This window comes from Pangasianodon hypophthalmus, chromosome 3 (assembly GCF_027358585.1).
Source record: "Pangasianodon hypophthalmus isolate fPanHyp1 chromosome 3, fPanHyp1.pri, whole genome shotgun sequence".
Taxonomy (NCBI): domain Eukaryota; kingdom Metazoa; phylum Chordata; class Actinopteri; order Siluriformes; family Pangasiidae; genus Pangasianodon; species Pangasianodon hypophthalmus.
In genome coordinates this window covers 31,187,107-31,259,195 of record NC_069712.1, presented here as the reverse complement: position 1 = coordinate 31,259,195, position 72,089 = coordinate 31,187,107, and the positions used below count along the sequence as shown (strand labels likewise).

Sequence of the window (72,089 nt, the reverse complement as noted above, 5' to 3'; positions counted from 1 at the left end):
GTAATTTTAAGTTTGTATTAATATGTATATATGAGCAGACTTATGCGTGTGTATGTGTTTCTTCACTATTATTGCTTTTGGTTTTCACTGCTCTTTTAAAGTGTTTAAAATGCAAATAATAAACAAATGATGAACACTAATTGCTTTGGTGTAGTGTGTCTCTGTTTACAGGATTCATTATTTACTCTATTATACTGCCAACATTTAACCCGTAAGTCACTAATGTTTTATTTTGCTTCGTCACATTTTGTAAAATTAATAATTAATAATAGTATAAAACTGTTAAGTGATATTTGATAAATAAATATTTGAACTGTATATGCATGTCAACATTAATCAATTAACAACAATACATTGGCCATCAAACACAGAAAACATTTTAATTCACACTGCAATACTAATGCATTGTTATTATTTGAGAATTGTGTGTTACATGTCTGTCTTTGTGCTTATAATGCACAAAGTTGTAGCAAAAATGTATCAGAGTTGCACTGAGTGGGATTCGAACCATGGTCCAGACAAACATTTAAAAAAGTGAAAAAAAAGGATTGATATAATTTCTAAATCTTTTAAACTAGCAGTTATCAAACCCCTGATTAAAAAAACTGACCTCAACCCCTGTCAACTGTCCAACTATAGGCCAATATCAAATCTCCGAGATCCTAGAAAATGTTGTTTTCACAGCAGTTATGCTCATACCTACATAGGAATAACATTCCTGAAATGTATCAGTCAGGATTTAGGCCTCATCATAGCACAGAGACAGCTCTGGTTAAAGTGGTAAATGACCTACTACTGGCCTCTGATCAGCGTTGTGTCTCCTTGCTTGTGTTGCTTGACCTTAGTGCAGCTTTTGATACCACTGATCATGCTGTTCTCCTCGATAGACTAGAAAATGTTGTAGGCATTAAGGGAACGGCCCTCTCCTGGCTCAGGTCTTATTTGACTGATCGTTATCAGTTTGTAGATGGTGACTTCTCTACACATACTAAGAAAAAGGTTGGTGTTCCGCAAGGCTCCGTTTTAGGCCCACTGCTCTTTTCTTTATATATGCTACCTCTGGGCAAAATAATTCATTAACATGGTATTAGCTTCCACTGTTATGCTGATGACACACAGTTGTACGTTTCAGCAAGGCCAGATGACAGACACCAGCTTAATAAAGTTGAGGAATGTGTAAAGGACATTTGAAACTGGACACTTATTAACTTTCTCTTACTTAATTCTGACAAGACAGAAGTGCTTGTACTAGGACCACATGCAGCTAGAAGTAGGCTTTCTGATTACATAGTAACCCTGGACGGCCTTTCTGTTTCATCATGCGCAGCAGTAAAAGACCTTGGTGTGATTATTGACTCCAGTCTTTCATTTGAAGCTCATGTACATAATATTACTAGGATAGCTTTCTTTCATCTCAGAAATATTGCTAAGATAAGAAATATAATACACAAGGCAGAAAAATTAGTTCATGCCTTTGTTACCTCTAGGTTGGATTACTGTAATGCCTTGCTGTCTGGATGTTCCAGTAGATGCACAAACAAGCTCCAGTTAGTCCAGAATGGAGCAGCAAGAGTCCTTACTGGAACCAGATGATATGACCACATCACCCCTATCATATCCACAATGCAGTGGCTCCCAATCAAATTTTGTACTGATTATAAAATACTACTATTGACCTATAAAGCACTGAATGGTCTCGCGCCGCAGTACCCGAGCAAACTTTTGCTCTTTTATGATCAGCTACACCTACTTCGATCAAAAGGTGCAGGCTATATGTTGGTACCTCGAATAGCAAAGGCTACAGCAGGGGGTAGAGCTTCCTTACAAAGTCTCATAGTTATGAAACAGCCTTCCGATTAGTGTTCGGGACCCAGACACAGTCTTTGTGTTTAAGTCAAGGCTGAAAACATATCTGTTTAGTCAAGCCTTTTGTGAATAGTTTTTTTCTTAGGTAAAGGAGCAGGTCTGGAGGGTTCACAGGCATAGAGTGTTGTGGTGAACTGGGGTGTTTGGATGCCGTTGCCCCCCCACTCTCACATGTTCACTCAGGTTTGTCGACGGTGGAGTGGCTGGCCGCTTTATGTCCCAGGGTGCCCTCATGCCTGTGTTACCTTCTGGCTCTCCCTTTTAGTTATGCTGTCACAGCTAGTCTTCCCGTAATCCCTGCTTGCACTCTGCACACAAAGTACATTGTCCTTAACCATTATGGGACAAAAGCTTACCTAACAATCTCTCCCTCTCCCTCCCTCTCTCTGTCTCTCTCTCTGTCAAGCTACACATGCTACTCCTGAGATACCAGTGATACTAATCCCTCCTGCTCTCCGGACTGGCCTGATCCATTCTGATGCCTTACTTCTGGATGGAGCTCTCATGAGTTGGAGATCTCTCGCTGCTGCTGGCGGTGGCCCCACGTGGACAGCCTGAAGATCATTAGGATTGCTGGTGTTGGCGCCACTTGGGGGCCGTGGAGATGGCTTGGGGATCTTATATGGGGAGTTGTACTGTGATGGCTTGGGTCTGTGATTGCTGTGGTGGCTTTGGGGCTGTAGTTGCCACGAGCAGTTTTGTACTCACGTCTACATCAGTGGAGAGTGGATAAGTTCAACAAACCGGACTTCATGTGAAAACTGTGATGAGTTTACTGGTTGCACAATCGCACTATTTGTCCATGTAGTACACAGTTATAGAAGGAATTTATTTATAATTGCACTCAGTAAGCACCCAGATGAGGATGAGTTCCCTTCTGAGTCTGGTTCCTCTCAAGGTTTCTTCCTCACATCATCTCAGAGAGTTTTTCCTTTACACCCTCACCTCTGGCTTGCTTATTAGGGATAAATTCACATATTTACCATTTTTTTTGGTTTAAATTAATTTGAAATGTGTTTATTTCTGTAAAGCTGTTTTGGGACAATGCTACTCAATTTTACAAGAGTGAATGCTGAACGCTGCGGCTGAACAGAAGAGAGCAATGGAAAAATCAATCTGGCAACAATGAGGCAGGGCAGAGCTGACAGTGACATGGCTGGGGTGGTGGATAGAGCAGTTCCAGGATACTGGTTCTGCTTTGGGATTACATTTACAAAACACCAGTGAGGAAGGGTGCCCATTTAAAAACCCGAAGAAACCACAATGGTCTGATGTGTTTGTGTGGTGTTAGGTGTAACATAAGAAATCGATATGGATGTGTGAAGAAAACATGAAACACAGGAGAAATAACTTGTTTGTGTTCATTTACGCTGGCTGCTCAGTGTGAGAGTTTCTTCATAGAGGAGAAGTTATTATTAAAGACACCAGTCTGAGAAAATATCAGAGTGAATAAGATTAGACGTTTTTTTTTGGCGTGTTTTCAAACATTTTTGTCGCAAACTATTTTAAGGTTTTTGAGCACAAGCACATGTCTTGGGGCATGAGCTTGTCTAAAGAAGACGAAAAGTTCTGGATGTGATGAGGGAAAATTTTATTGTTTACACTTTATTGTTTAGCATTTTGTTCTTTACACTTCAGATGTATTTTGAACAGTATTACTCTGAATTAAACTATATTAATCTGAATTTGATTAAACTCGCAGAACAAATATCACAACGTTGCATCAAACCATTTCCGTCTACGTAACCAACACACCATTCCACTAAGCAAGCGGCGTTCACCAGATGCATAGCAACGAAGATACGCACAACACGCCGCCACTTTGAGGGATGACTGCACAGTAGCACATCTCCATGTGCCACGTTTACCCATGACCCTCCTCTGTGCGCCAACTGGCAACTGTTAAGCGAGTTAAGTGGCTGTGATGACCCTATCGTATTTTAGATAAAGCCTAACATACTTTTTTATTAATTCATAGTTATGTTTAATGTTGTGGAACATCAGCAAAACAAGATAGTTGCTGTTATTTGTCTCAACACTTTACCAAGAAATTGAAAAGCGGACTGAAAAGAACTCACGGTGAAGACCCATTGTGGAAAACTTAAAGCTACAGCTTTACCTCTGACTGTTACAAAGCCAGGACAATGTGGAGTGTTTCCAAAAAATGCTAAATAAATGTCTCCTCACCGAAACCTTTTTAAAATCTGTTTATGTACAGAATCTTCCATACAAGTCCTTGTGGAAGATGTCATTAGAACAAGCACATATTAGAACAAGCACACTAATGTAAACTTTGCAGCCAGTAGTACTATCAGAGCTGCTTTTACAGAAGCACCTTCTGACCAATGAGAATTAAGCATTCAAAAGCACTGTGGTATAGTAATGCCATAACTATTTCAGATTTTCGTATCACGGATACCATCATTAACACATCATAACAAATATTTATTCCTGGGTTTGCCTGATCATGGAAGCCTCTCCCATTTGTTTATTGCCACTTCTCAACCACTAACCACTTCTGGAATTTTACAGCCATCTTGAGGCAGTGCTAGCTCCATTCTGATTTATCATGAAGAATGTAAACACAAGGACACATCTCAGGGAGATGACAGTCAGACAAGGGCTGAGACAGTGACCATCCATTTTCACACTGTGCACTTGTGTGTGCAGTGCTGTAATTAGTCTGATAATGTTACACTCCTTTTACAGAGCTAAAATGAGACAAACATCAATGTGCAGAGCTACAATAATCTCTGCGTGAGTCGGACTTTGATTGAGTTCCAGGAACACAGTGCAAGATCAATCCGTAGGCAAAAGGGGCATCCATTCATATTTCATTTTACAGTAAGTATAGAAGTCACTACCCATGAGAGCAGCAAGACTTTCGAAAGACAGCTTTGCTAACTTGTCATGAAATATTAACACTTCTGGAGAAAAAAAAAACATTCCTTGATGATTGTTTAAGGGGTCTTTAAAGAACCTTTTCTATAAAGAAAACCCTCTGTCAGGGTTCTGCATAGAAACTTTTTGAGTTTCCTGAAAAGGACAAAGAGAAGAAATGCTAGATGTTAGGGTTCTAGAGTGATTCTTTTACATTGTAGATATTGAGTGTAGATTTTGTCCAAAGGCAATGCTTCATATGGATTTTTGATGATGTAGAAAAGATGACTTGTCTATTAGATGTCAGTCCTAGGGGAAAGCAGAAATAGGACAGACAAAATATAAATATCTTTGTATGGACAAATTTAAAGGTAGGGTTAGTGATTTAATCTATTCAGATTAAATACTCCTATTTCTAGGGTGCTCCAGGTTCTGCATTTGTGAAAATGACAAATAATGTGCCAACATTCAAACAAATAGAAGCAAATATCAGAGAGAAGCTAGCTCTATTTACTCCCTTCCCCTTATACCAAGTGTTCTAGGCAGTGCATCTGTTTGTCAAAAACATGGTCTGTTTGTTTATTTTGAGTTAAACATTCCTGAGTATGCATTCAAGTCAAACCGGGCTGGCCAAAAAACTGGACATCCCTGGATGTCTTCAGACAGTCTGTGGTGACTGAGAGAATGCATACTGCAATTTCAGTGTAAAAATCAAAGCTACTATTTGACAAATTACCCCATTTGCGATTTTTTTATTGTTGCACATTTATTCTTTCATAATGGTGCCATTGTTGTGCTCTCTCTCTCATTGTGTACTATTGAATCATTTTTCACCATAACTGAAAAAGATGCACAACCAGCAGAATAATGCCCCTGGTGAGTTCTTACATAAGCCTCTGCTAAGCGTCTCATTCCTCTCGATTGTCATGTAACTGCTGTGTAATTGGGCAAAAACCTTTAGTCCTGGCCAGCCATTATTGAGTCTACAGAGAGAAAGGGAAAAAACAAAAGCAAAGGAGGGAGAAAGATGTGAGAGATGGACCAGACATGACTTATACACCAGACACAAGAACTAGCTCTTTCATCTTTTCTTCTGCCCATTCCCCAGACAGAGTTTAGTGGGATGAAAGAGGTGTGAGGCGGTGTGTTGATGGAGTGTAAATCACACGCAGACGATGGTCCACGCTGCAGAGGAGGAGAAAGTGGGACAATCTGGAGTTCATCTGTTACATCGCATCATATTAGCCCTCCGCTTTCACTGACATCTCGCATCCATTCATATTTTACAGCCACCCTCGTCAGCCAGCTAGTATGTGAGTGTTTACTGCTGCAATGTAGTGGATCTTTTCTGTTTCGCACCAGCTGCTAAAACACCCATGTCAATAATTATTCATTAAAAGGACACAGCACCTACTTTATAAAGAGCAAAATCTTAAATGTGTGAGCAGACAATGTTTATGTCCAGGATTGTATAAAGGATTTTGGTAAACTTTGTTCAAAAAGGATTTAACCCCTTAAACTTCATTCACCATCACTGACTGATATTTTATTTTATTTTAAACAGCAAGTTTCTGGGGACGGCACACATGCATGGGCCATTTCCTTATAAACCACAACCTCACTATTTACCTCTGTGCCTTCTCCATATAGAGAAATGAAGGCCATTCATTATTGAGGTGCCACTGTGTGCACAGTAATGCGTGAGTCTGACATGATTAGTGATCCAGTGGTGCATCATGCTGATTGGTTGGCAAGTTATTGTCTGAACAACAAGAAAACAGCTTGTGTTCTGTCCAATACATGTCATCAAATGTAAACATTGCTCACAATTGTAAAATTTCTTAACTGTTTAATTATCACCTGGTACAGTCTGTGAAAAATCATATAATTTCATGTGATCAGAAATTGTTACCATGATTATGTGAATATTATGCGATCAAGTACAAAAACATGATCCTAACTCATCCAAGATAAAATTCCTAATTCAGAAATAAAAAACAAATGCATTTCCACGTTATGCTCCAAAATTGTACGTTGAACTCTGGTAAACATGTGAGACCATGTCAACAATGTTATCAGATGTGAAAAATAATTATTAGTGTTATAAAATCACATCTGAAAAATGAATCACATGAAAAAAATCAAATATGAAAATAAAACATGTGATGTGGGCGTGGCAGTGGGGGCGTGGTCGAGCGTCGACTGCAGATGGACAGAAGGTGGGTCAAACCGGCCGGTCACGATTCTCAACTGTGTGTTATTAGCCTGAGTTTACTTATGTGTCTTTTTTGTGCCGGTTTGACCCGCCTTCTCTCCATCCACACCCCCACTACCACAGTGTGATGTGTAAATTTCACAGTGTGAAGAATTTGTGACTTTACTGTCAGAGAATACAAACAAAATTTTTTGAAACAGGCATAAAAACTCTTCCCATAATGCCATGTGTATATGTGCACAGGATTGCACGTAAGAGATGAAGGTCAGATGACAGTAAGTAAAATCATCCAAGTGATTTACTAATCATTTTGGATAGTCAGTTTAACACTGTTAGTCTTCAAAACAATCTCTGTAATATACATAAGTTTAACATGTATACACAGTTTGTCATCTACTTTATAATTAGTAGGATACTTTATAATTATTAGGAAAGGAGGCTTATACAGCAATGTCTGGTTTTATTTCCCTCACAGTGAAATCGTTCCATCCTTATTTCCACCTCATCTTATGGACAGACTGCAGAAAGTTACTCCCATCTTACTCCTGCTTTCATTATTACTTCAACATCAGAGATCCCACGGGACACTGCAACAACGCCTCACAGCAACAGCCGCAGATTGCTATTGATTGTGGATTGACTGGTCTGGCTCCTCGTTAAGCGGGGATCTAAAAATGAAGCTGTAAATCTGCTGAATCATATTTCACCAGCAAGCTCACATTGATGTTGCCAGGCTGGAGGCTCTTTAATTGGCGAGATCATTGGGCTGTGGTCCCTCTTTCTAAATAAGAGTGCAACACTGCCTGAGACATTTCTAAGAGCTCATCAGATCAATGCATCAGAGGCCGCAGTTTGGTACCAACACAATAAATATGCATCAAAAAACCCTAGCAAAGTTAGAGGCAGTTGGATCAGTTTAACCAAATACTTGAGCTTACATCTAAGATCATTTCTCTTCTCACCTGGGGGAGGGACTCAGAAACACTGGATTATTGTTTACATGGAAGCATTTCTTTCCAAACCATGACTTCATAATAAAAAAAAGTAGTTAACAGTTGGCAGTATAGGCAGGAAGGTCAGTGCAATAAAACACAACTATGTGACTAGCAATAGCACAGGAAGCTGGGGAAAACACAGGAAAGTGGAGAAAGCCATGAAAAACAAACAAGATATAACAAAAGTCTTAATTAAATGGAATGAGACACGAAAATGAAATTGAATATGGGGTCAGAAAAAATGGACAAAATTCGACTCAAGTGTAAAGTAAACCATTTCTAAAGTTCTGAATGCTCCCAGGAGCACAGTGAAATGGAACCACCAGGAGTCCTCCTAGTGCTGGCCATCTGGCCATACTGAATAACCAGGCTAGAAGGGCCTTGGTAAGGGAGGTGACCAAGAAACCAATGGCCACTCTAACAGAGTTTCAGAAGCTCTCCACAATCCGTCAAAGACCCTGTCAGAAAGACAACCATCGAGAAATACTTCATCAATTAGGCCTCATTGGCAAAGTGGCTAGACAGAAGCCATTCTTGAGTAAAAGGCATATGTCAGGCACTTAAAGGACATAGAGCATGAGGTAAAAGATCCTCTGTACTGAAGAGAAAAAACAACTTTTAGACTGAACTCTGAACACAATGTCTGGTGGAAAAAACAGGTACTGCTGATCATATGGCTAATACCATCCCTATGGTGAAGCATCATACTATGGGGGTGCTTCTCAGCTGCAGGGACATGACAACTGGTCAGAATTGAGGGAAGGATGAATGAAGAAAACCTATTCTGGTGCAAACATCCACAGACTGGGACGCAGGTTTGCCTTTCGGCATGACAACGACCCAAAGCATACAGCCAAGACAAAACCCACCAAAAGGCTATCATGATAGCCCACCAAAAGGCTATCATAGCCTTAGGAAAATGTGTTTAAAGCATCTACACACACACTATGAGCTAAGTCACCATATCGAAGCCTTTAATCCTCTATCATTGTTAGCTTTGAGATTGGGCTGGTCATCAGCCATTTTCTGAAGGCAAAGCTTTAGAGATTCTTGCACTCATTTGATTCTTGACGTGTGAGAGTGCCTCTTCAGTTTGAGAGCAGCACCGTGGTGATTACAGCAGATGTTAGCACTTGAGTGGAGTCTGGTTTTTGCTAATTAGAGTTATACTGCTGTCTACCTTTTTTGTGTCTCTTTTTATGTTTCTCTATCTGTATCATGCTACGTATAGCTATCTATATTATCAATATATCTATAAACTGTATAGGGATGGACTTACCTTACTCTCTCTTTTGGTGAGAAGAGTATTCCATTTACATAATACACACTTAGAAACAGCAGTAACTTTTAAATTCATAGTAGTAAATGAATTATCAATTCTTGTTTCTTAAAGATGTTCACAAATTTAACCCCTTTGTTTATGGATCTTACTTTGCGTAAAAGAAGACAACATGGAATGCCCATTCATCAAAGTTTGCTTCAGGTAATATGTTTTTCTGTCCATTAGCATGCATGATATCTTTGCAACTCACTGTATGGCTCCACACTTCGAAAATCTACCAGAAACAATAGACCATCTGGGTACCTCTGGGTCAGCTCTCCCCTATCACACAACAGCTACCAACCAGGGAGGGTGAAGGCACTCCAAGACATGTGAAGCGTTCAACCGCACCTTTTCGAAATACTGCTCATACTGTGACATGGGGTGGTGTAATACATTCGGAGGAAAGCGCTATATACCCTCTTCGGCATGCATGAGCACACAGACACCCATGATTGGCTAATGATGCTGTGACTGATAGGGGGGAGAGAGAGAGAGAAAGTGTGCCATCTTTCCCACCCGGGGAGCAAAATCCTTTGGACTCCCAGACACGAATGGCTGTGGCATCATCAGGAAGATATGGTGAATGCTTTTCCATCGCGCCACTCAGGAGCCCCACACGCTGAGATTTCAATGAAAAAAAAAATTCTGACACCCGCTGCCTTTGGTCACGATCAGCTGCCAGAGGGCATGTCGCATTATATGTTCTAAGCCTGCCGATCTCAACTGGTGACCAAAAAAATATTTTACAAACAGCAAACTCAGGCAGAGGGTAAAGCCAAGTTTAGTTAAATATATACATGTGGATATGCGTGGATGCTCCATATCATAACATTGGCTAGCAGTGTGTAACAGTCTTACTTTGGGAGTGTAGCTTGTCTTAACTCCAGATCATAAATAAAGAATCGCGTCATAACGGACAAGCTGCAGTAGCGCTGAGTGGCAGATGGTCCTGTGACAGGATCTCCACACTCCTCCTTTCACTCTCTCTGCCTGAAAGCTCCAATGTGCAGCATTCTCTCGTATGACGCTCAGACAAAAAGTAGCATGTATTCAGACACACACCCATAACTTCCAAAATAACCACTGAACTTAAAAGACACTGACCAATAGCTAGCTGGTGTGTTCCTAAGAGTAGGGATAGAGCTTGAATTATACCATGACCCTGCTGAATTCTTGATTCTGATTGGTCAGCTTGTCCTTCAGTGTCTACATAATCTAAGGCTAAAAATATTTTTTTAAAAAAAAGTGTTATTTAACAAAGAAAATGTAGAATTATTGATATTGTAAAGTTTTATGTAAGGAAATGTTAAAGAGGCTCCAGTGTCAGCACCGTGTAATAGTTTCCCTGCCACAAGAGAGTCTTAAGATACTTATGGTTTCTCGGTTATATGATAAGTTGGTTGCTTTATTAAATTTTTTTTAATTGTTTTTTTTTTTCAGGGTTTCTTCTTAACTTAAAAAGAGAACCAAAGAGGCTGGTCAGAGAACGGCTGTTTATAGCTATTGTAACACTAGTCACGTTTACATGGACACTTTCAATCGGAATGAAATCAATCAGATTGATTAATCCGATCGCAGTGTTTACAAGAACGCTGAATAAAGTAATCGGGTTGATATGCGCGTTTACATGACAGAATCTTCTGACATGCGCACAGTGCACGACTACACGTTTCCCGCCGTTCCAACATGCAGATACTAGCAACCACTCTCTTGCCATTGCTTGTTTTTTTTGTTTTAAAAAGCAGACTTAACATTCGCCTATTTCAGCTGCTAATTAGAAGACGCGAGCGCGTGATGTTTTGTGCGGTACTGCGTCTATTTATCAAGCAATTAAAATGCCCCTTCCCGAGCCCAGAACAAGGCGTCTGTTGATGAGTGTCCGAAGCAAGGACTGGTGGAACAACGTCGTCTTGCACCACTTCACAGACGAGGAGTGGAAGGAGAATTTTAGGATGACATGACAGTCATTAATGACACTATGCTCAATGGTGGAGGGGTACATGGTACCTGGTGAGGCTACGGTCAGAGCCCCAATACCGCTGACAGCCGTGCGTTATACATCATTACGTGATTTGTACATCATTGCACATGCGCAGAACTATCTGGTTTCATTTTCAATCCGATGAAGTGTTTACATGTCCTCTCCATCGGATTAGAAAAGGTTTAAACCACCCCTTACGATCCGAATGAAATTTTAATCGGTTTTGGCCAATTCATTCTGATTGACGTGTTTACATGTGACTTTTTAAATCTGATTGTGCTTCTAGTCCAATTACGATCAGATTATTAGTGTCCATGTAAACGCAGCTAATGATAACAGGAATAACTTTTCTCACAGACCTTATACACCATTACATGTAACTATAAACTTTTAAATAGCATGACATGTCGTTCATTAATAAATTATACATTCTAATAGCTGGCAAATCTCTGTGGTATAAGAGAAATAAAAATGGTGATATAGGAAAACAGTATGGTGTGGTAACAGTAACATCACACCACCTCGTTGTGGATTATTTTCCTGTGACTGTTTTTAATTCCTTAAAAGCAGTATGTAATCTTAAAGAAAACAAGGTTAACCTTTGTGCTTACCTAACACAAAAACATGGATCTGTTCACACAGTGTTTTCATTCTTCCAAAATAACCACTAAACACTATATTCGCGTTTTTTTTTCTGACCCAAACGATTTATGGCGCCAAGTTATCAAATTAGCCATATATTAAATTTGTTCTATGTTATACACAGCAGGAAAAGAATAGCTTACAGGAAACAAGGAAATTATTATTTTCAGAACTGACTAACAATACATTTACAAAAAATTTACTATAAACTTTGAAAAATAGCTATAAACTTAAAATACAGTAAGCAACAGCTGGCTTGTTTTCCTCACAGTTAGCACAGTTAGCATATACAACGTTTTAGGTGTGTTACTATGAATGAGGATATGTTGAGTTGAAATATTGGATGTAATTTTTAAGAAAATAACTTAAAATGTGCTTACCTAATACAAAACTTAATGTGTATTCATACACAACGATTTAACTCCCCCAAATTAACCACTAAATACTACATTCACGATGGCAACTGACAGGATTTTTTCCCTCTTTTCCTGAAGTAAACTGAAGGGTGAGTGTGTTGCAGTTCACCTGAAGGGGGCGCTGCTGTTCAGTTCTCGGCTTCATCTCTTTTAATTCTGGTGATATGTTTGAATGTAAATTAGAAGTACTGCATATAATATATATAGACACACAAGTCCATAAATATTTGGACGTTAAAAAAAGTTATTATTGTTAGTTCAACTGTCTACTTCAGTATACTGAAGTTGAAATTAAATAATGAATATGAGCTCAAAGTGCAGACTTCCAGCTTTAACTGAAGGTTATTTATTACACATTTCGTTCATCAACTGTGCACGGCTGGTGAAGGTGAAACCAGTTTCGAAATGGTTTATCATCTGTTAGCTGTCGCCAAGACATGATCTTCATTGCTTGAGGTTCCAGATTTCCGAAAGTTCAGATGAGCGCCTTCTCCTTATGTTTCCTCACGTCATTGCTCCCATAACAATAACAAGAGATGCAAACAGAGATGTCATTAATGTTGTGTCCATCACTGTTAAAGTGTGAAAGAAGAAATCCTTCATTTTGATGGTGTATATCCGTAATTTATATGAAGGTCCTCAACAAAATGATCAGCCAGTCTCCTCTCGGTTTCTCCAATGTACAGTTGATTGCATCTCAGTCATTTTCATAAATATCTCTGTCCTACATTCATACATCCTTTAATCTTTTTTTCAAAGCCAAACAAATTTAGTTTTTAAGCTGACAAATGACTACAGCCACAATCCCAATCCCCTGGATTCACAAAAAAACAAGGTAAATATCACATTTTCATATTTAATATTTTCAGTACGTCATTACTATGGAGCTTATGACTAATTTGTGTTGAAATAGACCATAAAAACAAAATGATATCCATGTGAAATTCAAATATATTACAAGTTTTGTGTTAAAGCTGTGTAGCAGACAATGCTATTTGTTATTTATAATCAAAAACAGTGAAAATGTCTTTACTGGCAGTAAGGTCATATAAATGCCCAACTGCTTGGACATAAAAGTGCCTCTAGTTGTGGAATTTTAACCAAATATTAACCTAAATTTAACCAAATATTAATACGTTATTTGGAATGTACAGATATTTTCTAAAATATACAAATACAGACGTGATTAGGAGGCACACTATTCTTTTCTTCTTCCTTTTTTTAAGGTCAACAGCCTGACCAAGACACTGTCTTACTGAGCTCCAAAATAAAAACATTTCTACCATATTTCTGTACAAATTGGCCCAAAATTCACAAAAGCAACATTTTTTTTTACAGAGCATACACAGTCACAGTAGATAAAACACTTGCCAAAAAGTTCCACAGGGCATCTGGTTGAGACAAATTATGAACAGTGATGTAGTGATAATAAATTCGAAACAGCTTTCCTGGCATGACTGCAATGTCTCTACAATATTGCCGATGGATAAAATAGTAAGCGCATCTTACTTAACAAAAATAGTGTGAATGTTAACGACAAAACCAACAGCAGAACCAGTAACACATCACAGATAATATTCTCACAATATTCCACCATTACTAAAATTAAGAATATCACTTGGTGAGAGTAGAATGGCATGTTGGAGGTGACGTGTTGGGGTCTACTGTTGATCTAAAAAGTTTAATTCTGTCTCTTATTTTGTTGAGATAACCCATTTTGGCAGTAAAAATGTGGGTCAGAAAATAAATTATGAGTAAAATTATGAGTTAAATCTCAGAAGTCTGCCCATTAAAGTACTTTTGAATTGAATTTTCAGAAAGAAACAACTTAGGGGTTAGCATCATGGTGCAGTAGGTAGCATTCACAGTTTCAGGGATCCCAGTTTGATCCTGAGCTCAAGTTACTGTCTGTGTGGAGTTTCCCATGTGCTCCCTGTGTCTATACGGGTTTCTGACAGGTTCTCTGGTTACCTCAGTAACTATAATACCAAATGATATTCTTAAAAACACCTGTAGGTGGATTGGCTATGCTAAATTGCCCCTGGTGTGACTGTGTGTGGTATGTTGCCTTGAGATGGACTGGTGTCTCAGCCAGGGTGTATTCCCATCCAGTATTTCTGGATCCTTTGCAACCAGGATAAAGAAGTTACTGAAGATAGAAGAATGAATGAGAAATAGATGAATGAAGTATAAAGCTAAAAAAATGTGGGTTCAAACATAGATGTTGAAGAATAGTAGCTGCCTTATTAACTTATGTGATATGAAATTGTGTGTGCCATGTTGGAAAGGGTTGATTGCAAGCCTTGCTCCCTCCTCAAATCTAGCCTTGCAGGATAATACATTACTGAATTTTCTGACTGTTAAAATAAAATCTGCTAGAGTGACAATGAAGAAATATTTTAATTCTAAGCTTTTGATATCATGCATAGCCTGTGATGTATGGGTCATGCACTACTAGCCTGGACTTCATGTTATCATCTTAAAAATTTACAGTGCATTGGTCTAAGAACCTTGGCAGTCATGTCTCATTTCACCGATCAGCCATCCTGTCCTGCTCGTCCAGTTCTGAAGACTTGTCGCAATTAGCTTTGCTCTGCTTCTCAGCGCAGTCTCCCAGTGAACTTCCCTTCATTGCTGACCACCTGGTCGAGGCCTCCAGAAGCCTGATTCACTCTGTGTTAATCTAATAGAGAAACAGAAGGAAGGCTGTATGTGCTGGGCTCTGGGCCGGAGATGGAGACAGCGATTAGAAAATGCACAAACGCACCAGCACAAGCAAGCCCATAGAGCCCAGAGTTCACAATGGGTTAATTAAACATGACAAGGAAATAATAAAGAATTGGCCATGCTTTGAGGAAAATCTGAAACAGAAATAGAGAACCATGCAGCTTAGAAGAGAGAAATAAATGTTTTTGCACATCTGTAGCACATTAACTTTAACTACGCTACACAGGCCATCTTCAGCAAGCCAGGGGTGAAACACACACTTTCCAAGCATTGGTGGTTCAGTGGTAGAATTCTCGCCTGCCACGCGGGAGGCCCGGGTTCGATTCCCGGCCAATGCATAAAAGCTTTTGCAATACTTGGTAACAAAGAGCAATATTTAAATTGCTTTTTCACAATGAAGACGCCACAAAACATGAAGAGACTAAGCCCATATCCTGAAAGAGGATTGAAAAAATTTTCCCAACATTAGTAATCGTATCTTCTGTGAAATGTTACTTATATAATTTAGAGTACTATCAGCACTAAATAGGAACTTGTTACCAGTTCACTAACTGTATAATATAAAGCATAACTGTGTAACTACATGTAAGATACATAATTCATCTCATCAACTCTTATCAGCAAAAGCTAATGTTAACTTAAAAATTATCTATGAATCATTTTCATAGTTTTCCCTATTTTCAGTGCTTCTATTTTTCTGCATTCTTGCTTTCATTTATTTCTTTATTTTACTCAAGTAAACTTTTTAACTTAAAATAAACAGAACATTTATAGTGCTTTTAGTCTGCAGCAAAGTAATTGCTCTTCACAATTACATAATTGAGAAATCTTTAAAATGTCTGTTGTGTTGTGCTGGATTATGTATAACGAAACATTATTGAAAGTAAAATGTTCAACTATGTGAGGTAATCCCTTACATCAATATGTTAGATGTAGGCGTTCACAATATATAATCTCCTAATATTAAAACAACTAATTATGGACCGTATAGGCAAAATTCATTACATTTGATATTATGCATGCTCAAAAGGAAAGAAAGTATGAATTCTCAATACTTTATAATATGCGCTTAATAAAAAATGAATTGAGAAAATATTTTTATTCAGCTGTCATTTGGACTACATTCTCACTAAATACTGACTGTATCTAACTAAACGGCTGGATGAAGCTACTTAAATTTTAAAGTTGTCCATAATTATACACATTCTGTTTTATTCATACCCCCCACACAAAGTACTGTAACATGAAACTGTATTCAGAGGATCCATGCACTCTTGACCTTAAAGAGCAGACACCCATGAACAGATCAATAAAGATGCTCTACATAACAACTATGTTAAAAAAACAAACAAACAAAATGTACAAGAGCAGGTACAGTGTTTGTATCACTCGTGTAGAATTCCAGAGAATTTCTCAGTAGTCTTGCTGTGTGAAAGAGCTTATTACTGATTTGTATTCTTTTGTGTTGTGTGTTTCTCATGTGTGCTATACAGAATACAGGAGCAGATGGTTATGTTGGACTGCTTTCTGAGACTAAGCCATGTGGGATAACGTGCTCTGGTTGTTTCTGTATTTGCTTATTTACATTGCAGCAGCTGTTTTTGCTACTGCTTTCTGTCAGTTAGGTGGTACTTGTTAGTGTGTGTGTGCGCGTACGTGCTTGCATGCGTGTGCTGTGTCTCTGTCTGGAGTCTCCCACTTAGATACCTGCACTCCAAAAAAATCACCACAACCAATGTAAGGATTCAGGGACATCATAATTTTGACACAGAAAGGTAAGCAGTAAAGTCTTGATAACATGCTATCTAGAGTCCTGAGAACAGTGTTACTAGGCCTGGAAATATGGATGAAACAAGCAATCTAACTAACGACTTATATACCAATTTAGCTGCCTAGCAGAGTAATTATACCTCATACCACAAACTAAACTTTCATGAGAACCACCGTATTGATCAACCTCAGCAACCTGTTATGGAAAATTTTGACTTCCAGTGTAGTGGATACTATATCCATGGTCCTTTTAACACAGTGAACATAATCCTATATAAATCTGAATGGCACACAAAAGGTCCTGTTAATCTCAGATGTATTTTTTTTATAAACTGAAAGGACTTTTTTTTTTTTAATAATAATGCACTAATAATGCCTACTCTGGTGATAAAGATAAAACAAGCATACATGTTGCCACAGAACAGCAAAGGAATGTCAAAAAAAAGAGAATGGGAAAATAAGAAAAATCGAAATTTAATGTGGTCTGATTGAAATGAGGTCTGAGGAGGTCATATTAGGTGGGGCTATGTTATCCAAATCCCGCAAACACACACACACACACACACACACACACACACACATGAATTCTTTATTTAGGACCACAATTTAAAATATACAAAATAAAAAGGGCTAAAATATATCAGACACACTGTTCCTGTCCTATGTAAATAACTGTCCACATCAGCCTTCTTAATCAGCATCACAGCTGCTTACTGGTAAACAAAACATCTCTTTCTCCAAATGTGGCAACTTACAATCATCAATAATTCTGAACAATATTTTGCTAACTACTTTGCTTTATGTTTGGGGAAACCAAGCATTCGGAGACCCCTAGTGACAAACCTATGCACATGGCCCAGACTTCCAAATATTAACACCAACAGTTGAAAGGCATATCCCAGGCTGGTGATTATTTATACTAAATGCTGATAATTCAAAATTTTAGCCAGGTATGCCTCCGGCATAATGGATTCAAAACAACAACCAGCACAACAAACACTCTTTTACATACCTCTTCAACAGTTACAATATCAGGTTTCCTGACTACACTGATAAAAAATCTGTGGCTTTACAAAAGTGTTAGAATGTATTGTAACAGTACTGGGGAAAATACGTTAACTCTTTTTGCGACAGATCAACAATCCTGTCGTGTCTCGCAATGTACATCTCCTTTTAAACGTTATAGCCATTTAACAAATAGGACATAGACTCAACGGCCTGTTCATGGTCTTGATGTATACACTAAGCGGAATGAGAGTTCGGCTGCCAGATAGAAAGATTAAGTTGGCTGAGTAGTAACTGCCATCTCGCTTTAATAAACATTTTAAAATATCCTCATCTAAAGTGCAGTTCTTCAGGATGGAGTGTGACACACTGTGATGAGCCAAAAACACACACACACACACACACACACACACACAATAATTCACAGGTGCACAATCTGAGTGATTCATAATTGTTTACTCTAACAATCTAACTAATTCCAATTCTGATGCATCTGAGGTACTCTTAGTAGTGTCATATTTCCAACTAGTGTGTATGTGTGTGTGTGTGTGTGTGTGTGTGTGTGTGTGTGTGTTTCAATCCACCACCTGCTCAGTGTCTCCCAGGTCATAAAAACAGTCTGTCAGTCCTGCCATCCCCCTCACACAGTACTACAGCCAAATGTCACTATAAACCCCACCACGATGCTTATCATTATTAATATCTAATTGAGTATTCGCTAAAAGACGGGGTTCTGCATGCTATTCGCTTTGGTTATTTCTTCAGACAGCCTCATTAGGCCCACAGCAAAACTAATATAGGTTGATTGCTCATTTCATTTTCGCGAGCTCACCAGGGTGAACAAAGTGCAGGGGGGTGCATGAGATGGACTCCTGATCACAGAATGACTGATCTGACAAATGAAGAGGTAGACAGAGAGGCTGAATAAGAGGCTAGGAGGGCTAAAGGACACTTAGAGCTCATTTAACCTTTTAGAATGTAATTAAAGAGAGACAGGAAATGAGCTGAGCACAAACTCGTCTTCAGACCACGCTTGTGTAAAATCCAGCACTGTTACTCCAAAAGGAAATGGCACATGATTGATCAGTTTAGCATTTGCTGTATAATTTTAACCTGCTACCTGGAAGGCCTTGTTTGAGGTCTTAACCAATACTTTTAATAGACTAAAACACTAAGCCTAGAGTATGTTTCCAATAGCATTGTTAACACACCCTCATTGATTTCCCTTCACCATTTACCCCAGGAGAAATCCTTCTTCGCCGTCTTAAGGGGCAAACATTTACTTTATTAGCTCATGTGAACCTTGTTAGATGACCCCTTGGAGGCCCGGGGGATCAAGTCAACATAATCTAACTTCAGCACCAGAACTTAGCCAAAAGACACTGTGATTTGCAATTTCAATATCACACAATATCCACACAATAAAAAGGCAGATAAAGCTGTTTTATATTATGTTGTCATTTACTGAATCAATCTAGAAACAACATGTCTAAGTATTGGATACAATGGCGGGGAAATGCTGTTAAAAGAAAATAATCAATCAGAAACCACCAGAAATCTGTTTATAGTTACATTTTCTAGGAATTTACTGGCTGTTCATGTTTTCGTATCAATCACAATTTAGATGCCAGTCAAGTAGTGACAGTGTTTAGTGTGCCAAGCATGATGTCAAATACATAGCCTAAAAGATCAGTAGAACGTTTAAAAATTTGAATTTGAAATTTGAAATGAGGATTTAACACCAGAAATTGCACACACTGGTATTCAGACCTCAGATGTAACTACATACTATGTATTACTATGCTATGTAGTCGCTGTTTCCTTCTTATATTGTCTATCCCTGACTTTTTTCTTTAACCATGCAAATATGAAACTAGAAAAAGTGATATGTAAAATTCTTACTAAAATGTATACCAAGTCCATTTCAAAGGAATCCATAATCATTTCAGAAAGTATTAAAACTTCACAATGAAAGCAGTGGATAATTCTTTTTTGAAACAAATCATGCTGCAATGAGAAAAAAAAACATAATTGGTCCTGCTTGGATGCCTACTAAAAAAATACGGCCTGATAATAAAAAGGCCATGAACCCTGAGAATTTGTGCAAGAATATTTGACAACAGTGCCATGTAATGCAATAATCCTGAGAAACACTACCACAGTGATGTTGCACAGAGGGTATAGGGTATAGGTTTCAGTTGTCATTTAATGATGTCATGTTCTGCGAAAATGGTCTGATATGATCTACTGTGTGTTCGTCAGCCTAGTGCCTGGATTTTGTGGTTTGAAACACAGCTGCTTTACAGCACTCAAGGGGATTGTCAAAGAGTGTAGAACATGAGGCGCTCTTAAAGTATTACTGAGCACTTCCCTTTAAAAATGGGCAGTCTTGTTGCTTCATTAGACCTGGTTTAATTGCAGAAACAGTGATAAATTATTGCTTTGGAGTCTTAAACAGCACTGTCCAAATGACAGTGCTCTTGCACTTGATAACATCAGCCTCATAACGGGGCCAGGTTAATTAAGAACTACAAGATACAAATAAAAGAGACCACAAGTTAATGGTCTGGAAGGTGATAGTTCAGCTGTTAAGGTCCTGAGCTAGCAACCAAAAGGCTGTGAATTTAAAGCTCAGGTTGGTCAGAGCTTCAGAGCATCTTAGGAGGAGTATAAATGTTGGACTGAGATGTTTCCTATCAAGAATTGATAAACTGTGTACTATTATACAACAGTTAGTTTTGGTCCACTAATTTGATTGGTCGAGCATTATTCCAAGAGTGCCTATGTTTCTTATAATCGCACTGAGACGTTTCACCATGTATATCACTCCGCTTGCCTGTGTTTGCCACGTAAATTTCCACTTCCTCGTTAGAAAGAGCTACTATAGTAGAGTTAGCAACATCATCAGAGTTGATAACTGCAGTTAGCATCATCAGAGGACATGGCAAATGATACTTTTCAGGAATATAACTTTTGACTTAAAATATGAAAGCTCGTCAGGTGAAGATGAAAAGGAAGAAGGGACGCCAATTTCACCGGAAGCACCGTTAACAGGAATGTACAAATCAATGTGAGCTAGCTAGCAAGCTAGATGACATGCTATATAGTGAGTGTGGCTTCTTCGGGATCTATTTCCACTAGCGGATCAAGAATAAACAGAACATTTGACTTTATTGAGTCGGAAAAGTCATTTACTTTATATTAATTTTGGTCTATGGCCTCGTTTCTGCGGCCAAATCACAGATGTGCACTCTTGCTCGTGCGGTATTGCTTAACTATAACATGGGCAAGACTTCTCAAAAATATTAATTCGCTCTTTTACAGAGGTGCCAACATTTGTTTTGGCCATAGCATTTATAATTTTTGACCCCTTGCTTCGCCAGTATGGCTGACAGTTTTCTGATATATCAGCTAAGGCAGTGGTCATACTATATGCAAAGAAACTTCACCAGCTGTAAAAGGGTATTCACTGAATGGGAAAGGATATGTGATGTGAAAGACACATTTGTTTATGGTAGTGTTTGGCTACACAAAATAGCTAGCTAATGTTACCCCTACATCCCCCAACATCACACCCTGCAGAGAAACACCCTTGATTCATCCATCCCAATGGCACCATGTGATCAAGTGGTCTACATGCTACCAAAAATGTCTGGAAAATGGTGGAATCTCCTTTATTTTTAAAAAGGTATTTTGCATTTTTATAATCAGCAGTCAGGTTTTTCAACAATAAAAGTGTAAAGTAGGATGTGCATCACCATTTAATTTCTTTCCGTACGTTGGCTATGATGTATATCTTTTTAGGTTGAGTATTTTGTGTTCATATTTTGGCACACAAGTTGATTGATTTGTTTGATATTTTCCATTCATGTCAGTAAAACAGTATAAAGACCAAGTTTTTATATTGTACTGATGCTCAGGTCTACAAATTTCTACAAATATGTCAGTTGTTCAATGCGAAGTATCTTTCTCACTACAGAGGTAGGCGGTTTATTGCTATGTAATGTAATGTACCTATATATTATTATACTCATAATATAGACTGGTTCAATGTGGCATTGGTGGGTTTGTAGTTTTGTGGCTTGTTCAAATTGCTGTAAATAGTCGACACACTAACACATACAGGAAACAAACGGGGAAACCCAAGACATGCTGTGGACCCAAATTTAACAAATTCCAGTTCTGAATACACTGACTGTCCCAAGAAAAAAGTAAAAATTGGAAATACTTCAGAAGCAGTCTTTAAAATGATGGACAATTACTTTTCGGCTGCCATAAGTGCTGTGGAAACAAGAGTAAATGTGCGTGTGAGTGTGTTTGACTGACTGGTCCTACATCTATTCTGATAATTTCAGAAACTCTCTGTGGAGTCATATAAATATAATATGTGTATCAATATAGAAATGTAATAGTAATATTAAAAATAACAGATCTATAATATATGCAACCTACTGCACTAACCTGACTGCTTATCTAAGGTCAGTGTTCACCTACAGGATTATTCTAGTAGTTTACTTAACCAAATAATTTAATATTCGCCCTGCCGTGTTGTAGTGTTATATGTCATTTAATATTCTCATAGAGAATACAAGGCCAGTATTTCAAACACCTGTAAAGAAGTAAGCAAATTTATGTACTTACTCATATTTTCGCTAAAGAAAATGGACCTTAATCAAACAGGAACTGTTCCATACTCATCAGCACAAGACAAATTTTCCACCAAATGTAAAACTCTTATGGATGGAAAGACTGATTGAAGTAGTCAGTCTCAGAGGACAAGAAGATGAAAGCAAATGGAGAGAGAAAGAAGAAGGACAGGAAGGTAAATATGAATTTAAGTGAGGTCCATTAAACATAGATCTATTGTCCAGTGATAATGGATGAGATGAAGTTTAAGACTGGCATTCATTACCTCTGTAGATTTACTGCCCTCTGTTTCTAATCAATACAGCATGCGCTACATGATTCAGGGGGCTGCGCTCTGTGTCAATAACGCTCTATTTCCTCTTCAAAACTCAGTGACTGATAGATCAACATTTGACGAGAACAAGATAAAGCATGGTGTTTGTCAGAGTATTTTTCCCTTCAATTCTTTTAAAATCCTTCTATGCTAGGTTTAAAGGAAAAATTCATCCTGAACAAATTGCATATTAATCTTTATAATTAACATGTGATCATCAGAGGCATCCATGATTTATTTTATAATGAAATTCTGAGTTGACTTTTAGTTTAAACTTTTTTTTAAATGATATGTTGGTATACTGTATGTTCACGTTGCTTTGTTTTCTACATTACTCACGATGTTGTTCGACTACCTGCTGATAGTGGTGGTGATCTGTGCCTAAAGAAAGCGATGCAGCAGAGCTTTAATGCTTTATTCTGTGCAGCTCTCCTACCTCCTCATCTGTGCCCTGCTCAAACAGATCTAAACCAACCAATGAATTAACACCAGTATCACTAAATACATCAGCAATATTTCACTCTAAACATGTTTAATGGGATTCAGGGAGGAGTTCTGCTTGAAGGTTGGATTATTGCATACAGTGATTTAATTAGAAAAACAATAGGCCTGCTTTTTCCCAACAACCCACATAACCCATTATTATCTCAGACCTCAATATTATTGTTGCATTTCCCATTATTAATTATTATTATCATCATCATCATCATCATTATTATTATCATTATCATTATTATTATTATTATTATTATTATTATTTGTGTGTTTGCTGAATGTATGGATCTTTTGTTAATTAAAAAAAACACCAAGCTTTATATTTACTTTTATTTCATTTCTTTTTTTTCCCCCAAAGTAAAGCATAATCACATATTCTCAGAAAGAGAACGAGAAAATGGGAGGTATGTTAAGAAGTCTTTCGGCACGCGCTTAAAATGGTTGAAACCGGAGACGCGTACACGACTTCCACGTGGAAAGACCAATCGTAATGTTTATGTAATGTAGGACCATATTTAAACAGCAGGGGGCAGTGCTTTTTAGAGAAGCATTGGTGGTTCAGTGGTAGAATTCTCGCCTGCCACGCGGGAGGCCCGGGTTCGATTCCCGGCCAATGCAACATGGTTTTTTGTGTCATCGTTGTAATTCTCAGCTGGAGAATATTTTGCATCCTGTAACAAAAAAATAGATTCTAGCGACGTTACAAAAACAATCTTGATTTATGTGTGCTTGCTCCTCAAACTCTCCAAGTTCAGTCTAAGGTGTTTATTTGTAAGGAGATCTGAATGTTAGAGGCAAGTGAATTCTTAACAATGAAATGTAAATACCTTTGAACAGGAGAGTTTCTAGAGTTGGATCACTACTGGGGCACAGACCCCCCAAGAATTTTACAAAAGTACTTTTCTAACAGGACCTGGGGGCATGCCCCTGGTAATTTTTTTTTTTTTTTTTTTTTTTTTTTTTGCAGAAACAGCACCAAAGCGTTCACTTCTGGTCACTTTAGGAGTAGTAGTATTTGTTTGTTTGTTTGTTTGTTACATAATGTGATTAAAGAACAGAAACAAACATTAATGTAAGGCTGCTTTGACATTTTTACCATATCTGGGTAATTTGTTTGTCTTGTGATTTTTAGATTAAGGTCAGGGTTATAGTGAAATTCTGCAGTGAAATGTAGATCATTCAAATACATTTGTCCCTGTTGTCTGCTTACCCCTACCTGACTGATGATGCTCTTCCCTCTCTCTGCCATCTCTTGGAATGAAATAAGTTCATATATCCATCTGGATAAATAAAAAAATAAGCTAAGTAGTAGTAAGTAGATCACTCCTTGCAAACAGAACAGCTAACACTTTTTAAAGAATCTATTAAAAAAAACCTTAAATCCACAACTAGTATTTTTGTGAGCAAACTTACTAACTAGCCCCTTAAATGAACAAATCACTTCAAAAAGCTTACACTGATGATGACTAAATCACATAGTTTGGGCCAAGTTAGAAGAGATAAGCAAGCAATCTTTTAGCAGTTAACGAGATAACATTATCGCTCAAATCTGTGCCAAGTAAATTAGATCTGGAAAATGGGATGTCCTCATTCAACTAAATGCAAATTCACATACTAGTCACCGAAACAGCAATAAGCATTAGCCTGGTAGCTACGTCTCCTCAACTACAATGTCGTATTATGAATGATCGTCTGACCGCAATTCAAGGTTTCCACAGGGAAAAGTGACGGGGGGAGGAGCACAGCGAGGGGGGCGGGGCATATACTTGAAGATGCGCAGGATACACTAACTTACACTAACTTGAGGAAGGATAAATTGCAATAGAGTGTCAAGTAATGCACAGTGAGCACAGAGTTTCTGAAGTCTGTATCTGCAAAAGTTGTAAAGCATACACTATGAGTTTTTAGTTATGTTGTTTTAGACCATAGCACTATTTAATTCTCAAAATAGCAATTGGTAAGGAGGTGTTGATCATAAAAATTATATTGTTACTCAGGGAAAAAGAGCACAGGCCACAACAGACACATACAAAACAAACTGCAGCTTCCAAACAGCATGCAACTATGAGCCCAGCTGCAGGATAGGAGCTCAGATGATGATGAATCCTCTGATAACCTCAGAAAGATGCCGGTGTTATGTTTGTTCCCCAAGACAATGGATCTAAAACGAACAAAATAATTATTTGTGTGCTTGAACAAGTCATGCCTAATCAGGGTAATGCCAGCATTCATGTGCAGTTAGTCTCAGTGCCCGTCGATTGCACAGCGGAATTAATATTTGTGCCTGTGGTGCTGCCCAATTCGCAGCAGTCTAACAGTCACGTCTTTGGAATTGAAATTTTGGCCCTGCAGCAGCTCCTGAGGATTTGAGTGCTTGCATGTTGAACAAACACACAATCAATATACAGATAAAAAATAATTTGCATTACTCTATGACTGGGCCTTTATCTCTTTCTGTAGCACAGATGGCTTGAGGCGAACAAATAACAGGTAACCTAAAACCCAAGCATGACAGTTACAGTACTAATCCAGTCTGGCTGCTTTTCATGGCTTTTATTAGCTCTTCATTAAAAGATCATATCACAGACCTCGCACTATAACATGGTGTGAAATTATATCGGTGTCATACATCATCTCTGTCTGTATCTATACATAACCAGAGATAATATCATATAGTTCTATGTCAGGTGTAAAATATTGCTAAAGTTATAAACTCGTGTATTTCAAAATTTATTTAAAAAAATACTAATTGGTGTGTAAATGTGAATGAATCTAACCTTCTGCACAAGGCTAGGAGTTTCACAAAACCCAACTTGTTTCTGTTATGCATTCAAACAGGGAAGGTTTCACTAAGCGTCTGTGAAATATACAAGACAGGCTGTTTACAGACTGCGGATTATGAATGGCAAAAGCTGGTGAGAGGTGAGGAGAAACAGCTCAGAGTTTTCACCCTGCCTGACACAGAACTCCTTACAGTATATATAATAAATCTTTTGAGATGACAACCAGACCGGTGGTTCTGGAAAGGACTTATGATATAAACAAAGCGTGCAGGTTTGGCTGGCATTCTTGTTGTAGCCTTGTTGCTCCTTCTCAGCAAATTCAATACTATACTAGTTGATAAACCCTACTTAGTAGTTAAGGTTTTCTTTTTTTTCTATCTTTTTCAGAAATTCACTTGAAATTTGGAATACATTTGAAAACAATACACTACCTTTTAACATTTGGGTCATATGAAAACTGTTCCAAAATACTCAATCTAGATGGAAACATTTGTCAATGTGAGTTCATAAATATCGAGGAAAACCTTTCCAATTTTGCATAATAGGCTATAATGTAAGGCTGACAATAAAAAGACATAATGAACCACACTCTATAAAAGAATAAGAGGTGTGGTTATGGACATGAGACATAAATATTGTCACTCAAATTGAACCCCAAAGATGAATATTTTCCTGTAATAGCACGTTCCTCCTACACCACAGCAATTTGACAGTGATTACAATTTTCCATTAATTCAAGAATGACACATACATTTTACTTTTACAGTTACAGTTAATGTGGAACATTCAGTTCCTGTATTCACTTATATTATAACAGTCCCTCCTTTTGCCCTAATTGAGACATGCCTGGGTAAACTCCACCCTGCATGCGTAACTCTCGCTCAACTCTCTGAATAGCGCTTAAGTCTATAGTTATGTCTGAGATCTGAATACCTCAGTATATGTACTCAATTTCACTATTAAATCCTCACTATTGAGCCCAACTCTGTATATATGTATTTAAGTATGTATGTACTTGTATGTATGTATGTGATTTCATTCATAAACTGATACATGATTGTTTCATTGCCCTTGTCTTTCTTACTCAGGCTTGTGTTTCTTCATTTGCTAAGGAATATCGTATTCAGAAACCTCACTATCTCAGAGCCCAATGCGCAAATTTAAAGTGAACACACACCAGAGGGAGATTGCATTGGAATGCATCTTGCACATAAATCACAAGCACAAGCTTACATATCCAGAAGAGACACACATTTATCTTTGTCCCTATGTATGCGCCATTATATTCACAGAACAAAGCGTACTCAGTCGGGCTATTCTTCCTTTGTGTGAGGCCTCTCTGATTTGAAGTCTTTTTCTGAGTGGTTAAACAATATAACACGAAAACCACTTCTATATATTTTATTCAGTAAATATGTGCATTTCAATCCCATATATGCAATTCAGTAAGTCCAAGGTAGGAATCGCACGTGACTGAGACGCACCTTTGTTTCTGACCCCACATGCCCAAATCAGGCACAACAGAGTAAATGTTGCTTAATGTCTGAATAACAATGTGCATTAACTTCAGTATTCAATTCTCTATACAGGTGCTTACCTCAACTCTGAATATGGCCCAAATAGAGGACATTCTATATTGATGTATACACTTGGTACCCCAGACACATATGCCTTTGGTGAATATCTGGACAAATACAATGCAAAAACCCTTAATTACACTGGAGAGAGCAAGATCAAACTGTGTTGGCAAATTACAGCAATTACACTTCCTGCATATTCTCATTTAATTATTCTTTTTGCCAAGTACAAACATAATCACACATGTACACACAGCTAAACTACACAAGCTGCTTCTCTAAGGAGTCAAGCACCAGACATCATTGTCCCCTAATGCATAATGTGAGTGTCTATGAATTGAACACTGGAAAGAGCAACGTGTCCGACTAGCATGTTTGATGAGGTATAAAAATGAATGACAGCAGTGTGCCCTCTAGATCCTGAGATAGGAGAATACGTACAGATAGGTAGTGGGGGAGGGTGGGGTATTACTCAATGTAAATTGCTAGTGGCTCAGTGAACAGCTAATCTTAGCCAGCTACCTAGGTTGTTGTTTGTCTGTCCTGCTTAAAGAGCAGGAAGGAATTCTTCCTGTAGCAAAATGGTAATAAGCCCTTCCTCCATGTTGAGCCTTCCAGAAAGATATGACTCTAGCCCCATGCTTGATTTCTGTTGGCCCACATTTCCTAGACCGGCAGATTCTCAGCATTGAAGTTAATCTAGATGAAGCGATGTGAAATTGGAGGAAGTAGATTTCCTCTTCCATTCGAGTGAACAGAAATTTTTGTCACCATTGCATAAAACTAACCTTCCTGCTTCAATGAATACTCACACCTGGAAACTATAGAGGTGCACCTTCTGTTGCTGTAATCAAAAAACTGTACAAAAAAAAAAAGAATAGTAAACCACAATCATACTTCCTCAAGCGAAAGACAATTCCTGCATCATGGTGGCAACCTTCCCAGACTCCAGATAGGTCGGCTGTGAAGGTATGGCTCATGGCCGTTTATTTCACAACACACACAAGTCAGAGGTCAGGCATGGCTATCCATCACAGTGACAGTGAAGATCACACCTGCACCTCTACTGAAGGATACAGTGAGTCACACACAGTATGTGCCTTAGCCATTCATAAAGAATGTCAATGAACGTATGCATACACACAAAGATCATTGGCTCCATGCTGTGCTGCTACAGTAAGATGTCCTTGTCTAGTCCCTGTCAGCTCTGCCGAATTTAATTGAGCTGCTTTGAAGATTGAAGCTGCCATTTAAGATGCTTCTGAAGCAGGACGGACCTTTAAGAATAATCTAGCATGTGATGATTAAGAAATTCACTTGCTTACCACCGATAGCACGGCAGGCCTGAACCATAAACAAGGTGCTGAATTCAACTCATTGTCAGACTTACATTATATTAATTCATTATAACGTTCGAGGTGGAACCTAGTACTTGTTCTAATTGCATTTTTCCTTTCATAAGGCTCTGAGAACATAATAGTTTTGTGACTATCCTCTCATCTCTAAGTATCTAAGTAAGTCCAAGTGGAACACCTTTAGGAAGCATTATTTTCACGTGCAATACTGAGACTGTACTACAGATTTGGTAAAAGCTTAAATTGCACTGGGTAGGAATAGAACCTAGTCCCCCAACATGGCAGGCAAAAGATTAATCACTAAACCACCAATGCTAAAGAGAAGGACAAAATGACCCCTAGAGCTGTGGGAGCAAGCAGATCTACTATTGCTTCACAATGGGTCAAATTCAACTAAATTCCTTCTTGCATCTTGCATTTAGGGTGCGCCCATGTTAAATACAAATTTTAATGGACCTTAAAATGTCAGCAAAATATTCCAAATCTACAGAATCAGTCAGATGTAGATGAAACGAAACATGCCGTAATATATCAGGTCTGATATGAGAGGTGTGTGAATACTGGACACCACATATTTGAAGGAGTATGGGACAAATGGCAGTGGACAAAGTAGCATCTAGTAGGACATACGTACCTTGGTACATATACGCTTAGCTGCATCACAATGCATCCTTCGGAGGAAATCTTCCCTCTTTCCGCATACATGGGCATGATTTTCGAGCATGGAAAGCATGGATCCCAGCCAGGAATGGCTGTAGCATTGTCGAGATTCGAACATGCAATCTCCAGACAACAGGGCAAGCACTTTTCTGTTGTGACATGCGGAGCCAAGAAAAGGACTAAATAGGGACCCTGAGGCTTATTTTTTATTGATCAGTGAGGCTGAGCATCAGAATAACTATGCAAATGTCAACTTTTCTTACTTTTTTATGTCTGAAATCAGGATCATCAGATAAACTTTATAATCCTTTGCCCTATTTATTCATTCATTCATTCAAATTACACTTATTATCAGTTCACATTAAATTGAATACACTGAACATAAAGAGTTAAACTTATACTCTTTCTTCTGCTACAGAAAAAGTCTTCAGGCTCATTCAGTGACAGGGAGCCGGCAATATGCGACTTATAACCGAAATGCAATAAGTCACAAATATGAGGCAATAAACCACCAAGAATTTCTAACAGGCAGAAAAATGAGCAATGGATAAATGGATACAGTATTCGATATTCATGAAGACTGCACATGTTGAAATGTCAGAAGAAATATTCAGAGTATGAAAGATGGTTAAAAAGACTAAACTAAAAGACAAAACCAGATGGTGGGCATCAGCAGACGCGCCGACTTTATGTTGCAGAACAAATCAGCCTGTTCTTTTCCTCAGAAAATCTCCCATGACGAAGTGCATGGGCAAAACCAGACACGACTGCTCCCAAATGAATAAATCTATTCCATAATTCAATATACAATTTATCAGAAATTGTCAGGCAAAAGTAGTAGACAATGTGATTCATTATGTCAATTTTTGACCCAACTGCTCCGTTTTAGCGAATACAATGGAAAACAAAAAAATATGCAAATCACTGGATTGAGTAAATAGGGCTATCTCGTTAAAGATAATTAATTCTAGTGACAGGAGATTATTCTAATTACCATACCATGCCAGAAAGGTCATGCAAACACGCCCACAACAAGGCACACCTAATGTCACAACAGAAGCACACAAAAAGACACCAGATTTTCATTAATTTGCATCTAATAAACCGGGCTTTGTAAAAGAGGACAGTGGAGCACGTGGCCACCAGGGAATAAAATGCCATCTAAATATAAAAAAAATGTAAACATTTGGAAGAAGCGTGCAGATAACTGAGGTGGTGACAAAAGTGAGAAGGTCACTAATTATCCATGGTATGATACTGGAGGGTGAAACTACACTACCAAGAACTGGTCAATTTTATCATTTAAAAGAACAAAACTCTTGGGAGTGTGCTGTTATAAGAAAAGTAACATCAGGGTGGACTGCTGTTAACAACTTAGAGTTGATTATTTTCTGAGTACAGCACAACCTGAAGTGTTTTGACAGAATGACATATTGTACATTTTATCCATTTGGAGTTACTTTTAATAACATCCTCTGCCCTTTATGACTTTCCCATGGCAAAACAACGAAAAAAAAACCCTGAATGTTACCTGCCTGTTACACTCCTTCCACCTCATATATAATCATTGATATGGTTTTCTATTTTCCTTTACTAAATAACAGCATGTATTCAATCCATTAATTATTAGGCTTTGATTATGTGTAGTCTGTCATACCAGTTAAAATTCTTGTCCTTACACAACACGCATGGTCACTATAGGTAAGGATGAAAAACACACCTTTTTTTTCTTTGAAAACAGCTTTTACATCTGCAAAGATTTCTAGTTATCTAGTCAAGAAATATTCAGGCCAGACCTGAATACTACAGACAAAAAACAAATGACTGTCTAATTTCTATTGGTTTCTACTGACAATTTTCTGACTTTTTATGTTAGCTGTATCAGTCTTACTGTACCTGTGTACATGAGCATTAACAGACACAAACAAACCCATGATTATTTGATGGAAATGTGATTTATAAATAAAGGCAAATATAACCAAGCCTCTTTGTGGTTATTTATGTATCTGGCAAGACAAGAGCTAAACTTAATGAGGTTAGTTGTCAAGATCAGGCTACTGGAGCAAGACCCTCTTAGACAAATCAAAGGCATTTGTATAAGATGTCTAGGGCATCGGTATTAGAATTTCAAAGTGCGTCTGATTGTTTGATCTCCGTTCCAAAAAAAAGTTTTCCCACAATCCTTCTTAGGATCCATAATTAAGCTTGCTGGAGAGATTTCCAACTTCCCAGATCACAAATCCATTTGCTATTTATGCTGCAAGGAATTTTGGGAATATGGTAACATGTGGAGAGCGAAATAGAGAAAATATCTTCACTGCAAAAAAAATGGCATCTAAGCAAAGTGAAAATATCTTGAACATATTCAGATTTATTTAACATTTCCTATTATTAGATTACAATAACCAAGCCAATATTTTTTATACGTTTTTGCTCATTTTAAGCAATTATTTCTAGAAAAAAGCAAAATTATCAGCAAATAGAATCAGCAAATTTAAAGCTTGAAAGGAGTAAACACTAACATTAGGAATTGATATTATTTTCATAATAACAACTATGTTTGCCCATATTCAAGGCATTTTCACTTATAAAAGATATTTTTGCAGTATTGTACTAATAAAAGTAAGTGGATATATTCCTACATAAAAACATTTTTACTAGAAAGCAGTATTTACAACTATTAATAATCCCAACAGCAAATATTTAAACTATAGTTTATGTGACCTTTAGAGCTCACTTTGCCCTAGAGCATATTTCTGGTAACAATAATACCAAAAGCTCATATTACATAATGCAAATACAGCTACAGCAACTTCATCATTTGCTGAAAGACCATGAGAGAGAACATAGCAACTGTTTCCGCTTTACAGGTAGTGAGTAATGATATTAAATTCACAAAAATGGAATGAAAACTTTTCAAAAATGCAGTGCAGGAGAATATAATAATAAATTAGACCAATTTGTGTGGATACCAACTGATTCCCAGAGTGCCTACGGCGCCATCCATCCGTAATCTATCTTCATAATAATCATTCATGCTCTAAATACATCTGAGAGGGAGGATAATAAAACACGCGCCATTCAGCTCCATTGATTTGCATTGTTAATTTGCCGCTCGATGGCTACAGAGAGAGAATAATGACGAGCCACTTAAGTGCACTTAAAGGCTTCGGCAAATCCAAACATCGCTGTCATCTGCAATGAGGCCTGACAATAAGCTTCACTTTTGTCTTTACGTAAGGACACAAAAACATATGGGCCTACATTATTTATCCAGTTGATTTGACTCCTAGGTTATATTTAAGTCAAAATGAAACTCTTTTTCCAGTGTAAAATCATTTTTAAAGTCATCATATTTCTATTGCTGAAATAATGTTCAGGCTGTCTTGACCCAAGAGGAACAAAGTGAAATACAAATTCTGGAATAAGAAGGGTCTTGTAAACCTGAATCCAAAAAAGTGCTTTTAGTCGACTCCCACCTGTGCCATGTACTCGCCATCAAATGCAGAAATCTGCCTGAATGAAAATACGAATAACGTAATGTGTGTAACGTAGGGGTTATTTCTTTTGGATTAATTTGTTTTAATTTTGTTTTTTTGTATTCATTCATCTTTATTCATCTGATGCCTAATCTGGGAACACTGAGTGTGAGGTGTGAATACACCATGGATGAGACACCAGTATCACACCATGCACACACATTCACACCTAAGTGTATTTTCCACATGTGGGCTGCAGCATCCTTGTGGATTGTTGTGTTACTGCAGGGATCTATCCAACTTAAAAAAAAAAAAAAAAAAAAAAAAAAAAAAAAGACTTGCTCATGTGAAAGACATAAACCTAATAGACTGATGTTTTTACATTAGTATATCAGAGCCTCAGTGTATATTAGGTATTTTAATGCAGTTAGGAGATCAGAGTCAAACGGACAGCCCTTGCAGAAGGGTTAAGCTGCCTTTCACAAGCTCCCCCAATATGCTCGGTCTGATCCATAACCAAGTTAATGATTGGAATATGAAACGTCAAGGACTCGGGAATTTAATTCCCATAGGTGAGCAGTCATGGCTGTGTGGTGTAAGTTATACTGAGAGTGATGGAGTCTATACAATCTGACTTCATCGCTGCTAGACACTGTAGCTCTCCCCTGTGTGGCTGAATGGGATGAAAAATTAGTGGCTGTTATGCTGCCAGCAAAAAGCTATACTGTACTATAGCAAGCTCAGAAAGCTGTGGTGAAATGGTACTTCCATCATAAATAATGTAGACATCCTGGAGGGGGAGGGGGAGAGAGAAAGAGAAAATGTGATGATGGTGGAGAATGCAGCCAGAGCTCACAATTGAAAATTGCAAAGCCAAAACAGGAGCCAACATAAATCATTCATTTCTAAAGTACACACAAAACACATTAAATTAATTAATAAATTCATTCATTAATTTTAGCAATTGCAGCAATAGAAGCAGCATTTAGTTGTCAATTCCCATGAATATGCTATTATGTGGAGTTTGGAATGGTTAAGGTTACGATGAGAGGCTGAGATGGGGGTTTGTAGCTTTACTCACAATTCCAATTGTATTAAGAATAAAACTTGATGAAAATGCTCTGGCTGAATATAATTCCTCAGAATATTATGCAAGAGTGAATTAACCTTGTCAGTTGGGGTAACATACGTCCACATCAGCCCAGGAATGTAATTTGCTTAGGGGTGGATAGGAAATTATTGAGAAGAATAGTAACTGGGATCTGAGATAGTACAGTATGTATATATACACATAAAAATCTACAAGCTAATGAATTAACAAGGGTGGAAAATACTTCACTAATTGGACATTGTTACTATACTTAAGCAATGTTTTCGTGTATTTATACTTGAGTGTTCTTGAAATTGAATACTTGTACTCTTACTTAATTACATTTCCAAAAAAAATCCCCTCATTTTTTTCCCCTTAAAATCTTATTCAGATCTCAAAAGTACTTGTTACAAATCTCTTCCAGTCAATGACTATATTCTACACAGCAATAGAATGAGCTCAGTTTCCAACTTCCAACCTTATCAACCTACAAAAACACTTGATAATCATGCCACTGGCCATAACCTTCTCACGCTACACAATGTAGTTAATGCTATAGCTATCCATGTGCATTTGAAGATCGATAATCCACCAGACTGAAGTGTGGAACTTAAAGATTAGTGCCACTGGCCCTACCTCAGTAAAATACACTATATGGCCAAAAGTGTGTGGACACCTGACCATCACACTCATATATGCTTGCTGAACATCCCATTCCAGCTTTTGTCCCACTTCGCTGTTACAATAACCTCCATTCTTCTGGGAAGGCTTTCCACTAGATTCTGGAGCGTGGCTTTGGTGATTTGCCCATTCAGCCACAAAAGCATTAGTGAGGTCAGGCATTGATGTTGGGCGAGTCAACGTTCCAATTCATCCCAAAGATGTTCACTGGGGTTGAGGTCAGGGCTCTGTGCAGGCTGCTTGTGTTCTTCCATTCCAACCTTTGCAATGCCACAGCATACATAGACATCATATACAACTGTGTGCTTCCAAGTTTGTGGCAACAGTTTGGGAGAGAACCACATGAGGCATCACTTTTCCCTTCCTAGATGGCATGAACTCCATCTAATTTGAAAACATACACTAGGTAACTAATTTGCTAACATTAACTGGCTACATTTATCTAAATTAGCCTGTTTTCTTTACTAATACCAGGTTGGACCAGCATTTATTCTAGTAGCTAATATAATTAGCTAGACAGCGAGTCAAATTCTAACTAATAGTAAATATTGCAAAGTTACAGAAACCAAATGATGTTTTCAGGCAAAAATCAAAAAACAAACAAAACAAAAATCAACTTATAACAGTTTTAGATCAGTAATAAAAGGTACCTGACATTAAAGAGAAAGACGGAATTTCATCAGGTAAAAACATCTACTTTTTACTTTACTACTTCAGCGTATTTAAAACTACTTCCTTTTTAATTGAGTAAGACTTTGACACATTATCTATGCTTTCGCTTAAGTATAAATTCTCAGTATAAATTCTTCATCCCCCCCGTGTATAAAAAATGTGGTACATTTAAAGGCATACGACTTTAGCGCAACACATGACGCATTATTAATTGGATTTAGTACTGTGCAAACAGCTTAAATTTAATTAAAAAAAGAAGTATTTTTTTTGCAACAGTGGGAGGCCAAGTCTCTATCAATGGGATTGACCAGTACAAAGAGGCATGGAAGACACTAGGGCAGGGACTTCCCACTATCGATTGCATCCCAACCTCACTAAACACACTTTTCCGAATAAGAGGATCATCTTCGTGTATTATACAAGATGGAGGCTAGGAAACAGTGAAAAAAGGCAATAAACTGCAATAAAATGCTCATGCCCAAAACTGACCTCCTGGAACTGTTTCAAAACCAATCACACAACGCAGTCCACAAGGGAGCCTTTCAAATTCTGAAACATTTACACACATGACTCCTCCTACAGCTGCTGTGCTAAAGCCATTCATATCAAATCTCATTGTGATGTTTCTTTCTAATGAAAACGCATCAATGTAGATGAAACAAGCCACAAAACCTTCTTTATTTAGATTAAACTCTTCCATTATCCAGATCACAAGTACATATTTAACGAGGACGCAGACACAGACAAACTGTTGAACCGAGAGAGGCGTTAAAAAGTAAACTCCAACTCGGGGAGACGCCAACACTGTGCCAAGCTCTCCATTAAAAAGACACTGATTATTGCATTGTGTTTTAAAAAACTCTATGATTGCTCTTTCAAGCTTGCAATTTGCATGTTTCATTTTATGGTGGTGGGTTTGTAGCCGTGTTAAATAACAAAAGAATGGAAAAAAGCAAAGGAAGGAAAGAGCATGGCATCTGTTAATGCTCTCAGCGATACATCACTGTTAGATTCCATTTGTGTCGGAATTAATTGGTTTGTGTGGACGGGTAATGAAGGAAAATGGCAGTGTTTATCGTCACACACCCGTCATTAAAAGAAAAACGTTTGCCTGGCAGGCTGCTGACATTTGCACAATGTTCAAAAACAGTGGTGGCTTCGTTTTGAGGGAACAAATAAAGCTATGAAATGGCTTTTGGGGGGCTGTTCATGTTGCTATATACATTTTCTGCATGTACATCTGTGGTGTGCTTGCATGTCTATTCCTACATTACATAAATTACAGCAAAGTAACTTTGGTGAAATATGTAATTTTAATACAACATTGATATTTAGAACACACACATGATCTTAACAGTACCTAAGATTCAATTTGTAATGAAACTGAGTTGACTTCTTTACTGTAAACATTAACACGTTGGTCTATTTTCACTCTGGTTAATGGTTTCCTACATTAGCCCACACTGTGTCTTTGATTACTTGCTGATATTGGTACAAATGAGATTTAACCCTTGCTTCATTGAAGAAAGTGATGCAGCAGCGCTTTAGTCTTTTTCGTCCAGATCGTTGGTTATTTGATCGATACATCAATCCATATCGATGGATCGTTACACCTCTAGTACCAATACAGATACATTTACACACATGTCCATGCAGAACACGTCCTCTTCTGGGTGATACCTGCTAGTGATCTAGTTCATTAGTCTTTTCCATGTATACTACAAACAGTACTAAGAGTATAAAAAGATGAGAATATTGTGAGTAAGAGTCCTGGGATGAGCACAGGACAGTTCTGATGATTACAGCAGCAGTTCTTAGGTAAAAATCTGCAGTGTCTACATGAGATTCCCCACTGAGATAGAACAAGTTAAGCACAAGAAACAAGACATTTTGGACAAAGGACCTTCATCAGCTGTACCAGCATGATGATTCTAAAGCTGTAAGTTGAAAAGTTAATTTTAAAGAGCAAGTAAAATTTTGGGACTTTTGTCCGAAACATGCTTTGTGTACTTTGCTTATTACGTCACGTTTTACAAATCCATAATACAATAGATGCTGTATTGCAAGTTCTAAATTTCAAATTAGTATGTAAGCAGGTTAGTTAGTGCTTACATACTGATTTGAATTCGAAGCATGTGCATTAAGGACAAAAAGGCAGTGCAGTAAAACAGATTGTGGCTCATGAGCCATGTTAAGAGTCAAAAGTTGAATGTCCAGAATCAGAGGGGCAAGAGACACCCAAGGCTATGCCAACTGTTTTCCACTACCAACTCAAACACAGCCCTCTTTCAGCCTTACGAACCCATGCCGGGAATTCCTGGACAAAAATTTAAAATGCCGCATATTTTGCTACACAGACAATCTGTAGCCTTGTGAAGTCATATGAAAATAAAATGCACGCGGAGCTGCTTAAATATGATGACATATCAAATCCAAGTTCAATGTTTGGTATGACTATCACTTCAGTAGAAATAAGAAAATGTCTCAATCACAGCTGATCATGTTTACTATCTAAAATGCAAAGACTATTATAAAATTGTGGATCCAATAGATATACAAAAAAACATTATTATTCACTTAAAATACTCTTTCCAAGGGCTGTAAAGATTAGCACAGGGAATATATAATGTTAATTCTGTCCAGAGGGCCAGTCGTATTTCAAAATGATTCAAATATTTATCAGATCTTTTAGTGATGAGGGTAATTAACTCCTAACAAGATGGGTAATGTGCCAACGGGAAGAGGAAGCAGCTAATTAGTCAAACTCTAGCCATGTTAAACCAAAGGAAGTGTGAAAGCTGATGGGAAGTGCAGTGATGGCTTTTTCTGCTTCAGTGTATTAAAAAAGATTCAGTTAGGCTGCCTTGGGAAGTAGAAGGAATCTCATTCATATAAAAAAGATGGTCTCAGTCACACACCTACTTACATACAGTTTACACTTGCACAGAAATTCATATATTCTTACATATATATTGACATGACCTTATGTGTATTCTATTCTTAATGCTGTTTTATAACAGAAATGATAACAGGAAATAATGTGCTTTGTGGATGTGACTAAGTTAATAGAATTACACGTCATTGTTTAATAAAAAAAAGTTCTCAGAAAAAAGCTAACTTTGGAGTTGTAATGGTGTGTAACAATACTACATCATGTCACATCATGTTTTATTGCTTATTATTAAAACTCAGTGTACCTTAATAGTATTTTAGTCTGAGTTGTAAATTAATCAAGTTGGCATGGTAACAGCACTACATTGTGACTTTGTTGATTATTTTCCTATAACATGCCCAATCTTTTTTTTTTTTTTTTAAAACATATTTTATTCCTTACATTATACAATGCAACTTATAGTACGGAAAATATGATGCATGCTCAGTGCTTAGCAGGATGATGTCAAAGTCATAGCAGACCATAGTAGGTTCTTAAAATGTCAATATTGTTCTTTTTATCAATTACAGAAATGGCAGATGTTTTATCTGTACACATTTTCATCTAAACTAGCTTACAGAATACCGTACTCACAAACACTCATTACACATTCCTACGAAACACAGCTACACTACAAATATACAATCTTCTTTTCAGTAATGTGCTGTGTGTATATATAATAGATCCGTGTTCACCAGCAGTAATTTCACAACGATCTTTTTCTTTCCTTCTAATAGACGTAAGGGGTCTATTGGAGTAGGAGAGAATGAAGGTAGCGGAGTAACGACGTGAAATTAAAACCACACAACATTCATCCACTGGCACCCTGACTGCTAATATGAACATCCCAGTTGATAAGACTTTGAGAAGTTACTGCAGTTCACTCACTCATTTTGGATTACTAAATGCCCCAAGCTGGAAACGAGAGGATAAATAGAAAAGAGTGAAAGATGATTGCTAATCAGTGAAGAGAGAGGAGGAGAGTAATTGGGCTAAAACGAGCCGCAATGTCACCAATTAGCCTGAGGAGTGGGAGAGGAGCATGGGCGCACTTTAATTAGAACCGATTTTCGTGTTCTCGGAAAGCAGAGAGAGCGACTCCAAAAATCACTATTCAAAGGAAAATGTCTAAATGAGCTGTTTGAAGCTAATGAGGGGCCACTGCAGAAAACCCATCAGTTTATGAATACAGATTTAACTTTAGTTGTCTGCAGATGCAGTGGCTCTTGTGCTTCTAAAAGTACAATCATAGTACACTTAGTATATTAACTTCCATGTCTTTTCTTTGCCCAGTTTTAAATTTTAACTTTGCTTTATTCTCAAGCAAACACGTTGAGTCATCTAGGTAATTTTCATATAGTATGAAGGAGCTGTCTCTTCATCACTGTCATCCTTCATTCACCAAAAAAAAAAAAAATTAGCACGTATTTTACGTAAGGAATAAAACAGTGGGGCATACTGTTATAAGGAAATAATCAATGATGGGTGTGTGTTACGATCCTGAAGCTGATTATTTTCCAAAAACAGCACTTCCTGTAGTGTTTTATTCCACAGCAATTTACCAACGATCAAAATACTTGTTTATTAAAGGATGACACATCGTACCTTTTGTACCTGTACCTTGGTAGGTCTTGGTGTTTGCTCTGGCAAATATGAGTATGAGAACACTAATTAAAATGATACCATATCCTCCAGGCCACACATTTAACAAGAAGAACCACACAAACAAATTCAAAGCACAAGAAACAATGTATTATGAAGGCTAATTGTGGCTATGTGTACATTTTTCCACAGTTTAGTGAAAATGTTTTGTTCTTGTTTATCAACCTCTACTTTCTTACCAACCTCATTAAAAGTGGTCAAGTAAACAAAATATTTACTGCAGTTCAGACTCAAAAAGCACGATTATAAATGGAAGGTTTAAGCAAAATGGTGTGCGATAGTATTGTGGTCCTCACTTGTTGGGTGTTTTATTTAATTTTGTTACCCTGGAGTCAGTCAATGAATGTTAAATGGAACCACATTAAAATGTCATAATTTAATTTTTTAATTCTCATGAGTAAGAGCACCAGTTATTGTACTAACTAGTAACACGCATGACAGCGTGTAAACATTTATCTTTCATTTATTTATTTAACAAAGCTAACAAGATTTGTCTTTAGATTAAACTGATGTATGACATTATTGACATTATGAGGAATTATTATTGAATAATCCGACAGGTACAATGTGATTTCCTGATGTTATTGAGTGCAAATCTGCAAGAGCTGGAGATTTCCAAGAGAAATGTTACCAAATGTTCCCTTTAATGTTATTAAGCAATTTTATTATACTGAGCTTGATGATAATTGTGTTTTATGAGGGACCCCTAGGTTGATTTTGAGGTGAAACTCCTCTAGCCAGACTGAGATATCTGTAAGGAAATCTATAATATAAAGATCCCTCTATATTTCCTCCTTCTCTTTCCATTCCCGCCATTCATCATAGATGAAGATTAGCATTATTGATATGATTTTACCCAGTAAAGTGGTGTACTGTGAGATCAGAGTGCCAAGCAGACATCCTTGACTTATACTAGTCAACTGATAGGACATGCTTTCCTCACTCCTTCACACTCCAGAGCAGTGGTTCTCAAACCAGTCCTTCAGGGTCCCTGATTTTTGATCTATGTTGTGTTGTGTGTGTATTGGAATACAGTAAAAATGTGGATAAACTGGGGACCCTGATGGAGTTTGAGAATCTCTGCTGATCTTCAGACAGGTCCAGCAGTATACAAACTGAGAATTTGCCAGCTGGTTTTAGAGACTGAAAGGTGTCACAAAAGTCAACACGGCCATCTTATTGGAGCTTATTGATTTTGAAACCTCACTGTTTGGGTGTAGCAGGTCATTCAGTAAGAAAAAAAAGTAGTTCTTTATTTGCTGATTGAGCAGTGTAGAAGTTGAGATTTCTTGAATATGGTGGGGGAATATGTCAGGTGAAGGATGTGCATATGATGTAAGTGGGTATAGGGATTAGTGTATGGTAGATATACTATGTAGATATACTATGACGTCTGAGGGGGATAGTGGTAGCTCAGCGGCTAAGGTGTTGAACTTCTACTCTGAAGGTTCAAATCCCAGTTCTACCAAGCTGCCCCTCCTGGGCCCTTGAGCAAAGCCCTTAACCCTTGACTGCTCAATTGTATAAATGAGATAAATGTATGTTGCTCTGGATAAGGGCATCTGCCAAATGCAGTAAGAGGAGAGTAAATGAGGAGAGATGAGATCCAGGGATTTATTAGTTAGAGGGGTTCAGTGAAGATAGTGATGTGATGAGTGTGGGGCAATAACTGGCTTCTAAAGCCCAGTGTCTGTGGGATGCAGGTGGTAGAATTGAAGGAGGGGAAAAATGAACAATTTCAATGGTAACCAATTTCTGTGTGGTTGTAGTGTTGTTAATGGCAGGCCGGTTCTCTTCCTTGAGCTTGATATATAGTTCTGAAGACATGACAGATGCTCAGGGTGGTTCATGTACAACAAAGGGTATCTGCCAGAGTATAGCAATGCTTTAAATTGAATAAGGTCAGCAGCATTAAGGAATTTGTCATCTTACAGCTTGTCTATGAGGATGTTCACTTCCCTGAGGTTAAGAAGAGCATTGTCATCTTCTGGAATGGAAGACAGCAGTTTAGTTCCTTAACAGTGTCTCATCTGACATGGTGGATGATAGAGAGCAAGCTGTTCAAAAGAAATGCCACATAAAAAGTGTGAATTTCTAACTTTTGACAATCAGCAAACTTGTTTCTCCTCTAGGTCCAGTCAAGCAAGGAAAATGAGAGGTTTGTTGAGAGGCAGCTGGTATTCTTGCAAAATTTTGTCTTATTTTTGGTCTTTTTTTTTATTGGTTGTATATCTATATTATTAATGGTCTAAGTTCAGCAGTGCACTGGATTAAAAGATCAGTTATTGCTCCTGGCAACCTCAAGGCAGTGAAACACTCCTCACTCCAAAATCAGAACATGGCATCAAAATTTTGTAGAAATGCTTGGGTTTCAAGATTTCGCCTTAAAAAAAATCAATATTATTGTCCAGAGATCGTGAGTTTGAGTCCCAGCAATGCCACAGCCGTCTGTGGCCAGGAGTCCAAGAGAGCAAAACTGGCCATGCTCTGAGTGCAAGGGCTGGCAAAACAAGATCACAATTCACATGTGATTAAAACTTTTACATGTTATGAGTTTGCTTGAGGGTAGGTTTATAGCTTCTCGTTCAGATTTTACAATCATTCCTGTTTACTTTAATAACTCAATTTTACATACAAGTGAAGCAAAAAAGAAACAAAGACAAAGTGATAAGAGTGTTAAACCTCTCCCTAAACTTCATTCATAACTTGAAGCAGTGAATATTGCCTAGAGAGCCAAACGTGCGAGGGTCGACACTAATCACCTTTTCCCTGCAGTTTGCACAAAGCTGAACTGAAAGCTTTAAGCTTCCATTATTTTACATTATCTACATTAGCCTAGTAGCACCGGTTCAAGTGGAAGCAGAAGCATCAGACACCAAATATCTTGGCTGATTAACTACAATCGGAGTAAATTAGATTTTTTTTCTCCCCAGCCTGTTTTTTTTAAAACACATACACCACTAAGCCGTTTATTTACAATCCATTTTCATGGTGACATTAATCAGTTTAAATGCGTTTCAGATTGAATTAGAATAATTTAGCAAATAATATATATTTATATACATATACAGTATATTATATATATATATATAAATTTGGCAAATATATATATTTAAATTAATTTTAAAATTGAATTAATGTATGTCTATGTTCACCATTTAGAGTAACATTTTTTAAATCGAAGACGTTTAACTAGTGGGAATAATCAATCACTAATTATTTTACTAAAAATTTCAATAAAATCATCAACTCGTCCGTCACAGTCTATTTTGCTTTCTCAGTCAAACTTTCACTAAAGGTTTCTAGTCTAAAAGCTGTAATGCAATATTTAAATATTAAAACGTCAAACATAAGCTTGGAGTACCTCTTTCTAAACAGAAAATGGCCCTGGGAATATAAAGTACCATAGTTAATGCATTACAGCATTACATAACCATCATAACATTTCTGTAGATAAATATTTATATTATGTAAGGTGTATAGACACAGAGGCTGGTTAGGTAAAACGGTCTGTTTATTTGTGTTGCACTGATGTGCTGAAGACCATATGTTCAGTTTTACCTTATCAGAGACCACACTCTCCTCTGTGAGAATCCAATAGCCACTGTCATGTAATGTTTACAACTCTGTAAATCTGCAGTCTGGAAAGGAAAGGAAAGAAAGAGAGAGAGAGATACTACTGTTAATGTGATATTTTTGAGAGGAAACATGGTTTTCAAGTTAAATGTCACACAATCTGCAGAATTTAAATGCACCAAATACACACAGATGCACACACAAACATTTGCACATGGAATTGGTGGCAAAAAAATTCTTCATCTCTATACAACCAAGCATACACACATGCACAAAAACTGTGTTTAAGAAATTAAATATGTACACTTAGAAGTCATAGCTAAATACCTAAAACTGGTCACCTACAATGTACCAAATAACTTGAAAAACCGTAAGAATGTTATCATGTATACTAAACCAAATGTTCTGCTCTGACTGTGTAACTGCATTCTCGTGTGCGTGTGTGTGTGTGTGTGTGTGTGTGTGTGTGTCAGACTGGGAAAACCCTTCACCTGGTCAAATTTTGATATATTTTTCTGAAAGACTCTTGAACTGACGTGTTTTTTTTCTTCATGAGCTCAACCAGAAGTAAAGTTCTAGTATATTACAATCAAGAAAACGGCATTTACTCGTACTGTCATTACTGTACGCTGTCATCTATACAGTGTGTAAGCATTCTTCTCTGTTTTGATGATGGCACAAGAGCATTGCAGACATTTTGACAGCAGTTATCTGATTATATTGAAATAATTAGGCTTACAACTTGTGAGAAAAGCAAATTTGCTAGGAATGTTTAAGACATTTTTAGGCAGACAGACAGACTGCATTTACCAGCAAGTTTGTTAATCCTTGGAGGTCTATGCTTATTTTTGCATGTTTTTTTTTTTAATATGTAGGTTTTAGTGCCGCAGTGCTCTGTGCTGCTGCAACAGGATTGAGTCCCTTTATGAGCGTGTGTGTGTGTGTGTGTGTGTGTGTGGAAAGAGATGCCTGCAGCCGTGACATGTCATGTATACGTTTCATACACTGAACACGCATATACACATACACATATGGATCTGCATAATTCTTGACCCAAAAGGCCTACGGTGTTTAGCTATATATTTGAACCCATTTCAAATATATACAGCATGTGTTTAATATTTTTTCAGCACAGACGGGGCAACATGATCTTTGCAGGCTGAAAGGTAAGAAAGTAGCCTAAATAAAAACACTCATGTCATTTTAGCAATATATATAAATATATATATTTTTTTTCTTTCAAAATCTGTCTTGTTTCATCCAGTGGCTTTTCCCAGGCCACCACACATACAGTACATGTTGAATGTTCACCTACACTTGAGCTAGTTTAGTAGTTATAAATCATAATGTACACTGATGTATAATTTGCAATAATATTGAATTGTATCGAATACTTCTCTCCTCCAGTCTCCACCTCTCCGCTCATGTTTATCTGTGATGCACTTCACAAGATCAAAGGTCACTTCTCCATGTGTGAAGCATGTTAAAGCATGTTCCAGGAAAAGACAGTAAATTGTGTGCATTGGGACAAAAAGTGTGTGGAAAAAAGCATGACGTGCAAAAGGGGAGGGAAGAAAAGTGCGTTTAAGTCCTTAAGTGATTGTCTCTCCAGTGAAATGGGCTGATGATCAAAAAACCATCGGGGAGAAAAAAAGGATGGAGAAAAGCTGATTTCTCTGTCCAGAGGGTGAAAAGCCATTAGTGAGGTGATCAGGTGGTTACGCCTCCTTTCTCCTCCATTAAAGAAGTGCACTCAGTCTTCCCCCTGCTTTCCTTCACTCCTCTTTCTGCAGCCTTCGCCATAAACAGAGTGCTAAAGTCGGACCTTATATTTACAACAGCCGCAGTGCTCGGTGCTGCTGCAACAGGACTGAGTCCCTTTACGAGTGTGTGTGTGTGTGTGTGGAAAGAGATGCCTGCAGCCGTGACATATCATGCATACATTTCATACACTGAACACGCATATACACATACACATATGGATCTGCATAATTCTTGACCCAAAAGGCCTATGGTGTTTAGCCATCATCAGCATTTTCTCTCAGCTTCTCAGCTAATAACCCTCGTTCCATCTTTCCATTAAAAAGCTCTTTGAGGAAATAAAGGAGCATTTCTGGCTTGCTAGCTCTCAGATTTTCAGACCTTTTTCCACCGACCTCATACATCTCAGATATCAACAGAGGAATATTTAATGACCCATAGGCCATGATCGATGGCTACGCTTAATAAGACCATGGAGAATAGTGCACAGCTTTGTTTTTTCTATACTTTTAAAGAGCAAAACTTTGCTCTCTAAGCCTGTAGCACCATGTTTCATTGATATGGTGTGAGCAGAGACAGCAAAGGGGCTGTTAGCACAAATCATAACACTGTTTTCATCTCACTGGCTTAGAATAAATGAATATATATCTATTTTATTGCTCAAAGTAGAATGTAATCTAGCTTCCAGGCTCTAACTGTGAGTCCTCGAGTCGGATACAACATCTAACATTATTCTCATGTTGATGACGGCTGAAGTGAAGTGTCTTGCACTAGTTCTAAATGAATTTGTTATACCAGGTTTTACTAAGCAGCGATCAAGAACAAATAAGTAACAGGAGTAGGAGATCATTTTAAATGGACCACATTAGCATTATTCACGTCTGTGGTCACTAACTGAGAAGGTCATTTTTAGTGCTGTATATGGATTATACTGTATGTGATGAAGTCTTTGTTAGTTGCCAAACTATGACTATGTTAATAAATTGCTTGCAAAAAAAAAAACACTGGTTTGCTGTTGTATGATAAAGTGGTTGCTAAAAGCTTACAGCAACTCCTGTCAGGTCATATCAGTACAGAACACATGCATGCATGAAGAGTTAAGTAATTATAAAAAAAAATCATGACCACCTGAATAGTGTGATGAACATCAGTGTCAATAAATAGTCTGATTTTACTAATACTGTATTTGATTAGATTAATCGAATATTGATTTATTATTTTTTTTTTTTTAACAGTACAGAAGTACAACTCCACAGCGTAAATGCAAAACATGTGGAACAACAACAAAAAAAAAAGAGCTTAAATCAAAGAAGTCATCCAGAGATGCTTGAAAAAATCATAAAAGGTTAAACAAAGTGCAGATTTTGGTTTCCCATGGCTTCAAAGTCTTTTGAACATATTTAAACTGAACAGTTCCAAGAACAGTGTGTTGAAGCCAATTTTTTTTTTAACACACACACACATTATATATATATATATCTTTTGCTATCCATCACAGACCATCTAAACTGTTTGGTCTGAACACTAAGCAAGGAATAAAATGTTCTGGTGTGTGCTATTATAGGGAAATAATGACAGGCTGTTATGGAACAGAGTTACTGTGACCACCCTGAAGTTTAATTAATTTCCTATAAACACCCATTACAATTTTGTACTTATTAAAGAATTACAAACATTATATTCATTTATAGTGTACTGTCATTTATAGTGTACTGTTGCTGTAGCACTGTATTGCAAACCGGAAAGCAGTTCTCTTACTTGCGAATATATAAGTTTCTCCTTTTTTTCCCCCTGCTACAACTACTCAGTTAGATTGAGTGGCCATATGGCTGTTTAATCCTGATGTTCTTTTCGCTACTGGATGCTTTATTTAGATGTAGATCTTATTTAGATCTTTACATTTTATAGCAATGTAGTTGTTAATCCTATAATGGTTTTTATGGAGTTGAATAGAGCAGATAAGAAACCTGATCAGTGTTGATATTGTATACGTCCAGGCTGTGTTACAGTTTGAGCAGACATTTTGTCACTAAGGACAGAGGTAGGCTGCCAGAAATGAGATTACTGTTAAATGAAAATCAAATCAGGGTTAATGCCTCATTCCTCGAGTCCCAGTGTCCAGACATCGGGGATAAAGTCATTGACTCAGCATCACTGCGGCAGGGAGGAGGAGCAAGAAGAGATAACACTGCACGCTATCACAAAACGACCCTCGAAATCACCTCTTAATGGACTGAAATGTGAATTCAAAGCAGTTATGCTTAAACATGCCAGATTTTTAAAAAATAATAAAATAGAGGAACAAAAGTATACAGAAATCTGAGTTAGTGCACCAAGAATGCTTTATCAAAAATATAAATCATTACTATTCAAGCTGTTCAATATGTTTTTTCAATTAGATTTTTTAATTACATTTATCTATTCTGACACCATATATATGATGTAAAAGTCAACACATTTAACAAAGATATGGTGACTATAACGATAATATGCGTTGATAATAAATATTGGTATGATCACTTTTAGGAAATCTTTTTTTCGCCTCCTTCTTTTTGTAACACATTAAAGTAAATTAGCAATATTAGCCAAATACAAGCTATCAGGCTTTGAGGTATAATTGAAACAAATTTTTCTAACTATATTCATATTATATACCTTCTATTTTTAGCCATGTTTTACATTTTCACAAACACATTAATCTCTCTCCACTCGACTCCATGCTGTCTTCAGATTAAAGTCATTTATGTTTTAACTCATTTCCTGCTCATGATTTTTTTTGCATAATGTTAATGAACATACAGAGAATATTATGACTCACATGCAGCTTCATCTTGCAGTAATTCCAGTAAATGAGCACATGAAGTGATGAAAGGAGTTTAATGACTATGTATATTAAGTTTTTGTTTGTTAAATTGTTTGTATAACGGGTATTTTAGTGATTGAAATGTTACAGAGGATAATCATCATTGAGGTAATTACTATTATCATAACCATTCCTCTCGACACTTATTATTCATTCTTTTATTCAGTGGTAGATCATATTTTCTGAGTATAAATTCTAGTGACACATCCTTGAACAATGATAAATTTGATTAAATAGAGTGTCACAGACAGCAAAAACGATTTTTCTCCCAAATAAAGATGGATTAAACTGATTAAATCCAATGAGTTTATTACAGATAGGAGACTCCTTCCATAAAGGTTAAGCATCTCTTTACAAAAAACTTATCAATACTATATCAACATTTATATATTTTTCTTGTTAAATGACACTTAAATCTTTATTTTATTAGTTTATTATTAGCCTTAGATTATGTGGAGCATCCGTCGTGGAAGTTCCTCTGAATGAGTTGTTACTATATACGCCGATCAGCCATAACATTATGACCACCTGCCTAATATTGTGTTGGTCCCCCTTTTGCTGCCAAAACAGCCCTGACCCATCGAGGCATGGACTCCACTAGATCCCTGAAGGTGTGCTGTGGTATCTGGCACAAAGACGTTAACAGCAGATCCTTTAAGTCCTGTAAGTTGCGAGGTGGGGCCTCCATGGATCGGACTTGATGGCCAGCACACCCCACAGATGTTCGACTGGATTGAGATCTGGGGAATTTGGAGGCCAAGTCAACACCTTGAACTCTGTCATGTTCCTCAAACCATTCCTGAACAATTTTTACAGTGTGGCAGGGCGCATTATCCTGCCGAAAGAAGTCACTTCCATTAGGGAATACCGTTGCCATGAAGGGGTGTACCTGGTCTGCAACACTGTTTAGGTAGGTGGTATGTGTCAAAATAGCATCCACATGAATGCCAGGACCCAAAGATTCCAGAACATTGCCCAGAGCATCACACTGCCTCCGCCAGCTTGTGTTCTTCCCATAGTGCATGCTGGTGCCATCACTTCCCCAGGTAAACGATGCACACACCCCCGGCCTTCCACATGATGTAAAAGAAAATGTGATTTATCGGAACAGGCTACCTTCTGCTCACCTGTCCATTGTAGGCACTTTTGGCAGTGGACAGGGGTCAGCATGGGCACTCTGACAGGTCTGTGGCTATACGGTGCAAGCTGCGATGCAGTGTGTGTTCTGACACCTTTCTATCAGAGCCAGCTTTAACTTTTCAGCAATTTGTGCTACAATAGCTCTTCTGTGGGATCAGACCAGACAGACTAGCCTTCACACCCCAACGTGCATCAGTGAGCCTTGGGGGCCCGTGACCCTGTCGCTAGTTCACCGGTTGTCCTTCCTTGGACCACTTTTGGTAGGTACTAACCACTGCATACCGGGAACACCCCACAAGGCCTGCCGTTTTAAAGATGCTCTGACCCAGTCATCTAGCCATCACAATTTGGCCGTTGTCAAAGTCTCTCTAATCCTTACGCTTGCCCATTTTTCCTGTTTCCAACACATCAACTTCGAGAACTGACTGTTCACTTGCTGCCTAATATATCTCAACCCTTGACAGGTGCTACTGTAACGAGATAATCAATATTATTTCACTTCACCCGTCAGTGGTTATAATGTTATGGCTGATCGGTGTAAATAATAATGTATTAGAACAAGCTCATTAATATAAACCTGTGATTACTAATAATACCTTCATAGTACCCCTTTAGTGTGTACTTCACAGTACTAATAATACCTGACAGTACAGAACTGTCAGAGCTGCTGGTCGAGCTGGCTTCTGCATCAAGCATTCATCAGCGCTGTCGTATAAAAAAATTAAAAGGTATTTTTATTCATTGGTGGGGCATTTTTGCTGTAAAAACACTGTGCTTGTATGCATTTTGAGAAGTAAAACTTCAAAGAAAAACTTCTGTGCAGGATGAGAAAATATTACTATCTGCTCTGATGGATTTTTTAACCTACTTTCTCTCAATTTGGTCATTTCCTAATTTCTACCGTGTAAACTAGTTCTCCTCTATCATGCAACAGAGGCTTTTTTAATCTGTTTTTGTTCATTTATATGATGCCAGTTGTGTGATTTGGTAATAGTGTTGCTAATCCCATTCCCAAGTACTGTATTCCCTGTTGGTGTTAAAAAAAAAAAAAAAAAAAAACAGGAACCTTTATATTTAATCATATTTAATTTCCACTGTTCTGACGAGGCCCAATGTGTCATTAGGAACGGCAGAGATTGAAGGAAAAGGGTTAATCTGATTAAATATCCTGAATAACCAAGTACCCAAAGGCATGTGGACTAAAATCTATACATCAGTAAGCAAGTCAAGAACACATACGCTATAATAAGTTTGGTTTTTGTTAAGCTATATTGGATGGCTTTTGAAACTGGGAATCAGTGGCACAGTTCTTACACAGCAACTAAGACACAAGGCCATAATCTCATCTCTGTGTGGTTTTGTGTGTAAGAGTTTAAGAATGCATGCATTCGAATCTGCTCACGGCTGGCCTGACCCAAGCTATTAGCCCACATAAAGACCCCTCTTCACTCTCAAGGGCATGAAGGAAATGATTCAAGCTACACCACAGCCCTTCTGTATTTAAAACCACACACAGTGACTCTAACAGCCACTTATGCATGAAGGTAATTAAGATAATAATCTGTTCAACGAATTACATGCAACGTCATTTTGTTAGTCGTACTTGCCTTTAATAGGATACCTTTCAATGAAGTAGTGATGTATAAAAATAATCATGGTTGTTTCTCTCGTTCACCTCCTCTTTGGTCAAGAGGGCATTCAATTTACAACAGATTTTTTTATGTATTGCATCATAACCCAGTATATTACATAAATATCCAATAGTAACCCAAGTGTGTCCCCTACATTTAATGTTCTGGAACAACCACCAAAATAGGTTAATTCCTGTTCTCACGTATGTTATAGCAGATATAAATCATTATTCCCTCAACAGCCTCTTTTTTTTTACTCTCTCGGAAGTGAACCAGACAAACAATGCATCCTGTCATGTTAAAGAAACTGCAAACACAAACTCCCCTGTCCTGAAGATTTTTCCATGAAAGAAACCAAAGTTAAAGCTTTATCTTTGACTATTACTGGAGACTCTTTATAAATGTTATAAATTCTCCTTACAGAAAACGTCACCATATCAACAACAATTACACACAATTACAACAATTCTTCAACCGTTTATGTAGCGCATCTGCCAAGTCTGTATTAGTTGTTATGGATATTAATAAAGAATTTGAATAAAATAATTTTTAAATAATGAACAGTTCTTGGTAGTGGACTCCGACTCTATAAAAGTCAGAGTGAGGGGATTAGGATACTCAGGTTACATAGTGAGTTATTTTCCACGTGTCTTAGCTCATTGTGGTAATTATGGACTCATATTTCTCTCTCATCTATATATGATTCCATTATAATGACATTAATGGGAACAACTCAAGCCCACAATCGATAAATGGATGATGCAACCAGGCCACAGCATGACCGCATTCTGATACAACATACAGCAGGAGCAAACTGGGAATTCTGTTTATGATGCTGTGCCCTCATTCTGAAACTATGATGGCTTACAGCGTCATGTAATTTGCATAGTAAGTTGTATTGTATTGTATATGTATTTATATACATATTTTGAGCTACTGTGCCAGATATGAGGTATAAGAATGCAATTATCCAATCAGACAATCATATAGCAGATGCGTAATGCATAATATGTAGAAGTCGAGAGCTTCAGTTAATGTTCACATCAAACATCAGAATGGGGAAATATTTGATCTCAGTGCCATGGTGGTTTGAGTATTTCGGAAAATGCTGGAGGTGAGAGGTGACAGGAAGGCTACAGTAACTTGAATAGCCAGTCTTTACAACTATGGTGCGCATAAAATCTCGGAATACACAACATGCCAAATCTTGAAGTGGAATTTGGGCTACAACAGCAGAACGCCACTCCATGTCTTGTATTTACACATAAGCCCACCTAATAAATTCTTGAGAATCTCATCCTGGTGGATTTTCAACTTTGGCATGCGTTCACACTAAACCCCTATCTTTCTTGCGTAAAACGTGCATGTGTGAAAAGGGATACAGATATGATTATTGATCAAGATGTGTGATTGGGGTGTGGCTAGAGCAAGAGTAAGGAATAATCAAAGCTGTTTATTACAGGACTGTACAAATTGAGTGAGAGGTTTTGTTCTAGTGACCAGAAGGTTGTGAGCTTAAATCCCAGGATTTTCAGAGAGCCCCTGCTGGGCTGCTGAATAAAGCCTCAATATGCTTAGATGGGATTGTAAATCAACTTGCATAAATGTGTCTAGCAAATGTCTAATAACTTTGCTGTGGTTATCTATTATCACTTTTGCATCATGTACTAAATGAGCTCTGAAGGCATTTTTGCTCACAGGTTGAGAGAATGAGATAAATATCAGCCAGAAAAAGCACTGAAACTTAATATTGCTTTGAGAAGTAATCTGTCTGAGAATTGAGAAGCAGTCACAGAGTGCCATCACATCTGCACTTTACTTAATCTCTTTATGTTTCCTCTATGCCCATTATGGCAACCGCAATCTGTTAAGGATGATGAGAATGGGAAACCACTAATAGCCAAGTGCAATGTAGTTAATGCCAATACGCAACAGGATACTGATTATTTTAATTGTTTATGCTTGAAAATGTTCAGCTCAAAAATCGATGTAATAATTGACTAAAAATGGAGGAAATGTGCTACAGGGGAAGGGGCACGCCGGCTTAGTGGTTAGCGCGTTCGCCGCACCTCCGGGGTTGGGGGTTCGTTTGTATAGTGTGTGTATAGCGTGTGAATGGGTGTGTGTGCGCGACTGTTCCCTGTGACGGGCTGGCACCCCATCCAGGGTGTCCCAAGTTCCCTGGGATAGGCTCCAGGCTCCCCGCAACCCTGCGTAGGATAAGCAGTACAAAAAAAAATTTAAAAAAAATAAAATTGGATGTGCTACTTTAACAAGAGTCTTTATATTACAAGGACAAAACACTCAATGATTTTTAGTCCCTTGTCTCTGTTCCCTTTCTTCCATCTATCCCTAACTATAATATTTACATTCCCACCTGTGCATGGGATAGGTTTAATATATTTTTTACAAGTACATTGCTATAAAGTCTGAAGAAATGCATCACTAGGACATGCGTTGCAAAGTATACAGAACAGCCTGATTAAAGAAGCCTCCGAGATTATAATGTAGCTCAATACTTATTGACTAGAATAGTTATTGACTGAAGAAGTGTCATGAAGACAATGTGAAGAAGAAAAAGTCTCTTAAGGATCATCAAATGTAATATTGTAACGACTAATATTCTGTAAGCACTTGGAGGCAGTGTAAGTGAAATTAACCTGCCTAGATTATCTGTGCCTTAAGACACACCGTAATTGAGCTCTGATATTCTCCACCCCTGAAGTTCCTTCAGAATGGAAGGAAATAAAATAAATCTTGTTCTGGGGATATTGTTTTTGCACAGGCAAATGTTAATCTTAATTAGAATCATAAAACACTTCATAAATGCCCTGACAGAAGAATTCAAATGTAATATTTCTCTCCACTTTGTTATTCACTATTTTTTGTATTTTTTCAGGGAATATTGTAGAACAATGGTGTAGAGCCATCATGGACAATTGGAATAATAGTTAATAATATGGTTATATTTTCTGTCTTAAAAAAAATTGTATTTAAGCATAAGATCACAGTGTAACAGTGACTGTTTGAAGCATGCATATAAAGATTTGTCCATCTTGGGTACCTAAGGAAAATATTTTGTGCGACACACTTACATTAGCTACATTAGACTTGTACCTTAAGTGCAAAAATTAAAATGCAAATGCTGGATACCAAACATCCTATTTGAGTCTTATTTAAGGCAGCAGACGAAGATTCTCTGTAACATTTAAGATTACACTGTTGACCTTTTGTGTTCACCTGCTAGACATACTTGCATACATGGCTGAAGAATAGATATCTAAATTATGCATCATGAAAAGGAAATATGAAATCACCAGTGTAGATGACAAAAGCATCATTTATAGATACAGTGCAACAGAAAGAAATGCTAAAAGAATGCCACAGAATGTCAAATGTCCACATGAAGCTTAATAGGATCTTACTAAATATTTACAATGATTTTTGCTCGTGTTTTTGTATATTCTGTTACATGTAACCACCATGAGCATTTCAGTGTATGTCAGTGTCTTGACATTGTGCATAGGATAAATATAATTTAAAAATAGTTATTTTATATATTATCTTTTAAATCTTTTTTTGCAGTTCCACCTGAAATAATAGAATTCTTCTTTTTATTATTATTATCTGACCTAAATGAATGTCTTTAAATGTGTAAACAACCCAAATATGCTAGATACATTCTACAATATTAAGAACAGAAGAAAAAGAGAATAAAATTTCTTTACTGCTTCAGGGAAGAGGTGGAATATGTATAAACAATGCATATAGATTGAGAAGTATTGTAAGTATTGTAATAGCAATATGCACACAGAGACAATATAAAGACACTAATGAACATGTGTCTGAGTGCCATGCTTAATCGGGACAAAAGCCTCCTGCCATGTCCACAAGAGAAATAAAGTACCTCTGTTTAAAAAGCATGTGAAGGAAGTGACAGCGAGATGAAAGTAAATCATGTCAGGTAAATACTCTACCTGTGTTTTGTTTACCAGTCATGCAGAGTTAACCACAGGAGGTAAGATTAAAGGCACCATCTCTCTCTCTCTTTTTTTTTTTAATTTCTCACGTTGCTTCTCACCCCAAACCGACAGCATCGCTTTGTTTACCCCAGAAGGGTCTTCCGTACACTTAAGGGAGTTGTTTGCATTTTGTGTGAAAATGACACACTGGTTTGAGCTGTTTTTGGTCTTAAGCACAGCTGCCTGGTCTAGACGTCTACACAACATGGAGTCATAATTGCAAACTGAAAGAATTTGCATGAGAAAAGGGCCAGAATTTGCTGTCAGGTTAAAATTCTTGTGTGTTCTGTATAAGGAAATAAGTCATTGTTACTGCTTTTATGTGTGTATGTGCGTGTGTATGTGTGTTATATATAAAGAAATATGCCTAAAGCATATTTTGGCTTCTGAAAGGGAGAAGGCTTATCTGAGGCCTACTGACAGAATGTTCCTGAGCCTTGGTGCAAGCCTTACAGAAAAATCACAGACTTGATGTGTCATGTCTTTCACATGATTATATGAGTAACATGTAATCACAAATCAACATGTTATTGTTATGGGGCTTGGCACTAGGATGTATAATAGCGTCATACAGGCACCACTTGTCCAAGAGGATAATATATGGTATGGAGCAGAACCAAGTGCGGCAGCAGGCCACCAAACGGCTTCGCCTGAAAACCAGCACCTTGAGCAGGGCACAAACCAGATAGATTGTGTGCTTGTGTGATACTGTAAAGAGTACAGGATTAGGAAACTCACAGCCTACAGTTCAACACAGAAGCACCACCATATGGCGGGGAAAATGACACAAAAAGGTCCTTTCATTTACCAAACGTGAGAGAGCTAAATATTTCCTTGGAAATATTAAAAATGCTTAGCCATGAAACCTCGATATTCACATTTCTGAAGCTAACCCTCAATACTCACTTTTCTAAACCCGAACCTCAGTATTAACTTCTCTGAAGCTAAACCTCGATATTCACGTCTCTGAAGCTAAACCTCGATATTCACGTCTCTGAAGCTAAACCTCGATATTCACGTCTCTGAAGCTAAACCTCGATATTCACGTCTCTGAAGCTAAACCTCGATATTCACGTCTCTGAAGCTAAACCTCGATATTCACGTCTCTGAAGCTAAACCTCAATACTCACTTTTCTAAACCTGAGCCTCAATATTAACTTCTCTGAACCTGAACCTCAATATTAACTTCTCTGAACCTAAAACTCAGTATTCACGTCCCTGAATCTTGAACCATTAAATGAGCTAATCAGCGCAACCCGCCGCCATTTTGCTGACTGGTACAGAACAATGTCCGCACGCGAAGAGAGGCGCGCGGAGGCTTTATGAAGAGGCGCGACCAGGTGCTGCACGTTTACGCTGATTACCTGCACGAGCGCGCCGCGTTATAAAAGCCCGTGCAGGTGGCCGGGGATTTGCCTGAGAAGGCACGCGCGGGGTTACACTTAGACCCTGCACCTGACATTATTACATTTATTACAACATTAGCATGTGAAAATAAGATAGTCATGTGTGTAAGAGAACACCACATGCTCTACATGTCAAAAATGAACGTGTGATAAACTAATCATGTGGAAATAAACACATCACTTACCTGTGAAAACTTAACAAGTGAAAATCTAACGTGAAAAATGAGTCATGTCCTAAAACATACAAAGAGTCTTGTATGTGAAAAGTAATCACGTGAAAATGAGTGCATCATGTGATAAACTCACATGTGAAAATAAAAAAAAATGCATGTCCTACATATGAAAAATTAACCTGTGAATATAAACAAATGGTTAATATTGTATGTGAAAAATAATAAATGAATAAATAAATACATGAATGAGGTGGGGAGGTGTTGGGGGACATCACATGTGGAAATAAAAACAGATGCACTATATGTGAAAAGTTCACATGTGAAAAATGTGTGAAGCATAACTTATGTAACAAACACATGTGAATCTCATGTGAACAGTCAGCTTTCTGTTTTAGCCGAGATCTAGGAATAGGATCTGCTGTTATGTTCGATCATGAACGTAGACGCGACTGCGCTCAGACTTAACATGTGGCAAGTATTTGAAGTTTGAAACTATGTCTTTAAACTCTAAATCAATTCAGCAAACAGAGTTATCAGAAAACATTTGCTGTAGGCTAATACAATATAACCAAAGTGCAAACAAATGGCATCCAAAGAGCAAAATTGCTTCTAAATGAAATTACTACAATCCAAGCCAAGGTTCAACTTTATCAAATATGAAATGGAAAAAGCTGTTTGTTTGGAAATCTACAGAGAGCGACCATTTTGCTTCCATCTGTCCACACTAGGGTTATGTTCTAATTCAATTTAATCCCATTTACTCCCAATGCTTAACCAGATCTAAACATAAGATCAGTTTTACATTGCAAATTCTACAACCAAGGACATAAACCCTGGATGAAAGAAAGGAATAATTTCCTCAAGTTCATAAGATTGAAATGAAACAAGAGGCACAGAGCCATCACAGGCAAATGGGATCCAGGGATTTTATTTAATATCTGACACAATTTACTTTATTATCCCCAATTTGGGCTAAATGAAAGACAGGGAAGAAGAGAATTGCTTTTTTGGAGCCTGAAACAACCACAGAACCAAAATAATAGTAATATAAAACATATAATTTCTCTCATAGTCCATTGCTTTTCTTCATTTAGATCATAAAGCATCAAATTAGGTCTTGGCTGTTTGTATATCCTGACTTTTTCAAAAATATAACTTCAAAATGGTCGAATAAACATGTGGAACAACTTTTCTGATGCACTTTACATTATAAATATCTTTACTCACATGTTCAAAATGTGGTTTTTAATCACATCACTGTTGAATTCTTGACTGTGATTGGTCAGAAGATGTTGATTAATTTTCTGTAACAGCAGCCTGGACAAACGTTCCAGCTGTGAGACAAATAACGGGTGTATATTCATTCTAATACTTTATCGTTTCTATAGAAACAGCTTACACAGGGACTGCAGGCAAACACTCAAATAGATTAAAACTGTGTGTGATTTGTTGATTTTCTCTTCAGACGAGACAAAAAAAAGAGGCTGTTGAATAAGCAACTGTTCATAGCTCTTATATCATAAGTGATAACAGGAACTAACTTCAACATTAAATGTAACTATAAATGGATAAAATGTACAACAATATTATTCCTTAATTTAAAAATTGGTTCATGTTGGCACCTGGCTGTGCCAAAACATCCTGGAACAGCCTGTTATTGAAAAATGATCAAATTTGGGGTGGTGATAGTAACTCCTTCATGTTGTTGATTATTTTCCTTTAACACCATGCCCATAAATGTTTTATTCTCATGTGTCTCCTGACAAATATGCCTTTCACATCCCAGATAGAAAATAAGTGATGTTTCAGTGCCATCAACAAACTCATTAGGATCTGCCAGAACAAAGCCACATTTCATCTTGACCAAGATCTTTAGCATGATATGAACCAGAACATAGAGCTTGGCCTTATTTGGCCCAAATCTAAAGTACCAAACAAGCATTAGATATGGTTGACTGCTACCAAATTCAAAAAAAAATCCATAATACACAAAACCCAGTTCTGTGCAGTTTTTTTTTTATTGTGAGTGTCTCATTAAAGAAAGGGGAAACAAACTTTCCATAAAAGTTTGTGGTAAAACTCTAACCATTAGTAACTCTTACTTCTTTTGTCTCTTTTTATAACTGCATTAAAGAAGTCTTATGCTAATTATTTTCTAGATTCAGTCATGCTCAGCAAACTGACCAACATCAGTTGAAACTTTGATTATTATTCTATTTCTTCGGGGAACATAATTCCATATCTAAAGCAGGCCTAAAAAAGTTAGTAAACTCATAGCTGGACATTTTATCATAAATTAAGAAAATCAAACCTCATTGAAGAATTCTTACAGAATACATTTATGTACAACTAGCAGTTATGTACGTGCCATTTATTTCAGTAGGTCTCATGAGCTTGCTGTGTATGAAATGATTTAGTATGAATAAAGAACGATGATATAATTTTACAGTGGCTACACAAGACAACTAATACATTATACACTGACAGTTTGAAACTGTCAGTGTATAATGTGTAATGTGTAGCAATAAGCATAGACTCTGTTATAGCAGAGTCAAGGACTGTTTCTGGATATCTGAGGCTACACAATGTCCCTGGCATACAAAGTTTGTTTAAAGACTTAGTCCTTAAACAAAAAAAAATCATGCTGCTACAGGTAAAGAGCTTTAATTAATGCTCACATCAAACATCCCAATGGGAAAACAATGTGATCTCAGTAACTTTGACCATGGCATAGTTCTTGCAGCTGGTAAAGTATTTCAGAACCTGCAGATCTCCTGGGCTTTTCTCGCACAACAGTTTCTAGACTTTACACAGAATGGTGCGAAAAACAAAAAACATCCAGTGAATGGCATCTCTACAGGCGAAAATGCCTTGAGAGATCAAATCAGATTGGTTCATGCTGATGGGAAGGTTATGGTAACTCAAATAACCACTCTTTACAACCGTGGTGAGCAGAAAAGCATCTCAAAATGCACAACAGGTTGAACCTTGAGGCAGGTTGAGCTACAACAGCAGAAGACCACATCAGGTTCCATATCTGTCAGACAAGAACAGGAATCTGAGCACCAGAACCAGAGGCACAGCCTCACAAACTAGACAACTAAAGATTGAAAAAAAGTCCAGGTAACATTGTTCATGTGTATAACATGCTATTCTCACAACTTTCAATTACTGCTGTAAAGAAACAGCATTTTAGTGATAAAATACGTATTCACATATCTTCGCAGAGTACAGGCACGACATTTCTGAAATAACTATCAGAGAAAGCTTTACAGATGGTTATTCACTCATTAAGCATTAAAGTGGAGAGTAGATTAGATTTAATGTGTTTGAAAGCCCTAGAGTTTGGCCTTGTCACCAGTGACATTAGCATGCTAGCGGCTGGTTAAATTGCTCCGTAATGAGGGTTGAGAATAAACATCAATACCCACAGTGCTAGTGTCACTTGTTCCTTTAGGTGTGTGGGTGCCTTCGTTTTGGCCAGAGTTAAATCCTTTCAGTTCATCAGCTGTATGTGTCCAGGACATTTCACACTGCTTTACAGGATCAGAGCTTTGCAGAGAAGGGGGAGTAAAATAGGTGATGAGTCTGATCGCTGAAGACTCTGAGAAGAGTGTGTAGAGTTCAAGAGTCTTGATCTATTGTTATCCCAGTCAGTGTACATGTGTATAAATCCTCTTTTATTTCTCTAGTGCTTGTATTGTACAGCAAGCCTAAGCACTCTTCTCTTCTTTTGCTTTTCTCGCTAGCCCATTTTTGCCTGAACAACTCATACTTTCATCCTACCACCTCTGGCTTTTACACTGCGTGGGTTCTGGCACTCTTGCCGGGCATGAATGCCGCAAGGTTATTCATCATCCACTGAAGCTTTAGGCTGATCATTTAGTTGGAAGGAGATAGAAAGCTTTGTGTATGGATTCCTTCTTGGAAGGAGTCTCTGGTGTCATTGCTTTTTAACAGTCAGAGGTGAATCTGTACCTTTAATTGTAGGCACCTTATAAGAACGAGGAGAACAGATGGAGGACATTTCGCTTTGAGAATTCTCAACACGAAAAGCTGCTTTAATGTTAGTGATGACAGAAAATAACCATGAGAAAATTGACATGGTATAAAAGAATGAAACACTTGGACATGCAGTTGTTGAAAAATATTGAACTTTGGTAACTCTCACCACCTAGTTGTTCATTTTCCTCTATCAGAATTCCACATCGTGTTAAAATATGCTAATTAATTAAACATGGTTGTTATACAACATGCTATTATTCTTATAACATTGCTGACCAATTATATAGTGAAAGCTAGCATGACATTATAATGTTAGCAAATATTTATTCTTGGACAAACATAGCTATAAAATCGGTATGAGGAGAACCCAATCTGAGTTTGATGAGCTAAGGTGAATTTTGTCAAATGTCTTGAATGTTTTGTGTATAGTGTGCATGCTGTAGCCATCGTTCTGTCGTCCCCCCCCCCCCCCCCCCCCCCCGGTCTAAAACTAAAACTGCTTACTTGAACGAAAAACTGCCTCAAAGATGAAGAACTGAACACTGGTGAGCCCAAATAGGACGTTTGCCAAAAACAGTGTCTGATGCCATAAAATGAGTCCCTTGATTTAATATGAACCTCCTTGCCCTGGCCTACACCGGAAAGGGTGCAACATTACCCTCAAAAAGATATTCAGGATAAGGCTTCCATTTAGAAATTACCTGTAACCGAAGCCAAGCTGGACTGCAGAGCTTTGGCTACGGTGATGAGCCGAAGTATGAGACATTGCATAACTAATACAGCCCGATGAGCCATTTTATTAAAAAATTTAACAGCATTCCAAGAAGGGCTCCAAAAAAAAGGCAGCTCACTGGTTTATTACTCATAACTTGATTGCTGTTTCCATCACTTCGTCTGCCCTAATGTGTGGGGTGGTGTGTATCCTTAGGGATGAATATGACCGACAGCTACTTTTAATAGGCCGCACCATGGTCTGTATTTCATTATTAAGCGCCATGCCCTGACATATATCATTATTTCGTATATGCACGTCCACAGCCTTCTTTTAAAAGGTCGTAGATCAAGCAGTGTGTGTTTGAGATGATGTAACCTGCAGAACCGCAAGAATAGTTGGAGCGAGGCCCAAACTGTCAATCATGATGATGAGATAAAAGAAGGTCATAAGTGAGGTCGTATATCTACTATTATGGGCAGCCGTGCTGAGCTGAACCCTTAAATGTTTAGTTCAATAGACATCTATTTAGCAAAGGACATCCCATTCATGCAGCTGTCAAGTGTGTCTTAAAATATCCATGTTTAAACAATGTTTAATTATTAGATAGTGATATAAGCATGATTTATTGACACAAAGCCCCAAGTACCCAGAAACGCAGATTTGAGTTTAAATACAATCAATAAAATAACCTAAAACTGAGGCATTTTTCTCATTTTTGCCCCAAATAGAAGCAAGGGGTTAATGTAAATTATAGTAATGAATGAATAAATGACAGCTGCTGAGGTTCCCAGCTAATGTTGTGGTAATGCAGCACCAAAAAAAAAAAAATCTGCAAATATTTTTGTCTCTGTTTGGCTGAGTCAAACACATTGCAGATAACCAAGTGAATAGACGACCTACTGATGACGCGGCCGCCATTAAACCAACGAAAGGAAGGATGGGATATATCTGGCTTATCTGAAAGTGCTGCAATGAAAAATGATTACATGTAGCCACAGTGTGTACAATTTCAAGTGCAGTGATAGTAACCATGGACTGAAGGCAACATGTCCACCAGGATTTATTTTCAACAAGAGCGGCAGACAGCTTTGCGATTTAGAACAGGACAGAGCAATAGATTTGGTGAATGTTGCATCCTGTAGGACTAACCACTGAGGCTTTTGTTGAGATTCACTTTCTGGAGTCACTAGGAAAGAAGTGATAACAATACTAAATATAACTTGAACAAAAAAAGAATATCCTTTCATTAAAAAGAAGTTGCAATTGTTGACAAATTGCTATGCTATGAGAAGAATAAAACAATCGGGATGTGCTGTTATTGGAAAATCAACTTTGGGTGGCCACTTCATTCCACTCCGGTGTTGATTATTTTCCTATAACTGCACACCCTGAGTATTGTAATCCTTACTTATGAGCTTGCTAAGGAACTGTTAGCTCTTTGAGTATCAGTCAGCACACTAAACACAGTGACTAAACAAAGCTTACATTATGCTTACAGGATCACGACTCTTATGTAAACCCTTTTGCTCTTGCTCTGCATTTTGATATTTCAGAAACAGGCGTATGCTTACAGTGCATCATGGGAAAGATACATATTATATAAGACAATGTCTTGGAACTAATTTATTTAAGCATTTGGAGTGTCTTTAAAGTGGCTAAAGGTTTACCAAAAAAGGGTCTCGATGGTGGTCGTGATTCGTGTGCGTGTAATTTCCTGTGTCCCAAGTCATTTCCTGTGGTTCAGTGTGAAGGTGATTGGTACTGTGTCTTTGTCATTCAGTGAAGTAAAATGCAACCACACACACGAAGAGAGAGCAACGAGGCTGCCATCTAGTGCTTTATGGTCTAGTTAGGTGTGTGTGTGTGTGTGTGTGTGTGTGTGTGTTTGATATTCCAGACTCACTAAACGAGCAAATGCTTCAGCAAATAAATCAGGATATGTGTGATTTCATGATTGCAGTGCCATTTAGCTCTTGTAAATCTTAAGAATACTCTTTTTTTTTTTTTTTTTTTAAAGTTATTTTTTAAAGAAAACGTGCATTTAACCTTTCACAAAATGGGTTATTCCGTTAATCTATATTTCACTCTATTTAGGTAACAGGGTAGTGCTTTGAACGTGTCCTCACCAGTCGATAACGCGATGTCAATGAAAATTAGAAAAAATGTGCACTTTTCTTCTTCCCGAGATCTTCAGGAATTTTGGATTATGAACCTTTTTGACTGTTTCATATTGGTGAATGTGCTCAGGCAGCAGGATTTAAAGAACAAAAATGCATGTTTTTCATAACCTATACTGGATGACTCATGGAAAATACTGCTTTTTCATGAACGCATTAATGCAAAAAATATGATTTTGAAGCATTTTAATGATTATGTTTCAAGGTAAAGTCAAGTGTACTTATAGTGGGCTGTGACAGGTAAAAATGCTGTTTTTCTAAATTGTACCAGCTAACTTTTCTCTTTTTTTTTTTTTTTTTTAAAGGTTTCTGAACACACTCTGACCTTTCCATTGACATGCGTCCTGCGTAGAACATTTCTAGATGTGAACATTTTTATTCCAACCATGCAGTCAAAGCTTTCCCACACATGTCACAATCAGTTTGATAAACATCCAGTCTGTTGTGATTCGATTTCAGACATAATCAGTGGCACATGGGCTCCAAATGTCCTTTATGGATACAAGACATGAATGTTTGTGTCCGTTTGGTCCAAGTTCTGATCTTACAGCCACGGGTCAGCAACGTGAGATCATATGGCACCTGTACACACAAACACACAGCTGGCAGTAGACAGATGTTTGGCTGGACGATACGGATACTTGCTCATTTGTGCCAGAGGATGCTTGCCTATGATTGTAGTAAATTGGGTAAGTGCTTCCATGTGCCACTGATGACAGAGGTGAATTCTTGAAGTAGGATATGTTCCTGGATTAACATTGTTTATTACCAAATATCACAAAACTGCAACATTGTTGAAAATTCCCTTTCAAAATATTCAAATTTTAAATAATGTTTAGCTACCTAATGATAGATGAAAAACATAAGAATTCCAGATAGACCGAAATTATAAAGAAATTTCTAGGGATTTTGCTGGAACGGTTTGGCTCCACTTGTCCTCGTAGAGGGAAGCATCACAGCAAATCAATGCAAAGTTCTCCTGAGTATCAAAGCAGAAGCCTAAATATCGAACCCCTTTGTAGAGGCGGATCAAGTTCTCTGGCAAAGAAAATCCACGGTGATGTTCATGTTCATCTTTGGCTTCCACTGAACTTTGTATTGTGATATAGCATAATGATGCTATAAAGGATTTGGTATACACTGAAGTTTGACTATCACAGATGTTAACATGGCTTTGTGTACGGCAGTCAGCTTGCAGGAATGGAGAGTCCGCCATTTTCCAAACAAGGGACCGAGCTAGTCAGCATCACTAGTATTTGAGGAGTGTACATGCATAACATTTTATATATAACAACTTCTAAAACAGTGTGGCAAAGCTGGCTGATTTTAAAAAATGCTTGTTTTTTTACTTACTGATGAAATTAAACTGGACGTACACATGGACTCAGACTTTTGTCCTGCTCCAGGTAGCATTATCTCTCTTGGCACGTATGAAGTGATTGCAGTGGACATATTCATCTAGCGATCTGGTGTCTAGCGCCCCAGGAGGATGAAGTGTGTGTTCTGGAGTCTTATTCATACTGACAGAGTTAACGCAAAACACCTTCAGCTAAAGACCAAGGGTGCAAATGCAAACCAAAACCTGACTGGGGATCTGGACAGCAGAAGACGCATCATGTGTTGCTCAGAAGGTGGTGATTAATTTTCTATAACAGCAGCTCTGACAATAGTTCTAGCTGAAAGGCAAATCACAGGTTTATATTAATGCACTCATTCTAATATGTAATACAACTTGCACAGGGACTTGTATAGTCACATAATTAAATTTTAAAATGTGTGTAATTGTTGAAATGGAGAAGTCTTCTGTGAAACGATGTTTATCATTTTTGGAAGGAGTCTCCAGTGTCAGCGCTTTGTAACATTCGGAAGTAAAGCTGTAACTTCAGGTTTTCCGAGACGACACAGAATTTTACGCTTTGCTGCAGTATTTTAACTTCAAGAGAGAAAAGAGAGAGGGTGGTGAGCGAATGACTGTTTTGCAGACATTCCACAACAATAAATGTTACTATAAATGGATAAAAAAAAGCAAATAAAAGTTGTAATTGTTGGTAAATTGCTGCGATAACAGTAATTCTGCTTCACATCAAGACACATCACACCATCTTATTATTGATTTTCCTAGAACACCACATGCCCAAGTGTTTTATTCCTTACATAATGAAAAATAATCTCTAATAATCTGCAAGCTTTCACTCTGTGAAAGGAGTTGTTAAAGCTTCATATTCTTTTAACTACTAAGCAGTGGGTGTCTTATTAACCCAGGCCATTCCTTTATACCCTTTACAGCTATATAATTTTAAAATTAATTTAAAATGGGTGATTTTGACCCAAGCAGGACAAAAGGGCTAGCATAGGAACACTTATTGTTCTAATACCAACATTAAAATTCAAAAGATTTCATTTTGATGACCTGCACACCGAACGATAATATTTCGTATTTCAGAGAGAAAGCACACACTGGACAATGAGAAATAAGGAGGGTTGGATAGACCGGGTGAGTTAGGAAAACTGCAGTAGCTCATCTGGTTCTATTTAAATTCATGGGTCATTACCGCTATGTAATCGCTGCTCTTTATTCCTCATATATCATACAGCCAGTAGGCTTCACGCCCATGATCAAAACTGTGTAAATACCCATTTTGGTTAGACCAACAAAAGTAGCATATAAATATAGAATTATAAAGATTAAAAAAAAAGAAAAAAGGTTGGCCTCAAATAATACTTCAGTGAACATTCATTATGGGAAAAGTGCATATTTTCTTGTCGGAAAATGTCCTTTAGGATGATATTAAAATGCTTCCTCAAGCAAAGAGTTTCTTTATAAATGTTCTGAAGTGTAATTTATGACCAGCCGAGACCCATATACCAACCACAACGAGAAAACAAGAAAAGCCGGACCACGAGCAAGTAATAAATTCATGATGGACCCACATCTAACTTAATACTATAATTGCTATAAGACCAAGGTTTTTTTTTTCCCTGACTAAAAAGTAGCAATTCAAGAAGAGATCAGAATTAATGTGAGAAGCTTCCCTCTTGAAAAAGCTTGAATCACTTGGAAAACTGGATGCAGGATAGCAAAAATCTTCAGTAAACTCTTTATCTCTTTAGACTCTTTACATGCAGTGAACCTGGAGCCAGTCACAGGAACATCTGGAATGAGATTAGAATGCACCTTAGATGGGACACCTCGTACACACATTCACACACTCGTTCACTTCTAGGTGCATTTAAGAGTCACCAAAAGTTTAAATTCAGGAGAATGGCACTTGTATAATAGCTAAAGTAGGCCAGGATGATCTGGAAAAGCACATTTTATTATTTACACTGGATTATTAAAGTAACACCCCCCGCACACACACACACACACACAAACACACCACCACTATAAGAATGCTGAGTTTGCAATAATGCAATAATGAGTCATAGCAATCAGATTTAAACATTAGAAACCAAAACCATGACTGTAATATATACACACAATAAGAAAAAAGGAATGAGGGAGAGACAAGAGTGAAGAGTAGACAGGAAGAAAAAACGGACAGGCGTAGCCAAAGTCAGGCAGCCAGTGCTTTTTGTTTTACCTTCCTCTTGGCTGCTGTAATGCACAGATGAGAAATGTGAAGTGAGGTAAAAGATGATTTGCTGGAGTTTGCTGGACTTTTGCAGGGCAACAGATGGACGCCAAAGCAATCACCCAAGGCAAAGAAATGGATAAATAATAGAAAAAGAAAGGTGTAATTGCAACGCTAGTGAGATGGAAGGAGACTCAAACATGTACAGAAATGAGAGGCAAAGTGCAAAACCCAAGGTCATAGACAAGCAGAGATGAAAAAAGAAAACAAAATGAAAAGACAAGGCCAAATTTATAAAAAGACAGAATGTGCCTCAGGCTGAGCGTAATATTAAGCAGGGCTTCACAGCAGGTACTGGAGGAACCGGTGAGTGACTTGGGTACTGTCATATATGCAGTGTTTAGTCTGTTTGAATGGAACCTTGATGTGTCTTCCCTTCTGTGGTCTCAGTTCTCTTCCAGGTAAACCCTAGAGTGAGAAAGTGATTCGAATCTGAATCGACCCAAATGCAGGAGGTGATTAAATCATGCCATGTGTTTTGAGTTGCAGTGTTTTTTTTCAGATGCAAACCACTAAACCACTAAGCCATGAGATGCAAACTGATATGATTTGATGTGTTCTGGAGATTTGAGTCAATAAATAAAAAGCGAAAATAAACGCAGGATGTGACACACAATGTTTTACACTAGTTATTTGAGTAATTGTCAAAATATTTATTGAGTGCTGGCTGCATGTTCTCCATGCTCGTGTTTACTTGACAAAGGATTGCTTACGGGTTTATGAGTATGTTTTTTGGTTTGTTTAAGTAGGTGCAATGTAAAAACCAAGCAAAATAGCAAATGAACTGAAAGTATCAATTTTGCTCTGATTCAGATTCTGCAATCAGACCAATAGGTAAATAAATCCAAGCACTCCTTTCTCCAGAGTAAAAAGTCCATGGGGTGGAGTTGGACCTGATCTAGCTCCTCCTACCCGTTCGGAGTCGAGCACTTTGTTTCAGGTTGGATAAAAGTGTTGTGTGTTTCATGTTTGTACTTGAAATCTTACAGGAGGAGCTGGATCAGGTCAGGTCAGCCCCACCCCTTGGACTTTTGTTCTGCAGTGAGGACTCTCTCTTAATCTGTCATTTTTTTCTTGTTTTCCTTTGAGTGAGTATCTCAGCGGAAGGCTGTTAACGAGACCATGTGCCGTTTTTTAAATATACATACAGATTCATGTTCAGGTGTGTGTACATTTCTGGAAGGAGAGGAAATTTGCATTCAGCAAAGAAATATCAAGCTAAGTGACAGCCCCAATGTTAGAGAAAACACGGCCATGACAGATTTGCCTTAGATGAAACGACGATAATGTGTTTTTGTGGTTGAAGATGGGACAGAATATGAGAGCCATTCTTCCAAAATGTTTTGTTAGTGCCGTCAGAAAGCACTATAGTGTATTTCAGAGGAGAACATGGTCAGAGATTTCATCAGCATCGGCTGCGAGTGTGACGACTGAAGCAGACAGCGCTTTTTTATTAAATGCCATTTCCAACTGTTCACTATTGATGCTTGTTTTGATTCAGAATGAATCAGTGTCTAGGTTTTTATCTTAGATGAATACTAATTTTTGCATCATAATCTGCCTGTACGTCACGGACAAGTGTGCATACACGTGTGACTTTTTTCTAAAAACCTTGGTTGGTAATTATTTTTAGATATACAGATGCTCATTTTGCACATTTCCATTAATTTATTCTGATAGGGAAACTCTCGGTTCTAGGGTTCTGTTGTAGGGAAGCTTTAAATATTTTTTAAGTGTTGAGCAATTTCACTTCTCACATGTTTCTCTACTGCCTGAAGTGACCTTAAAATAGATATTAGCTGAGCCATGTCTCAAATATACTTACCATAAATAGAAAATGCTTCTTCTAGGTATACACACACACACAGTCAGCTGTGCTTGAGTCCCTCTGCCTAATGGAGTCTTTACTGCAGGTCTGTGAAAGTAAACACCAGTTGCAACTGAGACACAGAGAGAGAAAGATAGAAAGAGAATTCCTGTGGGAAATCACCTGTTCATAATCAAAATAATCAAATAATGGTCCTCCATTACACGCCACATGTTCGTAAATGACACTTCATAAAAGCACACCACTCTGAACACACACTGCACTCAAAGAGAATTCAATGCAACACATCAACAGCTTGAAATGTGAGTCATCGATGGAGAGATTAAAACATGGAGAGAGGGGAGGAAAAAAAAGAAGTCAGGGAAGGTGAAACATGGATAAAATTGATACACAAAGCCAAATTTGCCAAACTTGACAAGGACACATAGTCATTTGGTTACTTAACAAACAGAGAGAGAACGAAAGACAGATCATGAGAAATCCTTCAGCTAGAGAACAAATAAATCAAAAGCAGCACTCAGATAAATGAGGTAATGAAATATGTCAGTGTAAGGAAGGTCAAAAGAAAAACACAACATTAAGAAGTCACCTTATTGCCAAAATAACTTTGGAAGAATCCAAAATGAATTGAGATTTGTTTGAACCGACTCAGTGGATCAGTAGCTCAAGCTATGTCTCTGTATAAAGTTTTCACTGCAGATCCAATCTAAAGACCTTAATCTAGGTGTTTGTAATTAAATTACTAAAGTAAAATATCCACTGATGGGCAAACTAAGGAGCTTTTCTCTTCATGGAATGTCATTCTGAACACAAGTGATGAGATGACATCAAAATAATAGTTAAAGATGTGATGTGTTTCTAGACATATAATAACGTAAGCAAGGAATAGAACACTTGGTGTGCTGTTATAGGAAAATAATCAGTGATGGGATAGTGTGATGAGGAGATACTGTTAGTACTCCAAAGTTGATTAAAACTCTTGCTGATACAAGAAAATATTCCTTTTAGACCACAGCAATTTGCCAGCACTATTTTTAGTTATTAATAACAACACTTTGTAGTATTTATCCGTTTACGTTTACATTCAGTGTGTCTGAAAGTCCACCAAAAGTTACAACTTATCTTATAGCAGCTATAAGCACTTGTTCGCTCACCAGACTCTCTTTTGTACATTTAATGTTAATAACAGAAAAATAAATAAATAAATGCAGCTTGTCATCTTTCCGAGAAACCACGAAGCATAAACTCCTCTGTCCTGAAGATTTTCTCTTCAGTAACTTCATATTTAAAGTTACAGCTTTGTCAGATTGTTACAAAGCGCTGACGCTTGAGACTCCTTACAAAAATGTTAAAGATCTTCTTCTAGTCAGTAAGTTTTCTGCCACTGGAAAGTCTTCAGGACAGTGGAGTTTGCGTTTTACAAATTGCACATTGCTAGCACTGGCAAAGTGGTGAGGTATAAGAGGAATAAAACTTGACTTCAGGATGTGCTGTTATAGGAATTTAATGAACAGTAACTGCATTTCTCAACAGGTCACATCACACCACCTTGCTGCTGATCTCAGTGATACAAAAATGGTAAGGGGAAAAAAAAACAGGGTTTATTCACTCTGTTCATGCAAGTCTGCTGTTTCAGTTTAGGTCATTTCTGTAGAAATGTTGGTTGAAAGACTAAATATATTCTGTTTTTCTCCCAACACCACATATAAAAATATTTTGATGAAAAACAGATTGCATGACTCTCACGTCAACCACGCGCTCAGAAATAATATGGCATTTCCAAGCAGGAGCAAACAAAATCAAGTTTCAGGGAACAAATGTGTATTTATCTGAGATTTGTATTACTCCTACAGCTGTATATTATGCAGATCGCCTGTGTTTCTTCTTGTTTATGAAACACTGGAGTGTTTTAAGAGTTCCAGTGAGTGAAACAAGGGTGATGCAAGTACTTCCAATAGGACTCAAAAGAATAAGGAAAGACCGAGAGAACACAGAGGGAGAGATTCGGAGAGTGACCTGTCGAAAATGTCCTTGGGAGCTCATTACTACTTGCCACCTAATCAGCACCAACGGCAGCAAATATCACAATACACTGCTTTTATGGGACAACAACGAGTCTCTTAGGGTTATTAGATGGATTTTGCTCGAGTGCAGTCAGCTATGCGCACACACAAACAATCTCACTCCATGTTCCTGCTCTCTCTCATCATATAGGCTAGGATGCGAGCCCCCGCAGTGCTGTTTAAGTGTGTGGACATGAGTTTGCTGACACTGCACCCAACATTAAAATTCATATCCACTACCTTAATCCTGCTCACACATTAAAGGTGGACATATGTTGGATACAAAAATTGTTCCAACAAAGTTTTTCCATTTTTGCGCATTCAAAAACAAGAAAATATATCTAGGGTTTCAGTTTATTTTCCACCACCTGGAATAACCCGTGATGACCGGAACAGGCAAAGTGGTGACAGTAAAAGTGTGTGGTGTTATAGAAAAATAACCAACAGTGAGGTGGTGTGGTGTGGTCTGACATGATGTGGAGTTATTGTTACCAACCCAAAGGTGATTATGTTCCATAACATGTCCCAAGGTGTTTTATTCCTCTAATATGAAAGCAATTTGCCAAATTGTATTTAGTAAAGAATGACTAGTCATACTTTTTAGCCATTTATAGTTACGTTTAAATGTAGTGGAATGTCCAAAAAACAAGTTACTTCCTGTTATCGCTTAGCACGTGTTATTTTCCTCTCTTGAAGTTACAAAAAAATGCAGCTTGTCATGTCGGAGATTGTGCGAACATAGCAAACATTGTCCTGAAGATTCTCACATGTCTAAAGACAAAAAGTTACTGCTTTACCTCTGACTGTTACAAAGCCCTGTCACTGGAGACTCCTTCAATAAACACTAAATAATCAGCCCACAGAAATCTTCACTGTATCAATGATTACACAAATTTTTTAATCCATTTATATTGAATTTCAAGTGTG

At 37.6% G+C, this 72,089-nt stretch overlaps 2 long non-coding RNA genes and 2 other non-coding genes across 4 annotated transcripts; 2 read left to right on the top strand and 2 right to left on the bottom strand.

Annotated features, from left to right (window-relative positions):
• Nucleotides 1-661: 661 nt before the first annotated feature.
• On the bottom strand, nucleotides 662-12,402 carry LOC113541955 (uncharacterized). Its single transcript, XR_003404237.3, has 3 exons — nucleotides 12,284-12,402; nucleotides 5,635-5,729; nucleotides 662-5,055 (listed from the first exon to the last, which is right to left on the bottom strand). It is a non-coding gene; the product is annotated as an uncharacterized LOC113541955 (long non-coding RNA).
• A 2,911-nt stretch (nucleotides 12,403-15,313) lies between these two features.
• trnag-gcc (transfer RNA glycine (anticodon GCC)) lies at nucleotides 15,314-15,384 on the top strand. Its single transcript has one exon. It is a non-coding gene; the product is annotated as a tRNA-Gly (tRNA).
• Nucleotides 15,385-23,823: 8,439 nt separating this feature from the next.
• Nucleotides 23,824-23,894, top strand: trnag-gcc (transfer RNA glycine (anticodon GCC)). The gene has a single exon. It is a non-coding gene; the product is annotated as a tRNA-Gly (tRNA).
• Nucleotides 23,895-40,439: 16,545 nt separating this feature from the next.
• On the bottom strand, nucleotides 40,440-56,837 carry LOC117596892 (uncharacterized). The gene is made up of 3 exons (XR_004577881.2): nucleotides 56,752-56,837; nucleotides 43,729-43,808; nucleotides 40,440-42,667 (listed from the first exon to the last, which is right to left on the bottom strand). It is a non-coding gene; the product is annotated as an uncharacterized LOC117596892 (long non-coding RNA).
• Nucleotides 56,838-72,089: the final 15,252 nt, after the last annotated feature.